General features: G+C 41.2%; 2 protein-coding genes across 5 annotated transcripts; one reads left to right on the forward strand and one right to left on the reverse strand.

Annotated features, from left to right (window-relative positions):
• The first annotated feature begins 231 nt into the window (after positions 1-231).
• Elmod1 (ELMO domain containing 1) lies at positions 232-35344 on the forward strand. 3 transcript variants are annotated; one of them, XM_042674909.1, is made up of 11 exons: positions 232-313; positions 4711-4846; positions 9056-9239; positions 9359-9387; positions 10713-10810; positions 14035-14164; positions 17928-18061; positions 21581-21649; positions 25867-25917; positions 28189-28322; positions 34235-35344. In XM_042674909.1, exons 3-11 carry the CDS (start codon positions 9095-9097, stop codon positions 34405-34407), a joined length of 963 nt encoding a protein of 320 aa, XP_042530843.1. In that variant the 5' UTR covers positions 232-313; positions 4711-4846; positions 9056-9094; the 3' UTR covers positions 34408-35344. The 3 variants fall into 3 exon arrangements, with proteins under 3 accessions (XP_042530843.1, XP_042530844.1, XP_042530842.1); XM_042674910.1 differs by having other exon boundaries at positions 9094-9239; XM_042674908.1 differs by lacking the exon at positions 4711-4846 and having other exon boundaries at positions 244-313; positions 9094-9239.
• A 17472-nt stretch (positions 35345-52816) lies between these two features.
• Sln (sarcolipin) lies at positions 52817-61716 on the reverse strand. Of its 2 annotated transcripts, none has more exons than XM_042674950.1 (3): positions 61631-61716; positions 58232-58414; positions 52817-53434 (listed from the first exon to the last, which is right to left on the reverse strand). In XM_042674950.1, exon 3 carries the CDS (start codon positions 53358-53360, stop codon positions 53265-53267), a length of 96 nt encoding a protein of 31 aa, XP_042530884.1. In that variant the 5' UTR covers positions 53361-53434; positions 58232-58414; positions 61631-61716; the 3' UTR covers positions 52817-53264. The 2 variants fall into 2 exon arrangements, with proteins under 2 accessions (XP_042530884.1, XP_042530885.1); XM_042674951.1 differs by having other exon boundaries at positions 58210-58414.
• Positions 61717-72089: the final 10373 nt, after the last annotated feature.

Consider the following 72089-nt stretch of genomic DNA (forward strand, 5'->3'; position numbering starts at 1 on the left):
AATAATACTCAAAATAGAGAAAACACTTGCTCTTGAAGCTCATGAAACTAGTCATTTCTCTCCGACAAGTGACTTACAAAGGAAGATTAGTTGTACAGTCTTAAGGTGAAAGGCTAGGGCTGTATCCACATCCTCTGAGTGGTGCTGCTGTGTGGACTTTTCAGTCAATGTTCTGAGGTTTCCATTTCCCTTATTAGTAAATAAATCTGATTTCTTCCCCCAGCCTCCACTGACTTTCTTGGAAGCAATTACTTGAGGGCAGTTCGTGCGGCACCTGCACAGTCCACAGAGGCACAATGAAGCACTTCCTGAGGTAAGGGATGGTGCTTCTCGAATGAGCTCTCCAAAGTGGAGAGACTTCCTTGCCAATTGGCAAGAAATGTTTGCCAGTGCTTTTGTTCATCACGGGTGATCCTGTGACCAGGTATGTTAGCATCACATTCTGACTAAGAATATTTTGGTCATGAGGTCCCTCTTTGATGCTGAAAGAGAGCACTTATGGGTAATGAGAGCATGGGTAGAAATGCAAGTCTTCTAGACCACTTTGATGTCAATGTGTCTCTAAAGAATGCTGTGCCAGTACCCCAAAGTTAAGGTTTAAGGAGTCAGCTGTCCATGAATTAATACAATTTGTCCGAAGGAAGGAAAGAAAGAAAATCTCCCTTTATTTAGGTTTTGGTTGGTTGATCAGCCAACACACGCATTTTTAAAATGTTCCTTTTTGGTCAGTCTTATATTCTGAGTTTCTGCTCTTACTCACTCTTCTCTCTGAAATCTGTGTTTATTGACAGTTCCTCAAAAACTTCACAAAAGGAAGTTGGGGTGTGTTGGGTGAACTTGTTTTGCCAATCCTGGGACTTGAACTCAGGGCCTGGGCACTGTCCCTGAGCTGCTTTTTGCTCAAGGCTAGTACTCTACTACTTGAGCCACAGCACCACTTCCAGCTTTTTCTGTGTATGTGGTCCTGAGGAATCGAACCTAGGGCTTCATGCATGCTAGGCATGCATTCTACCACTAAGCCACATTCCCAGCCCTGACACTCACTCTTTGGTTGGTGAAATTCCCAGGGAAAATTTGTATTATATTAAAATAGGACAAAATAAAATCAGTCAGAATGTTAAGAAACTCAACACACTTTCTGGAAGAGTAGGCTCCTTTTTCTCAGATAATGACTGGTGAACATTCTCGTGTGTGGAGAGAGACAATATGTCCTAGGGTTTAAACCATTCCCAGGCAGCAGAATTTGTCTTTGCTGTACAGAATCATCCCTAGCCTGTTTATTTCAGCCATGTAAAAAGATAATATTCAAAATATTACTAGGACATTTGCCAGCCAAGTATCTGACCTGATAAATTCTTGGTTGTCATGGTAATTAACCCATGAATACATTTATGACATATTGGTATTTATGAATGCCTCCTGGGTGCACACATGGGCCCTTTAGAACAGAATTGTGTTAATTCAAAGCTTAGGTGTGAGTAGAAGCTTAGAATCTGGAGCTCCTTTTATACAAAGGGGTTTTTATGGTGGTGATAAATACCTGTGCCAAGACTTGTACTACAGAATTTCTTCTGTAGTGCCTTATGTATTCTAGAAAAACTCAAGCCTCAAAACCAGTCATTTTGCTAGGCGCCAGTGGCTCACACCTGTATCCTAGCTACTCAGGAGGCTGAGATCTGAGGATCACAGTTCAAAGCCAGCTTGGGCAGGAAAGTCTCCCATAAATGCTCCCATAGAGCATTAGCCTTGACCTGAAGAGCCCAGGCCCAGAGTTTAAGACCTACAATGGCAAACAAACAAACAAACAAACACTAGTCATTTTAGGAAGACATTGTAGCTTCATCTTCTGTCAGTTTTCTTGGTTTAAATTGAATAACTGAAACATTGTGTTTAGTAGAGATAGTAATATTCCACGTGATAATCAATTTGCATGTGATTATTTAGAACTTAGATTTGAGAATTTACTGATATATTTTTGCACAGATCAAAACCAAGGATAATGGAGCAAGCCTATCTATCATTCACGCATGTTGACACAAATTTTCCTCTTCTTATTTGGCACATGTATTTTATAAATACCATTTGGCATGGGTTAAAGCTACTATGACAGATTACACATTAAGAAATTTGAGTGTTTTTAAAAAATAACTCCTGGCTTTTAAACTATGAACGGAGCTGGGAGCCCCAGTGTCTCACACCTGTAATCCTAACTACTCAGGAGGCTGAGATCTGAGGATCACAGTTCAAAGCCAGCCCAGACAGGAAAGTCCAGGAGACCCTTATCTCCAATAAACCACTCAGAAAACTGGAAGTGGTGCAGTGGCTCAAGTGGTAGAGCACTAGCCTTGATCTGAAGGGATGAGGGACAGTGCCCAGGCCCAGAGTTCAAGTCCCATAACAAAAAAAACAACTATGAAAGGAAATTTGATCATCATCCAGCCTTAGTTGTCTATTAAGTTATACTGTATAGTCATTATACAGTCAGGTATATGGAATGTGGAAGGAAAACCAGGAATAATAGGTTCTACAAACTCAGAGCTAGTATGTCATTTATACCCTGTGGTTCATCCCCACTCAGGTTGAATGCTTTTGGTTATTTGAACCAAAGAAGTTTATGTCAACATGGCCTGAATAAATCAGGTATTAATTCCCACTCTCAACAAATAGATTATGAGGCTGGGCACTGGTGGCTCATGCCTGTAATCCTAGCTACTGAAGAGGCTGATTGCTGAGGATCATGGTTCAAAGCCAGCCCGGGTACGAAGATCTAATACATCTCTAATAAACTACTCAGAAAAAGCCAAAAGTGGTGCTGTGGCTCAAGTGATAGAGTGCCAGCTTTGAGCACACAGAGGCTAAAGAGACAGAGCCTGGCCCTGAGTTCAAGCCCTAGGACTGGGAAAAAAAATCCCAAACTGAAATATATTATAGGAACCAGGAGTTGACTTTCACTGAGAAGAATTCAACATTACCTAGAAGCCAACAGAGTGTATCTGTACACTTCAGATTTTATTGTTTTCATATATGCAAATACACAACATTGACTGTGTTCATCTCCATCGGAGGCAGAGACAAAAGGACCAAGATTTGAAACCAATCAGGCCTCAAGCAGTGAGACCCTCTCTCAAAGTACAAACCGGGTGTGGTAGTATACACCTTGTCTTCCTAGCTACCGGGAGGCAGAGGCAGGAGGATCAAGTGGGAGATCCTATCCGAAAAATGCCTAAAGCCCAAAGGGATGCTGGGATGGTCCAAATAGTAGACTGCAAGTGAGAGGCCCTGAGTTCAAGCAGTTTCTTTGAGGTGACCACCCAGGCTCTGCTCATTGCCCTGGAGCTGTTCCTGGATTCCCTCCGCCATCCACGTCCCAGCTCTCCTGTCCTGTGCTTTCCCTTAGATGTTCAAGGCCAGTTCATTGGGCACATCCTAGCTTATTACACTGCTCCTCCAGAGAGTGAGCAAGATCGGCGAAAGCTGTGGCCACTCAAACTATGTCTTAGATTTAATGTAGGCATTCATTTGAGTCTTCACTTTTGTGCTGAAGTAAGACATGCTGATTTTCTAGGTGTTTCTTCCCCTCTCTGTAAGACCAGGATGGCTTTCCTGTCCAGTCTTACAGAAGGTATGCTTTTTCTTCCCCCTCTCTCTCTAACAATCTAGAATCATGGTGCTGGTTTGCAAATTTTCCCTGACATCTATCCTAGACTGTGTGTAGTTTGTCTCTTATACAGCGACATCACAGGCAGTAAAGAAATTAAGGTCTTTGCTCACATTGACCCACAATCCTTTTCCTTTTATGCAACATTGTGAGTTCGTGTGTGTGTGTGTGTGTGTGTGTGTGTGTGTGTGTGTGTGTGTGTTCCCATGGATAAACTTCATTTTCCCCTTTCTTTCCAATTCATCTAAAATCTTTTCCTTCAACTCCTCCAGGTCTTTAAATCAATAGAAATTAAGTTACTTAAAATACTGCTAAGATCCTCCAACTCAGTGATTTAAGATGGTCTTAAATATGCTATAGCAAATGTATAATAATAACAACAGGTCCATTCCTTATTCCTTATTTTAGGCTCAAAATATGGATACTAGAGGATTAGTGTTTCCCTCTGATAACTATCATTTATTTATACTCTATTTAATTTTAATTGTTTTAAAAATATGTAATTCACCAATAAGAGCTTACATTGGAGATTGCACTTGAATAATTTCAAAATGTCAATGCATAATGTGTTTGCTGCTTTCCATTACAAATATCCAAAGCAATATGATTCTGTGACTTAAAAATAAATCTTATAAAATTCATCATTTTGAATACTGGATTTAAAAAAACAAAACTTGATTAACAATGTTATTAAAATAAAGCTACATCTCCTTTTCCTTGAGTGGAAAATGGTAAACCAGTCATTTACTTATAGTTTAATTGTCCCATGATCAACGATTGTTCTCTAAGCTTGCAGATAAAACTTACCTGAAATATAAAAGCAGTGGCCTTTGCTCCAGCCATAGAAGTTGAATAGCTTTGTTTTATGATAGGTATCTCCCTCAATGATACTCTTTAAGTTTTACTTTTCAGAAGGCAGCTCTCTTTTCTTTATGGCCATTTAGTAGGAAAGTATTTCATTTGGGAAACTGTAGTTTGAGCCAACAACTGTGATTTTTTTTTTTAAATATACATCTCTTTCTCACCCATAGTGTGCTTCTTATTTATTACAGGATTCCTTCAAGCAAGAATTGACTCTCACTAGCACATTCATTGAAATTGTTCAAAATAAGCCACTTTTCTCTCCTTATTCCAAAAGAAGACGTCAGATTCACAAATTTAAGATGATGGAATAGGTTTGCACTTCAGGTACCCACACCCCCCATCCTCCAGCAGGGTGCTACACGGTTCTAGGGGAACCCCGTTTCTGAAGTTCCCCTCCTTGCTGAAAGCATTCATTTAACAAACCACCACAAGATAGGAGCTTGCTTTTATGTGTCAGCTGAGATAGGATCCATTTTTGAATAATTTATATTGGGTCGCTACTGCAATTCATGCTAAAGAATTAGTAGTGTTCAATAAGAAACGTGGTCATAATTGCTTTATGGAAGAATGCTGTTGTGAAGTCAGTCATAAACTTCACTCCACAGCATATTAAAAACAGCAGTAACAGAAAATATTGGAAATAGGACAAGAGTAGTAGGCTGTTATTATTCTCCACAGGCTTAAGCAAGACATTCATCTTAAGAAGCTACAGCAACTTTTTCTTTTTGAACACTATTTTTAAAAAAGCCATGATACCAAAAAGCAAACGAACAAATAGAAGTGGTCACCAGTATTTTCTCCATCTAGTATTTTAGATTACTTCGTTGTTTCCTAAGTCTAACAGATCTTATCCATAGTGAGATAAGAATCACTATTGGAAACTGCGCTTAAGGCCAGGGAGCCAGAGAGTGGAGAGAGGGGGCATCTCACAGCCCTTTTCAGAGGCATATTCCCAATGACCTAAAGACCTCCCATTAGGCCCTACCTCTTAAAGGCTCCCTCACTTCCCAGTAGCGCCACCTTGAGTACCAAGCCTTTAACACATGAGCCTTTGGGGAACATTCAAAATCCAAACTACAGCACTTGCTTGGTAAACAGTTAATCAGAACCTTTGTCTCTGGGAAGATTCAGTGCTAGGCACAGACTTGAGCAGTGGCCTTATTTGGCACCGGCCCCCATGGAAGGCCATTTACAAAAATTGTAAATGGCACAGACATCATGGAAAGCTTTTAGCCTTTACTTAATAACAGGAATAATGTCTTCCAGTAATTAATATCATTGCCATTTGGCAAGGGACCAGTGAGCAACGATACTGCTCAAGCTTTTTTTTTTTTTCCTGGCTTAGCTATCCAATAATTGGAAAAATGAAGAACATTTTCCAAAAGAACAAGTTGAGATTTTATAAAATCTTCTCACTTGTTTAATTAAAATGTTCCACTAAATTTATTTTTAGAGTTACTTTTTTTTTGGAAGCTGTTAACCTAAATCCTAACAGATCTTAAAACATATTTGACTTGAACGGTAGGCTTTTCAACATAGTAAATCCTTTTTTTTTTTTTTTTGTCTTTCAGCAGAATGTGGTTGATTTATAGTAACTGTTTACACAAAGAAAATTTTATAGGCACTTTTGTAATGGCTTTTGATTTTTTGCCACAATTTTCATTTTCTCTAAATAATACAGATATACACATATATGATAGAAAAAGGTAAACATATTTAGTTTTAAAAAATAGAAATTTCTGATATTGCTATTGGCTAATGATATCACAGGTGATATTTTAGTTGTGTAACCAGACAGACTTTTTTTTTCCATTTGTTTATACATCACTATTAAAAGCTTTCTTTTCTTTTCTTTTTTTTTGGGGGGGGGGGGTCCGGTCATGGGGCCTGAACTCTGGGCCTGGGCGCTGTCCCTCAGCTCTTCAGCTCAAGGCTAGTGCTCTACCACTTGAGCCACAGTGCCACTTCCGGCTTTTTGCTTTTTGCTTATGTGGCGCTGAGGAATCGAACCCAGGGCCTCGAGCATGCAAGGCAAGCGCTTTACCACTGAGCCACCTTCCCAGCCCTCTTTTCTTTTCTTTATTTCTTTAATTAATTTAGTGTGCCAGTCCTGGGGATTGAACTCAGGGCCTGGGTGCAGTTCTCAAGTATTTTGGCTTAAGGCTAGCAGCCACAGCTCCACCTCTGGTTTTCTGGTGATTAATTGGAGATAAGAGTCTCATAGACTTTCCTGACTTCAAACTGCAAATCCTCAGATGTCAGCTTCCAAAGTAGCTAGGAATACAGGCAGGACCTGGCTTTATTTTATTTTTTTAAAGGAAAAGTAGGTAAGTTCATATGTATTCCTTTGTGCCATCTTTCTACTTGAAACTACTTGTAACATTTTTCTACACTATCATCCATAAGCAATTGTCAGAGCCCTTTTCTCAGGGAAGATTTGGAGTTGGAGTCCTAATGAACAGGCTTGGAATGGGGGAGGGGAGAATGGCCTGTCCTGGAAGCCACCTTGCTACATCATGGACCTTTCCATGTTGTAAGATATTTTCGATTGTGATGTTATCATCTGCAAATATTTCATGGTGGTATCTTCACACCCTGGCTATTTACCCTGTTTCAATTCCCTTTGCATTTGTCAGACATAGACCCCCATACCCTTGTATAAATAAGACCATTAAAATGTTTAGTTCCAATTCAAAGCTGTTTAAAATACCGGAACCAAAGAAGTTTGAACACGTGTATACAGCCAAGGGGTTATTCATTTAGGGAATAAACCACATTATTGAAGCTATCAATTACCTACTCATTGATTTCAGTGACTCTGAGTCACCTTTTTTTTAGAGCTAGAAGGAATTACTGTGCATTTGAAGGAAAATACATCTTTTAGAAATGAAACGAATAGGAAGTAATGAAAATAATTCTGCCTCCTAGGATACAGAGAAGCTGAGTTGGATAAAAGCTCCTCAGTGATAGACCATCTTCGTTGCTAAAGCTTGCATTATTTTGAGACTCTAAGAAGTACCATAAACTAATAGGTACATTTTTTTCAAATTGAAGGTCAGGCTGGGTGCTGGTGGCTCAACCCGTAATCCTAACTACTCAGGAGACTGAGATCTGAGGATCACACTTTGAAGCTAGCCAGGGCAGGAAAGTCCAAGAGACTCTTACCCCTAACTAACTGCCAAAAGGCTGGAAGTGGAGCTGTAGCTCAAGAGGAGAGCCCTTGCCTTGAGCACAAAAGCTCAGGGACAGCTCCCAGGCCCTAAGTTCAAGCCCCAGTAGTGGCACACACACAAAAATATTAGAAATCAAAATGAAAGACAAATTCACAAGTGGGAGATACATGTGAATATCTGATCCTTGACAATGTAGCTCCAAGGTGCTGAGGCTTTATTGGAGTAAGGTAGAATGTACAACAAAGAAAATGCTCTTGAGCAAGAACTGAGAAAAGACTTCTCCAAGATAGAGTTTCTGAAAAGCTCAAATCAGAGAATGTTGTCTGTCTGACGTTTGATTCTCATCCAAGAGAATCAAAAGTCGAAGTGTTTATCCAGCATATTGATGAGGAAATTTTCCAGCAGATTCAAGGTGTACGGGGATTGGTCAGCAGGCAAGGTGAGCTAGCCACACAACCAAGTCCTTGAAGAAGGCAGCAATACCTGAGGGAAAGTGGAGATAAAGCATAGGGGCAAGGAAGAAAGAAATATAGGAAGTGGTTGAATGAGTTAATTGACATCAGGAAGGGCTTGACCATAAATATAAGACAATTGGAAATGTCCAAGAGATGAGACAATGCCTTCTTCCATGTCTAGAGGAGGGGCAATCTTTTTTTTTTTGGGGGGGGGGGGGTCTGGTCGTGGGGCCTGCGCGCTGTCCCTCAGCTCTTCAGCTCAAGGCTAGCGCTCTACCACTTGATCCACAGCACCACTTCTGGCTTTTTTCTTTTTGCTTATGTGGCGCTGAGGAGTCGAATCCAGGGCCTCAGGCATGCAAGGCAAGCGCTCAACCACTGAGCTACCTTCCCAGCCCGGAAGGGGCCATCTTGACATGAAGAATTGTATGTTCAAGGACCTGATTTATTTCTAAAACGGTTTAGGCAGAAGTGGGGTTATACAGGATTCTGATGTTTTAGCCTCTGTTTCATGCAAAAATCAAATTTCTAGACTTGGGGCATTCTGGAGTTGCATAGTTACCCTGAGTGTAGCTTCTACAAATAAAATGACACAGGTACCTAGTGCCAGTGGCTCGTGCCTATAACCTAACTACTCAGGAGACTGAGATCTGAGCATCATGGTTCAAAGCCAACCCAAGAAGAAGGAAAGTCCCTAGTTAACCACTAAAAAGCTAGAAGAGCTGTAGCTCAAATGGTAGAGTACCAGCCATGAGCAAAAACCAGCTAAGGGAGAGAGGCCAGGCCTGTTTGATTACTTAGAGACATGGAATTAGAAACAATGCTTGCATAACCCAGAAACCTATGGCTTTTTCTTTCTGGGCTTCTTTTCTTGGTGGTGGTGGCTGCTTTCTGTTCTCTTCCAGAGTTCTGTTGGAAGGGTGGTGTCTTTTGTTTTTCACAGAATGTTCATCCAGGTGTGCCTGTATTTTTACTGTAAATTTTTGTGGCGCTGCCTGAAATTTGTAATGAGAAAGCTAACTGGAAGATGTGAACTGCAACGCATCTGCTACAACACCAAGCCAGGAGCATCTAGAACCATGAAAATTGGTAAGCAGGGAACAGCACCAGGGTTGGGTTGAGGCTACAATATGATGTTCAAGTAAACAATTGAAAGCCACTCATAAAAGACCATTTTTCAATGACTTTCTTGGTTACTGTCTTAACAGAAACATCATTGAGGGATTCAAAGAGTAAGGTAAGCACAATTCTTTCCTTGTTTTCTTTCAGAGACTTTTTACTAATAGGATGTACAATATCCTAAAAAGTAAAAAATTCAAGAAACATAAAACAGATCATTGACTATGAAAACCAGTGCCGCCTTCCCAGCAGCATACCACATGTCAGAAGTGAAGTATTTGTGTGTGTGTGTGTGTGTGTGTGTGTGTGTGTGTGTGTGTGTGTGTGTGTACCAATACTAGGGCTTGAACTCAGTCTGAATGCTATCCCTTAGCTTTTTCTTTCTTTCTTTTTTTAAGCTCAAGGCTGGTGCTGTATTACTTGAGCCACAGCTCTACTTCTGGCTTTCTGGTAGTTAATTGGAGATAAGTGTCTCACATGCTTTCTCTGACTGGGCTGGTTTCAAATTATGATCCTCAGACCTCAGCTTCCTGAGTAGCTTGGATTATAGATGTGAGCCACCAGCTTCCAGCAGCATCTGTTATTTACTCTCAAATTAGCCCTATTTATACTACTTCCTAAAATAGAGCAACACTAGTATCTCTAATATTTCTTTATTATTCAAACCTTTCGACTTTATACTTGACCCTTTCCAGTCACATCAAAGAGCAGACATAAGTCTGTTCTCTTTAGTTTTATCTTATTATTTCATTTTTCACCCCTAAGATTGATATAATGTCCAGTAACACTGGGAAATATATTGTGTGTGGAAAAGGAAATGTAATATTGCAATATAAGTAGCTTAAAACTCAACTCATCAGTAAAAACAGAAGCTCTCTTTCTTTCTCTCTGTCTGTCTCTTTCTCTGTCTCTATCTCTCTGGTATGTGTGTATTACATGAAATACCTTTTAATGGGAAAATAGCAATACCTCCATTGTAAAGATATCAAGGCACAAAAATCAGTCAAAGTGAAAACTTCTTGCATGAGTTCACTGATGCTGTCTTAAAATGCAGGGGTGTAAGGAACACTAGTTGCTTTGAGCTCAAGCCTTCCTACAATAGATCAAACAAGCTGGGCTGTGGTGGCTCACACCTGTCATCCCAGCTACTCAGGAGGCTGTGATCTGAGGATTGTGGTTCAAAGCCAGCTTGGGTAGGAAAATCCGTGAGACTCTTATCTCCAACTAACCACCAGAAAACTGGAAGTGGCACTGTGGTTCAAAGTGGCAGAACCTTAACCTTAAGCAAAAGAGCTCAGGGACAGTGCCCAAGCCCCTTGTTCAAGCCCCATGATCACCAACACCAACAAATAGCCTAAACAAATACTGGAAGATTTGTCTCAGGAAACACTCTTTAAGCCAGTGGTGACACTGAAGAAAATTAACTGAAGCATTGTTTTCCAGCTGCTGCAGACTTCAGTGAGTGTTCACCCTGATGCAATTGAGAAAACTATAGAAGATATCATGGAACTGAAAAATATTAACCCCGACATAAATCCACAGTAAGAACGTTTTGGATGTGGGAAATATAGAACCCAAGTAACACCTAGCCATACATTTCCTGTCTTATCTCTCCCTGTCCCTCCCCTTCCCTATGTCCTAACTCCTTCACACTCTTCCTGAAATAACATCAGTGTTTTTTGACTTCCGGTTGATGGATAAAAACAAAAAGTGCCCTTTGTGTTTGTAAACTGCCATTGTGTTTGTTTTCCACTTCCAAGATGCGATGAGCATAATTATGGGAGAGATGCCCCTGAGAGAAGAACGTGGGATAAAGAAAGCCTATTTGTTACCAGGTGTTGGTGGCTCACACCTGTATTCCTAGCTACTCAGGAGGCTAAGATTTGAGAATCACAGTTCAAAGCCGGCCTGGGCGGGAAAGTCTGTGAAACTCTTATCTCCAATAAACCACCTGAAAACTGGAAGTGGCTCTGTGGCTCAAGTGGTAGAGCACTTGCCTTGAGCTGAGGAGCTCAGGGACTGGGCCCAGGCCCAGAGTTTAAGCCCCATGACCGACAAAAAACAACAACAACAACAAACAAACAACCTATTTGTCAACAACCGTTACGTGCAGTGGCTGTTTGGCATGCACTACAAATGTTCAAGTCATAAATGTACCTAAGCTGATTCTGCTGCATCTAGAATATTCCTTCAGCACCCTCATGAATATTCTTTCATAACAGGCTGAGCATCTTGGAGACAGTTTTCCTACCTGCTTATCAAGAAGACAGGCATGTGTGGGAGGAAGAGATGGTTTCTTATTTGAAGACTTTAGAACTTTATAATTTATTCCTCTCATCTTGGAAGTCTTCAAATGCATTTGGCAACATTCGTGACATTTAAAATTAGCTTTCTGCTTTTCCATTGGGTACAGCAACTATTTTTTTTTTATAAAATGTGGGGCTAAGGATAATGGATAGAATAAATTCCAAATGTAGTTATATTTGGAGACAGTTTTAGGTTTGTAACAATCAAGCTGTCCTTTCGATCTACTTACATGAGAACTTCAGATGTTACCTTGAAGGAAAGCTTTTAATTGCCAAAAGAGGAAGGCTTTTAATTGCCAAAGTCAGGAAGCTGGAGTTGAAAGGATTGCTGAGTGTAGTCCCTTGCACTTGAGACTTTAGACTTGACGCGCATCTGTCTCTTGGAGGGGTGGTAGGGATTAGCTCTGTGAGGGCTCAGCACAAAAACTGAATTTCCAGCCTTTGGAAGCCACTTCAGCTAATTAGCTGCCTTTTCCTTCCTTCAGATGTTAAGTTTGCTTTAATTATGTACTAAATATATATTTTTTAATCTGCTGACATATATTTTATTCCTTTGGGGAAGTGATAAGAAGGCAATTCATTCAAAATTAGTCTGATCCAACATATAAGTCTAGACTAGACAACAGTAGTTCATACCTAGAATCCTAGCTACTGAGATCTAAGAGTTAAGGTTCAAAATAATAGGGGCAAGAAAGTCTGCGAGACTCTTACCTACAATTAACTACTGAAAAGCCAGAAGTGGAGCTGTGTCACAAATGGTGGAATACCAGCTTTGAACAAATAAAGCTCAGGGACAGTGCCCAGGCCCTGAGTTCAAGCTCCTGGACCAACACACACACACACACACACACACACACGTATGTACGTATGTATAAAAACTGGGCAGAAAAGACATCATTGTCCTGTAATGATATTTAGAGATTAGATTGGACTAAATATAACAACAAATCATTCCTATAGCTGTTCTAGTATAAGGTATAGAAATTGCATTCTAAAGCATTTCTCATCTCTTCCTTTTCAAAATTTGTTAGAAAAAGGTATTGGTAGCATATGACTTTCATTGTTATTTGATTGGGTGTTTTTTTTTTTAACACATCTGTGTGGGTTTAAACACCTTTCCTCTCAAACTTTTATTGACAAAACTTGGTATGAACAAATCATATATTTTTCCAAGAAAAATAGGTGACCATCTCAGGCCCCGAGTTCAAGCCTCAGAACTGGCAAAAAAAAAAAAAAATAGGAGATTAAACATGGAGAAAACATTTCAAATAATAAAACTCTTACTAATATTGACCTTAATTTCTTTCATTTCCATTCCTTTCAAGACCAATATATTTATAGTGCTACAGTCCAACTATATATAAAATTTTCTATAGGCATATAGAAAATTGCTACAGACCAGATTTTAGTTGGCTCTTCTTGTTCCCGCCTCTTAGTTTTCCACTTTGTTTTTTTTCTCAAAATAAACCTTCTCCTTGGTCTTACACTGATTTTTCTGGTGGTGATCTGTGCCACTTACAAGCAATCACTTGATATACCTACTTGATAACAAGTAGTTATTAAATTATAAATTAAAGACCATTTAATTGAGCACATAATTTTATTTAGGTTTAGTGTCCCAGGCTGACACTTCCCTTTATGATTGAAGTACTATAATTCTCAGACCTGTTGCTCCCACTTTTAAACCTACTGTATCATATAATAACCACCACCACAACAAAAATGCTGACTGAGTACACTAGGAGAAAAAAATAGATTGGACAGTATTACATAAAATTACCACTATTCAATCATTTTGAGCCAGAAAAAATATAAATGATTGTGATTGTAGCTAGAACACATAAGCACAAAATAGTATGGGAAGATTTATTATTGAATGCCATCAGATGAATACAGGTAACTTTTTCCTCACACATCCTTCTGAAGGAAAATTCTGGTCTACCCAACTATCTCTGCCTGTTATTTTCTCTTCTCGTTGGTTGTAGGACTTGAACTCAGGGCCTGGGTATTGTTAGGTTGGTGCTCTACCACTTTAAGCCAAAAAGCCATTTCTGGTTTTCTGGTGGTTCACTGGACTTTTCAGCTCTAGCTAGCTTTGAACCATGATTCTCAGATCTCAGCATCCTGAGTAGCTAGGATTACTGGCTTGAGCCACAAGGGCTGGGCTTCTACCTGTTATTTTTTATTTCTCATTCTCAAGTCACCTTCATGAAGAACAAATTAGCTGAATAAATGATCCATTTAGCCTAAGAAAAAGCCAAACTGAGAAAAGAAATTGAGCTCATTTCTTCAGCTATCCATCTGGAGAATGTAATTCCACTAGTGAGATCATATTTGAATCATTTCCGCATATTATACATATATAAAAAGTTGCATCGTGAATATATGAGTAAAGTGAGGACATATCCCAAGTAGTTTTGTTATTCCTTGTGTGTGTCTTCTATTTTTGAACACTTTAGGTTGGGAATCTCTCTTCAGGCTTGCCTCCTGCAAATCGTGGGCTACAGAAACCTTATCGCAGATGTGGAAAAACTGCGCAGAGAGCCCTATGATTCTGAGAACCCTCAACATGAGGAAATGCTCTTGAAGGTTAGTCCTTAACACATTTCAGTCAGTTATTATTTTGCCAAGCCTGTGTTATGTCCAAGGCTTTTATTTGGATGCTGGGGATACAAAGATAGATAAGACACAGGCACTGAGACAGGTTAAGACTGGGTTATGGGGCTTGAACTTGATCAAGGCTACCATTTTGAGCCACAGCTCCACTTCCGGTTTTCTGGTGGCTATATTAGAGATAAGAATCACAGGACCTTTCCTGCCCTGACTGCCGTTGAACAGTGATCCTCAGAGCTCAGCCTCCTGAGTAGCTAGGATTGCAGGCATGAGCCACCAGCGCCCGGCGAGACTGGGTTTTGACAGTTCACAATTTGGAGGCGAATTTTTTTCATCAAACATCATATAAGAAATTAACTTCAGAGCTGGGAATGTGGTTTAGTGGTAGACTGCTTGCCTCACATGCATGAAGCCATGGGTTTGAGTCCTTAGTACCACATAAACAGAAAAAGCTGCAGGTGGCCCTGTGGCTCAAATGGTAGAGTGCTAGCCTTGAGCAAAAGAAGCTCAGGGACAGTGCCCAGGCCCTGAGTTCAAGCCTGAGGACTGGCAAAAAAAAAAATTGACTTCAAACTGGGTGCCAATGGCTCACTCATATAATCCTAGCTACCCAGGAGGCTAAGATCTGAGGATCACAGTTCAAAGCCAGCATGGACAGGAAAGTCCATGAGAGAGTCTCCTTTATTTCCAATTAACTACCACAAAACTAGAAGTGGAGCTATGGCTCAAGGTGATAGAATGTTAGCCTTGACTGGAAAAGTTCAGGAAAGCTCCCAAGCCCTGAGTTCTAGCCCCCATGACTGACCAAAAAAAACACAACACAACAAAACAAAACCCAACAACTCTATAGCTAGTTTACTTTTGCAATGTGAGAAAACCACAGAGGTGATTTCAGGTGACTCTCCTGTTTGGATCAAGTTTAGATGGTTTCACAGGTAATGAAAGCCAATAGGAGAAATAGCATTAATCAAAGAGACTCCTGGGATTTTCGCTTATGACTTTTTAACACACATCAGAGAAGATGAGCTTGGTTTCTACTTAAGCAATAGCTCTCTGGGGAAATTACTCAAGATTTTAATGCTGATTATTTATTCGTGGGACTTGGAGAGTATTCAAAGAAGAGGAAAAAGTTTGTATTCAGCATGTTAAAACTGTCAGAAAAAAAATAATAGAGTTATAAGTACTCCTGGCTGTCAAAGAAAAACTTTACAAATCACACAGGAGCTTATGGAATATATGAAATATCAATAACACTTTTCCTCAAAAAATTGAATTTTGAAATTAAGAAAAAAATCGAAGCCAATGTTTAGAGCTACTCATCCAAAAGGTTTTCTACATTCACTTCTGAAAATAGATATATTTTAGAATTAGAGCATTTCTTCACTTCTCCCCAGAATTCAATAAGGCAGCAACAGAACTAGAAGGAAATGTTTGTTTTGGTGCCTTAACTTTGTTTTATGGAGAAATGTCAAGAGAAGGTGTAATTTTTAAAAGTTTTGTCTCCAGTTACATGTCTGTGTGAAGGAGTGTATGTTTTTGTGTATGTAAGCACTTAGGCAGATGGTTCATTTGTCTCTGCTAATGAGTGCTGGCTCTGGTGTGAATCATTAAAAATTAAAGGAGTCTCCTTGGCAACAGTTTTCTTCTTAGGTTTCTTCCCTGCTTAATTTTAGCTAACTTACTGGCTGAATTCCATCTTTCATTGCTTTGTTCTGTCTGTTGCCCGTTTTCTGATGGTGATAGCACCCCAGATAAGGACTTCAAATGGAAATTGAGGTGGAGGAAAGTGGGGAAAGGTTGTCTACTGACCAAAGTGATCATAAGCAATGAGTAATTCACTCCCAGAATGACTGATTGGCATGGTGAGTGGCTGAGATGCAGCAGCTTTAGCTGGTCTGGTATGTGTGCTGGTGCATTGTAGGGCAAATGTATGAGTTGTTGTAGTTCATTTAACTACATATTGAGTCTTTAGAACATACTTTTGTCAATGGTTATGATTTAAGTATGCATGTTATCATTTTGAATGTCACCCTAAGTAGACAAAGTCTACTTAGTCTTATTTGTTTATTTATTTTTGCCAATGCTTGGGCTTGAACTCAGGGTTTGGGTACTGTCCCTGAGCTTCTTTGTGCTCAAGGCTAGCCCTCTACCACTTGAGCCAGACTGCCACTTCTGGCTTTTTCTGAGTAGTTTATTGGAGATGAGAGTCTCATGGACTTTCTTACCCAGGCTAGCTTCGAACCATGATCCTTAGCTTTCTGAGTAGCAGAGATTACAGGTGTGAGCCACTGGTGCCCAGCATAACTGTTTATTTTAGAGATAAGAAAACTATAACTTTAGTCCAAGGTCTGATTCACTCTTCTAGGGAACAACAAGCCCAAGACTCTCTGCCACTGAATTAGCTGGAGGGTAGGCAGCCTTTTTGCAATCCATTAGGGTCATATCATTTCCAACTTGGGCAATGGCAGTCTTTTATTTTTAATCAGTAGTGGGGTTTGAACTCTGGGCCTGGGCACTATCCCTGAACTCTAGCTCAAGGCTAGTGCTCTACCACTTTGAGCCACAGCGCCACTTCCAGTTTTCTGGTGGTTTATTGGAGATGATAAGAGTCACACGGACTTTCCTGCCCAGGCTGGCTTTGAACAGATATCCTCAGATCTCAGCCTCCTGAGTAGATGGGATCATAGGCATGAGCCACTGGCACCCAGCATTGGCAGTCTTTTTAAAAAATATAATTTTATTATTATTATTATTAAGGTGTTGTACAGAGGGGTTGCCATTTCATAAGTCAGATAATGATAGTCTTTTAATTCCTCCATAACTTTTTTTTTTTGTCCACCATGGGGCTTGAACTCTGGGTCTGGGCACTGTCCCTCAGCTCTTCAGCTCAAGGCTAGTGCTCTACCACTTGAGCCACAGTGCCACTTCCGGTTTTCTGGTGGTTTATTGGAGATAAGAGTTTCACGGACTTTCCTGCCCAGGCTGGGTTTGAACCTCGATCCTCAGATCTCAGCCTCCTGAGTAGCTACGATTACAGGTGTGAGCCACCGGTGCCCAGCTAAGATCCTTTCTTCAATCTTCTAAAATACCTCTGGAGGGAGATTTCTAAACAACACATCGAGTCATGCAGTTTTCTAGACTAAAAACTTCAAGCCAGAATGCTTAATGGTTTGACAGGATGTTAAGGAAAGTATTTTCTGTGGTGTGGGATAATCTACATCCTCAATTTTTCTCCTGTTCTTTCTCTTTATACCCTTAAATATTTTAGACAGTTCCAAAGGGCTTTTTTTATATAGAAGATGATCTGTCTCTTTGTCTACCTCATTTCTGATGAGAAAGTTTAAAACACTAAAATATCCAACTATATATCCTCTTGCCGTTGGAGCAATGATATCATGTGTATGACATGTCATACACTTTCTGGGAAAATCCCACAGTTCACTCCCGACATCAGAATGAAAAGCAAATAGCTTCTTGATTTTATTGTGAAGTAGTATTTTGTTTTTGTTTTCACCCAGGCCAAAACAGCCTCAGTGCCTCCAACGAGTCTTCAGCCCATACTTTGAGAATTGTTATTACAGAAATTGGAAGAGGATATATCTTTAATTGTGATCTAGTTGCATCTGTCTCACTTTGCAGCTCCTCTGCTAATAATGTAACTCCCATAATCTCTACCGACAGGAAAGGATATTTGTGTGTGTCTATAACCACCAGCATGATTCTTTTCTTTTGCTTCCAGTTATGGAAATTCTTAAAGCCCAATACTCCCCTGGAAGCTCGGATTTCTAAGCAATGGTGTGAAATTGGTTTCCAAGGTGATGATCCTAAAACAGATTTTCGAGGAATGGGACTTCTGGGGCTCTATAATTTGCAGTAAGTAAAATGAAGAGTAATTGAGTAGTTGAGTGATATTCTGGTGTTCATGTATTGAAATGGCCAAGTACAGTTACTAGGGCCAGAAGTCCCTGCCTAAAAGACTCCATAAAAACATCCTCTCAAAGGAAACTCAGGTTTACAACATTTTGTTTAAAAAATGCCTGCATTTTCTTCCTATGTCAACCGATGTCATGCATTTTAAAGCAAATCTCAAACATATTATTTTTTTCCATTTCCTGGAGTTCATCTTGATAAATACTATTTTATTATTTTTTTTTTTGAGGGTCCAGACGTGGGGCCTGAACTCTGGGCCTGGGCGCTGTCCCTCAGCTCTTCAGCTCAAGGCTAGCGCTCTACCACTTGAGCCACAGCGCCACTTCCGGCTTTTTTTTTTTTCTTTTTGCTTATGTGGTGCTGAGGAATCGAACCCAGGGCCTCAGGCATGCAAGGCAAGCACTCTACCACTGAGCCACCTTCCCAGCCCGATAAATACTATTTTATATGATCAGAGGCATGTGGGCATTGTGTCTTTGTGTTCCTCCCCTAAGAGTTTGCTCCTTCGGTTTCACTGTGTGAATGTCCTGTATAATTTATCGTGTCTCGGTATATTTTAGATCTAGCTTCCACATATGAGAGAAAACAGGCACTGTTTACCTCTCTGAGCTTGGATAACCTCACTTAACATGATTTGTTTTAGGTCCATCCATTTTGAAATATATTGTTAAAACTTCAGTATGATGAAAAACTTCAAACATGCGAAAAAAAATGTAAAGAAGATGGTTTGAAAAAAAATAGCGCCTTACACTGACCACCTCAAAGCAGGAATTGTCAAGGATGGAAATTCTTGCACCGTGATTTTTTGGACATAAACGTGTTAACGAAAACCCTATGCCATTTATTATTTCATCCCTTTCATTCCAATATGTCAATATTTCCTTGCAAGATTTATTGCATTCTATTAGCAGCAACTGTTAATATAATGCAGTGTTGATGTTTGGGGTTCTTCAAAAAATCTTCTAACACTCCACAATAATCCATATTCAGCTGGGCGCTAATGGCTCACGCCTGTAATCCCAGCTACTCAGGAAGCTGAGATCTGAGGACCACGGTTCAAAGCCAGCCCAAGTAGTAAAGTCTGTGAGACTCTTATCTCCCATAAACCACTAGAAAACTGGAAATGGTGCTGTGGCTCAAGTGGTAGAAAACCCTCATCTTGAGCTGAAGAGCTGAGGGACAGCTCCCAGGCCCAGAGTTCAGGCCCCACGACTGACAAAAAAAAGTCCATATTCAATTTGTCCAATTCTTCCAAGAGTGTCTTTTAAAACTTAGCTTTTTTTCAAATTCAATCCACATCAGACCACCCATTGCACTTGGATCAGTTGTACACTCTCCCCTGATTGTCCTTTCCCCCGCCCTCTTCTGTGTCATGAGTTGGATTCAAGATCATAGAAATGTCTTACAGAAATGTTCCATGGGGGGCTGGGAAGTGGTAGAGCGCTTGCCTTGCATGCCTGAGGCCCTGGGTTCGATTCCTCAGCGCCACATAAGCAAAAAAGAAAAAAAGCCAGAAGTGGCGCTGTGGCTCAAGTGGTAGAGCGCTAGCCTTGAGCTGAAGAGTTGAGGGACAGCGCCCAGGCCCAGAGTTCAGGCCCCATGACTGGACCCAAAAAAAAAAAGAAGTGTTCCATGATGAGGATTTGTCTGCTTGCACCATGTTCTGTATTTTCTGGAAATTGGAGGCATTCCGAAAGGCTTAAAGTAACTGGGTTGTCATCATGGGGGAGATATGTGGTACTCACAGCTTTGTGCTCAGATGGGTCAAACCATCCTAGCCTAGTGGGTCATTTGCCTTTCCTGCTTCCATAATCTCCTCTGAACCACCTGATCTGGCTTTTCTGATTCTGTTCTCCTTCCCACCGCTGTTGGCCAGAACTTTATAGACACCATCTCCTTTATCAACTATGTTTATTTGGTTTCTCTGAAACACAAATGGACAGTTGCTCTGTTTTTCTATTCGGTTGCTAGTTATCTAGTAAGGAGTTGATGCCCTAGTTTTCTGCTTAATGATCAAAACTTTTTTTTTTTACTTTTTTTCTGGGCTTTGAGCCTCATGCTGGTTCTGTACTACTTGAGCCACACTTCCAACCCTGCTTTTTGTTGGTTATTTTAGAGGTAGAATCTAGCTAGGGAACTTAGCCTAGGGTGGCCTTGAACCGTGATTCTCCATATCTCAGCTCCCTGATTAATTAGGATTACAGACTTGGCTTCTCTGTTTTTGAAATAGAATTTAACTCTTAGCGTTTGTATGTGTTTACTGTGATTCAGCTAATTGCACTTATTTTTTTTTTGTTTTTTTTTTTTTTTTGGGGTCCAGTTGTGGGGCCTGAACTCTGGGCCTGGGCGCTGTCCCTCAGCTCTTCAGCTCAAGGCTAGCACTCTACCACCTGAGCCACAGCGCCACTTCCGGCTTTTTTCTTTTTGCTTATGTGGTGCTGAGGAATCAAACCCAGGGCCTCATGAGTGCAAGGCAAGCGCTCTACCACTGAGCCACCTTCCCAGCCCCTGCACTTATTTTTTTTTTATTGATACTCATCAGTAGTCATCATTTTTCGAACCACAGAATTCTTTTCACTTTGGCTCTTGTCTGTTGTCATCACTCTGCGAGGGGAGAAATACATTTAGCTGGTTTGGATGGCATCTCGCTCTCTTTTTAACTCTTTCCCTTTAAGTTTAGTGAGTTGACTCACCATCTATTGTTTTATGAAATGTCTGAAATGCTACATCATCAGGTAATGTGAATGAGTGAATCGCAAATAGATCTTAACAATCAAGGACGTGGATTAGCCAGGCTCTGGTGGCTTATGCCGATAATCCTAGCTACTTAGGAGGCTGAGATCTGAAAATCAAGGCTCAAAGCACATAAGTCTGAGAGACTCTTATCTCCAATTAAACAACAAAATGCTGGAAGTGGAGGTGTTATTCAAGAGGTAGAGTGGCAGCCTTGAAGGAAAAAGCTAAGCAAGAATATGAGGCCCTGAGTTCAAGCCCCTGTACTAGCACAAAAAAATTTTTTAAAGAGAAAGAAAAAAAGCCCCAAAGGACAACCAAAAGATGAAATGAAACTCAATCTCATTAATAATCACAGACACATAATGAAATTGCTGATCTAAATTTTTCTGAAAGGAAATTCAAGAACCTGTGCTACTCTCTACGTGTATAGATAAACTTATATGAACATCCAATTAAATCATGTATGCTTTGCTTTTATATGCTCACTGCCTTTACAAGGTACTTTTATGAAGTCCTTTTGTGAAGTACTTGCTTTTCTGCTGATTCTTTTAGAGATGAAATGTTTCAGCTCTCTCTCTGAAACAAGTGATAATTTTATGCCTCTGATAACCTTATTAAGGGGTCATCTTATGTGGGTATCTCTGAATTTCACCTGGCCTGAAGCTGGAGCAAAGTAAATGTATTCAGCGGACTCAGAGTTACAGTTCATTTTCTCTCCCACTGCAGGTATTTTGCAGAAAGGGACACGACAGCGGCTCAGCAGGTCCTTTCTGACTCTCTTCATCCAAAATGCAGGTAACTGGTGAAGGATGGATTGGGCTTAATAGGTTAGGCAAAGGCCATCTTTAAGATAGCTCTACAAGTGAGATTATCAAGAGGCCTACAACTCTCCCAAACAAGCCCTTTTGTCGAATAGATGGTGAACTCTTTGAGCATTGATTCTTGGATTAAGATGTCAAGTGCCTCGTTCAAGAGGGATATGTATTTAAAGGGACTGATTATGTCACTCATGTCCTGAAAGACTCAGGAGGACTGGGTCTGAGAGAAACAGTGGATAGATACCTAAGAGGGTATACTGGAAATAGGAAGGAGCATGGAAGTCAAGAAATCAGGGACCAGGAAGTGGCACTGTGGCCCAAGTGGTAGAGTGCTCACTTGAGCTAAAGAGCTCAGGGATAGCACCCAGGCCCAGAGTTCAAGCCCCATGACTGACAAAAAAAAAGAAATCAGGGACCAGCTAGATGCCAGTAGCTCACGCCTGTAATCCTAGCTACTTAGGAAGATGAGATCTGAGGATCGTGGTTCAAAGCCAGCCTAGGCAGGAGAAGCCATGAGACTCTTATCTCCAGTTACCAAAAAGTTAGAAGTGGAACTGTGGCTCATGTGGTAGAGCACTAGCCTTGAGCAAAAAATCCTCCAGGACAGCACCCAGGCCTTGACCCCAAGAACTACCTGAGATAGTCTAGAATTATTGTGCCTTTTTTTCTACCACCATCATATCCAAATTCTATTTGCATTTTCATTTACCTTTCTTAACATTTTTTTTCTTTTACTGAATTCGTGAAGGGATATCACTAAAGAGGAAATAAGGTATTTTGTCTTTGCTTTTGTGTTTCATTTCCTTTATTTTATTTTAGAATGCATTGGGGTAAGAATTTGTAAAAAAAGATACAGATTTATTTTTTTAAAAAATACTGCATCTACCAAGTTTTCATGTAATTCATTCTTTGAGGACTGTTTTTCTTAGCTGCAAATCAGGTGAAACTAAGCAGATGGAAAAATGGCAAAGGGGCCTTTTGTTCAGCCACAGGTGAACGTGGCTGGAGGAAGAGTTCATCTAAAAGACCCATCACCTAAAGGCTGACCACCACTTCACACAGAATGGAATCCCCAAGAGGGATGTTTAATTGGGGATTTTGTTGCACAAAGAAAAGTTATTCTTTTATTAACCTATTTCTAATTTGATTATTATAGTTACTCTGTGCGTGTGTGTGTGTGTGTGTGTGTGTGTGTGTGTGTGTGTGTGCATTGTTAGTTGCTTTTCTTCTAAGGTGAGTTCCAGTATTTTGCCCTCATGGTTTTGTGTCATTTTCTCCTTGGCACCACTGCAGCTTATTTGTTAGTGTTTATTCATAAGGCTTATGCATTATGAATTCTATCCTAATATTCTCAGTATTCAGGAGGAGGTTGACTTTGGGGGAGTCCTCCACCCTAGCCCCATTTGGTCAGGGTTCATTAAATTATATTGCACTCTGCCCCTTTGTATTTGTAAGCTTCTCTAATATATAAAATTTTTCTTTTTCTTTAAGAAAAATATTAAAATCACTTTGTTTTTTGTGATACAGTGCATAGCTGACAGGATGCTATTTTGAGTTTTTAACTATATCCTGTCAATTGCATATTTCTGTAATATGGAGCCTGTGAACTAACTCCCTCCCAACTAAAATTGGCTGAGGGTCTCCATGTGTCCACGCTGGTTTTCCTAAAGGAATATCAGTCAGAAGATATGCGAAGCTTCAAGTCTTCATTTGAAGATTTGAAATCTTCATTGGAGGGAGATTAAGTTGGTCTGTGAACCATTCTCAAAAATAAATAAATAAAAATACATGATTTTAATTTGTAGCTCCTATGCCAGCCATCAGAGAGGAGTTATTTGAGAGTTTGCATGGCTACATTTATCTAAGAAGAGACTGATGTTTATGTCGGTGTGTGTCATACATGTGTATAGACATGTAAATAAAATTATCAGGGACTGGGAATATGGATTAGTGGTAGAGTGCTTGCCTAGCTTGCATAAAGCCCTGGGTTTGATTCTTCAGTACCATATAAACAGAAAAAGTTGGAAGTGACACTATGGCTCAGTGGTAGAGTGCTAGCCTTGAGCAAAAAGAAGCTCAGAGACAGTGCCCAGGACTGGCAAAAAAAAAAAAAAATAGATAGATAGATATCATACTTTATCCATCAAATCACTGTACTGTTGAACACATTGAAACTCATGTATTAATTGCTTCAAATTGACTCAAGTGTTTGTTTTTGCTTTGGTTTGGGCCCCCCCCCCCCACCCTCCAGCTGTGGGGCTTGAACACAGGGCCTGGGTGCTGTCTCTGAGCTCCTTTGTTCAAGGCCTGCACTCTACCACTTTGAACCACAGCTCTACTTTTGGTTTTCTGGTAGTTAATTGTAGATAAGGGTCTCATAGACTTTCATGCCTGGGTTGGCTTTGAATCACGATCCTCAGATCTCAGCCTCCTGAGTAGCTAGGGTTACAGGTGTGAGCCACCAGTGCCCAGCTTGGTTTTTGTTTTTTTTGTTTGTTTGTTTTAAGAAGGGGGAAAGGAGGGGCACAGAAAAGGAGGGAAGAAGAGTGAACAATTGCAGTCATGTTAACAGTGTACACTACATGAAAAATGAGCCACGAAACTTGTGGGCAGGGCTGGAAGTGAGAAACTAGGGGAAAATGAAGGAAGGGGTGACATTGTCCAAAATAAGAAATGTACTCATTCCTTGACTTATGAACTAGCAACCCCCTCGGTACAACACAATTATCAATAAGAACAATAAAATTATATTTAAAAAAAAAAACAGCTGCCACCTTAACATGACTTTAAAGCAGGTACTTTGAGTCATAGCCAGTCATTTGCAGGGTAGAAAGCATAGTTACTAAGGTAACTCCTTTGCATGATATTTTGTGCTTGTATGCTGTGTGTTTGATGTGGTATATATTGTGGTAGTGTGCTGTGTGTATCTTATAATACTTTCTAGTTGTGGTCTTGTGTGTATAGTGTACGCGCTTCGTAACATAGCATTTGTCACGCATTCCAGAGAACTCAGCTTTCTCCTACTTCAGATGAGAGCTAAGCTTTCAGGACTCTACTTTCAAAATGATTAGTTCCAACGCTAACTGGTATTTTGTGTTTTGTTGTGATTGTTGTTTCTAATGTGACCCTTCGAATAAAGGTTACATCGTTCAGGAGGAAGAGCAGAACAATCTTCTCCCCTACAAGACCTCAGCAGTGGAGGGAGATAGACAAATAAGCACAGTTTTATTCAGAAGTTCAAGTCAGGAAATGGATTAAATGGAGCTGTTATGGCTTAGCTGTCTTAGCTTAACCAGGGAAATGTCCTAGCACTTGTTGGAACAGAGGTTTTAAGCTTTGTATGCCGTTCCTTCCTCGTGTTTTCCCTCCTTCCCTTTGTCCCCCCTTTCCTCCTCCTTTCCTTCTTCCTTCCTTTTTCCTCTTCCTTTGTCCCATTCTTCCTTCCTTTTTCTCTTCCTTCTCCCCTACATTCCTTCCTTCTTCCTTTCTTCTTTTCTTTCCCTCTCTTACTCCATTTGCCCCTCCTTCCTTTCTTTTCTTCTTTCCTGTTTTCCTTCTTTTCTTTCCTTCCTCTCTTCCTCTTTCCTCTTCTTTGCCCTCCTTCTTTCTTTCCCCCTTCTCTTTATTCTATCATTTGTTTACCAATAAAACATTTATTTGGAAAATGTGATCCAGGGTCATAAATAGGCTGTAGTGGGATAAATACCTTGAGATAAAAACAAAGCAAAATCCAGTGGAGAATCCTTAGCGTGAAGCAACTTCTAGTCAGGGGAGAAGGAGATGAGGGCAGGCAAGCTTTCACTAAAAAGGTAGTCTGTGATGAGGCTAATGTTAAGGAATGTCTTGATGTTAAAAATATCTTAATACTAAAGCGAATTGCGGGTTAATTCACAATCTCAAATAAGTCTGCTTATGAACTTCATATGAAATTGCATTGTTGCTTTTTGTGTTGTTCTGTTTTACTAAGACAGGTTCTCACACTGTAGCGTAGGCTGGCCTCCAGCTCATGAGCCTCCTTTTCCAGTCCTCCAACTATTGCCATGTTCTGCTCATACTGTTGTTTTTAACGCTGATGATATTCATTAGATCAGCATTTGGGTAGCCAAGGTACAGACACATAGTTAATAGTTTTGCACAAGAAAGTGAATATCTATTAAGATTAAATGGTATTTGTTTATTTCTTTGTTCTTTTAGTAAGTTCAGCAAAGCAGAATGGGAGAAGAAAAGGATGGATAAAGCAATTGGGTGAGTGCAAATCTCACTTAAGTAAAGATTGTGAGTCTGAACGAGATACAGCACAAAATGTCCTCGGAGTGCTGTGAACGATGACAGGATGGAATTCCACTTGTCCTGATGGAATGTGAAACCCAGATATTTTTCAGAAGGACCCATTTATGTTTCTAGACTTAATTGTGTGATTATGTATGACTTTATCTCTAATCCACTGCCAAGATAAAGAAAGTTACAGCTGTAAGGACATCATTTTCAAAATATATCACTTAGAGATGGATTTGTCAGTTCTTAAGGTTTTCTACCAAGTATGGGGCTATTAGAGAAAAATGTACTTTAAACACTTTTTTTCCGATAATGCCTTTCATCCAGACATAGTTCTGTGCTAGATTGGTAGCAACAAAGAAGGTTTGAGAATTCATACCTACCCCTTCTTTTCATGCTAGTTCTGGGGCTTGAACTCAGGGCCTGGGCACTGTCTCAGCTTCTTTTGCTCAAGGCTAGTGCCCTACCACTTGAGCCACAGCTCTACTTCTGGCTTTTTGGTAGTTCATTGGAGATAAGAGCCCCACAGGTTTTCCTGCCCAGGCTGGCTTCAAACCACACTCCTCAGATTGAGTAGCTAGGATAACAGGGCACCTGGCTTCCTTTCCATTTTTAATATATACATCGAAAAGAGACTAGAAAATATACTTTATACTAATAGAGTTAAGTTTTTCCTCCGTTGAAAATCAATATCAGCAATACTCACAAGACAATATGTTGGAAATGATCTGTACAACTTGGGGAGTGGGAGTGGGGGGGGGTAAAGAGGGAGAAAAATGAGGGAGGGGTAACAAGTTAGACAAGAAATGTAATCACTACCTTACTTATGTAACTGTAACCACTCTGTATATCACCTTGACAATAATTTTTTTAAGAACACACAGGAAGTAGAAAAAATGTTAATTGACTTAAAAAATATGAATCAAGCTTCCATACCATAGAGGACAAATAGTTCTTGGCTGTGATGTTTATATTGAATTTATTGGCATTTAGTTGAGAGATTTTTTACATATGTTCTTAAAGGAAATTGGCCAGTAGATTTTTTGTTAATGTTTTTGTTGAATTCCTTACCTGGTTTTGAAAGTAGTATAAAATTGATAACAGGTAATAGGCTAATAGATGTCCCTATTTCCTAAAAAAAAAAAAAAAAAAAAAAAAAATCAGTATGATTTATTTTTTAAAATGTAGAAGACCTGGGAAAGAAAACCAAAAGAGTCATCCCAATCTTACTATTTTTGCATACCTAAATTAATGTTTTATAGAGCCTCATTCTAGCCTTTTTCCATGCATATATGTGTATGTATGAGAAAACTTGGTTCTTTTTACTCATGCTTAGTCTTTAAGAATATAGTTTTAGGGGCTGGGAAGGTGGCTCAGTGTTAGAGCGCTTCCCTTGCATGAATGAGCCCTGGGTTTGATTCCTCAACACCACATAAGCAGAAAAATCCAGAAGTGGCACTGTGGCTCAAGTTGTAGAGTGCTAGCCTTGAGCTGAAGAGCTGAGGGACAGCGCCCAGGCCCAGAGTTCAGGCCCCATGACCAACCCCCCCCCAAAAAAATTATATATATATATATATATATATATATATATATATGTATATATATAATTAGCTGACTGTAATACATTACATATTACCCTGGCTTATTTTTCTAGCCATCTTCCTTAAGATGTTTATTTACTTCTTTAGAAGTTTCCCTATCTTGACATTATGAATCATACTATAATAATATAGTGTAGAGTTTAATCTACTTCAGGTATATTTCTATCATATGAATTACCAAGTCAAAGTATATATGCACTCTGTTTTCTTGAGAAAGTGTATGATGATAAATTACAAAAGTCAAAACGTCAACATTGTAGAGAAGAAAACTTTCTTTTTTTTTTTTTTTTCTTTTGCCAGTCCTGAGGCTTGAACTCAGGGCCTGGGTGCTGTTCCTGAGCTTTTGCACTCAAGGCTAGTGCTCTACCATTTTGAGCCATAACACTACTTCTGGCTTTGTCTGTGATTAATTGCATAAGAATCTCAGACTTTACTGCCCACACTGGCTTCCAACCATGATCCTTAGATCTCAGCCTTCTGAGCAGCTAGGATTACGGGCGTGAGCCACCAGCGCCAGGCAGAAGAATAACTTTCTACTCACATAAGTTGAAAAGGAATTTCAGCTTCAGGTTAATCAGTTTGCAAAGTGTCTTGCTTCCTGTCTGTGTGACACTGTTGGTTTTCTGACTTTCACTTGCAGGTACTCCTTTGCAATTGTGGGCATCAATATCACCGACCTGGCCTATAATCTTCTGGTGAGCGGAGCTCTAAAAACCCACTTCTACAACATTGCCCCAGAAGCTCCAACCTTGTCTCACTTTCAGCAAACATTCTGTAAGTGTTCTGGTGTTTAACTATCCATAGAGATTTCTAAAGAACAAAGGTCAAAGGTGAGGGGCTGGGAAGGTGGCTCAGTGATAGAGTGCTTGCCTCACATACAGGAAGCCCTGGGTTTGATTCCTCAACACCACATAAACAGAAAAGACTGGAAGTGGTGCTGCTGCTCAAGTGGCAGAGTGCTAGCCTTGAGCTGAAGAGTTCAGGGACAGTGCCCAGGCCCTGAGTTCAGGCCCCACGACCGACAAAATAAAAAAGTCAAAGGCGAAACACTTGTGACTTGGTTGCTTTGTGTAGGCCCTTTGAAATTCATCCTTTGGTATGTGTTATTTTGTTTGTTTTTCATTCTAACATTTTCAGGCATCATGAATTTTCTTCTTTTCTAGAAAGCTCTTACATGAAATCCAGCCAGTCAACTTCTGGACTGACTGTAAGATGCCTTAAGTATCTTTCTCCTTATCTAGGATAGCATAGCTCTGCAGGCAGCCTGAGTAAACTGTTGGATCTCTATGTGTTGTAGCAGAAATGAAATCTCTTAAGACTAGAAGATAAAGTTGAAAAACTTGCTCATGGCTGGGAGAGAGCAAGGGGAGGGATGATATGGTCCAGAAAGAAATGTACTTGCTACCTGACTTATGTAACTATAGGCTCTCTCTACATCACCTTTATAGAATAAAAGAACATTAAAAATAAAAATAAATTTTAAAAAGTAATTAGAAGAGTCAAAAAATGATCAGAAAGTGGAACATAAAAGCACTGATGACAAAAAAAATAGAAAATTAGGACTGGGAATGTGGCTTAGTGGTAGAGTGCTTGCCTAGCATACATGAAGCCCTAGGTTTGATTCTTCAGTACCATATACACAGAAAAGGCTGGAAGTGGTGCTCAAGTGGCTCAAGTAGTAGAGCACTGGCCTTTAGCACAGAGAGACTCAGGGACAGAGCCCAGGTCCTGAGTTCAAAAGAAAAAAAAAGAAAAGTTGAAAAATGAAAAGACCTAGGTACTCTTATGCCTGAAGAATGAAAGTATCAGAAAAAGTGAAAACCAAGGGAAGGGAACCAAAGAAAGCAATTGTGAAAAGCTTTCAGAAATAGACTAAAATAGATCCCCAACAAGATCCATATGATTCTGAGACTGTTATGACACAGGAAAGAGACAATTCTGGAAATTTCCAAACCGTCCCATAAGAGTCTGGAATTAAGATGACATTTGACTTCTCCACATCAGTACTGTGTTCTACGGCACAATAGAATAACGCAAACAAGAATTTAATAAAGCCTCGTGCCTGTAATACTAGCTACTCATGAGGCTGAGATCTGAGGATGGTGGTTCAAAGCCAGTGGGGGCAGAAAAGACCCCTTCCCCGAGATTCTTATCTCCAATTAACCACTCAAAAACTGGAAGTGGACCTCTGGCTCAAAGTGGTAGAGCACTAGCCTCGAGCAAAAGAGCTCAGCGATAACACCAAGGCCCTGAGTTCAAGCCCCATAACCAACAACAAAAAAAATTAGTAAAGTGTAAAAGGAAAATTATTTCCAGTTTTGAATTCTAGTCCCACCTAACTTACCAATTAAGTATTGAAGTAAAATAAAGACCTTTTTTACATGCAAGTTATTAAACATTTTACACTGTACCTTCATCCGGAAGCTCCTAAAAGATATTGTTTTTACAAAATAAGAATAATCCTAAAGGGAATACACTTTCAATACACTTTAGGGAAATCAGGGGAGTAGTTTTGAAAGAAACTAGAATGAGTTTAATTTTAGGCAAAGTGAAAACAAACTCCTTTTGGGAAATCCGTATGGAGGACAGAATGGTCACTCTAAGGCTCGAAAACTGCAGAATAAGAAGGGCTCAAGCTACGGATTTGGAATTCATCAGAGCTGAGGTGGGATCAGAGCCACACAGTAAGAGATCTCTTCAGGGCAGTAGTTCAAGTTAACATCATAGGGAATTGGCATTTAAAGGTAGGAATGTTTGTTTTGCACAGAGGCTCATACATCGCAAGCACTCAGTAATGGATGTGTGAATGGATGATGGATGGATGGGTGGATGGATGGAATGTTGGATGTTTTTCTTTGTAGAGGAAAGGAAAGTCTGATTGATCTGGGAAATGTTAGCCCTGACCAAACTGATAAAAATCCTAGCCTGGTGAGTAAAGATGAAGTAGAGCACTCTTCATTGTTTGGAAACAGCAATCCCCCATAGATTAGATGAGAAGCGTAGGGGCTCAGGGAGACTTTAGCAGAAGTAAACGGGTGCCCTAGATTCATTTTCCTTCCGTGGAACATGATGAGTTCTGCACATCTCCTCTGTAATAGTCTTGCAATTATCTGTGTCCTTGCATGCAATTCTGCTCTCTCTTAACTGGATGCGGTGAAGCAAGGCCAAGACACATTCAAGTAGCAATAAATACATGGCAGGTTGGCAGTGGAAAGCCAAATTAGTATTCAAAGCAAGTATTTTAGCCAGGTGGGAGAATATCAGAATATAATGTCTCTATCATTCTGCCTTTATGGTCCTATTCAGTGAATACTGCCCTGCCAAGGCAATGTGCTACAAAAATTACCTAAAGCCCCACTGAACACAGCCCTATTGAAATGGAGTGACGTTAGGTGTGGTGAGGAGAGAAAACTACAATGGTCAGAGAGAAAAGGGCATTTTTTTTCCTTTGACCCTTAAAAGAGCTATCAAGAAGGACAAAGAACATACTAAGAAAAGCAGCCCAGTATAGTGGTAGAAAACTAGCTGCTTTCAGATGTTGGTTTCCAGCTGTAATTGTGTAATTGGGCACCATTCAAGAGCCCTGTCCTCTGTAAAGTGGAGATGTAGCATCTGCCTATGCCACACAGCTATGGCGTAAAGTAAGTGAGAGATGGTCCTCTTTTCTGCACTCCCTGCTTAGCTCCCTTGGCTAACAGATCATCAGCTGACATGGTACCCATCTCCTTTTCTTCAAGAGAACAAGAATGAAAGAATACAGGATTTCTATCTGATCTAATGTCGTGTCTCTTTTATTTGTATGTTCTTTGGCAGATGGACTAAGCAATTAGCCCAATGAATTTTTTTAACACTGTAGTATTGCATTATTATACTGTATACCTTGGAATCCAGTCTACCACGTCTGCATTTTTTTTTATTGAGATCACTATCTATGGACTCTACTTATTTTCCTGATGGGTGAGAGGGTTCCAAGGACTATGTCTACAAGCTTTACCGTTTAAGTTTGTACCCTTAGAAGGAAACATTGCAAGGGTAATGTTCAATAATGACCCACCTCGGTCCTGATCTCCTAGCCATTGTTTAAGCCTTTCAAGACAAAAAAGGAGATAGAAATGCTACCTGCCTTGTTTGATTATTCCACATTATATACATGTCTATAGTGCTCACATTGCCTCCTTCCTATCAGTTTTTACAATTAATTTTTTAAGGTGATTTTCAGCCAGGCATTGGTGGCTCACGCCTGTAATCCTAATTACTCAGGAGGCTGAGATCTGAAGATCTCAGGTCAAAGCCAGCCCAAGCAGGAAAGTCTGTGAGACTCTTATCTCCAATTAACTACCAGAAAACCAGAAGCAGCACTGTGGCTCAAAATGGTAGAACACTGACCCCTCTGTACAGTATGTTCACAAATAAAATAAAATTAAATTTAAAAAAAAAATGGTAGAACACTAGTATTGAGCACAAAAGCTCAGGGACAGTGGCCAAGCCTTGAGTTCAAGCCCTATGATTGACAAAAAAAAAAAAAGATGATTTTCCACAGAGCTTGTTCATCACTGTCAATAGAAGTAAAGATGCTGTTTATCCAGGAGACACTAATGAGATACATTACAGATAGTTTGAATTTATGGTGTTAGAAACCTGACTGGAGCTGGGCACAGGTAGCTCATGCCTGTTATCCTAGCTACTCAGGAGGCTGAGATCTGAAGATCACGGTTCAAAGCCAGCCTGGGCAGGAAAGTCCATGAGATTCTTATAACCATATCACCAGAAAACCAGAAGTGGTTCTGTGGCTCAAGTGGTAGAGCAAACTTATCTTGAGCTGAAGAGCTGAGGGACTGCCCAGGCCCAGAGTTCAAGCCCCAAGACCAACCAAAAAAAAAGAAAGAAAGAAAGAAGGAAGGAAGGAAGGAAGGAAAGAAAGAAAGCTAACTAGAGCAAAGGAAGGGGTAACATTGTCCAAAAAGAAATGTACTCATTACCTAACATGAAATAACCCCTCTGTACATCACCTTTACAACAATTAAAAAATAATAATAAAAAGAAATCTGATACCAAATAACTCAAGTGGGTTTGAATTCTAAGACAAGTCAAATTATGTAGAAGGAAGGAAAAAAAGGAACGGGGAGATGAAGGGTAAGGAGGGAGGGAAAAAGGGAGGGAAAGAGAAGGAAAAGAATTAGTCTCCTTTTCCATGGAGTTTTCAGAGCTAGAAAGTCTATTAACAATTTCACATTGTCTAATGACAAATTTGTGCTGTTCAGAGTTAATTTATAGTTCTTATTTTCTTATAATAGATTGTCAGCATGCATTTGTTTGATTTGTCACAGTAATTTAAAACGCAGTTGAACCAAAGATATTCTAGAGAAAAAAAAGGCAAAGTGAAATCATTGTGAAAGAGAAGACCAGCATGTTCATTTAATTAGGAGAAGAAGAATGAAGAAGTCTCTGTTGATCTTTTAGATATGTTCCCGATATGATTCATATTCAAGAGATGGCAGAATCAAGTTAGGTGCTTGCTTTTTGGAAGTGAGAATAATTCTAAGTGTCATTGTAAAAAAAAACTGTGCAGATGATTAGCTGCTGCTCTCCTAGTATTAAAGAATAAGCTTTTTCATGGTTTAGAGTTTTTTTTTATTGTGGTAAAAATCTAAGTAACACAAAATTTCCAATTACAGCAATTGGAAGTATTTAATTCCGTGGCATCAATTATGTTTACAATGTGCAGCCTCACCACTATTCATTTCCAAAATGTTTCCATCACTCCAATCAGAACTTTTGCATTCATTCAGCAGTAACTTTCCACATCCTCTCTCCCCGAGCCCTTATTTCCTTCCTGCCCCATCCATAGTCATGGTCTAAAAGTAGGATCACACTGGTTTTGTGTGTCTCATTTCACTCAGAATGATATTTTCAAGGATTATCGCTGTTGTAGCCTTTCTTGTTTCTATTTTTTTAAAAAAGAATCAGGTAAATTGTTTCTACTTGAGTAGTTCATTTGTTGATGGACACATGGGTTGGTTTTACTTTTTGGTAATGGTGAGAAATGCTGTTGGGAACTTATGCATACAAGTATCTAAGTCTCTGCTTTCTAATCCGGCTGGAGATCAGACCTAGGGCCTTGAGCATGAGAAGCAAACAATCTCCAATCTATCCCCAGCCCTTGGGTACTTAGCATAATTTAATTTTAGAAGGTTGCTTCATTGTAATAGTTGCATACCATATACTTAGGTGAAATCCACCCCCTCTGTATTACTCTTAACCACCCTCCTACCTCCCCCTCCTTTTAATATATATATATATTTCTATTATGACATTACGCTATTTCCATATTACTATTATACTTTTCCATACATATATACATATTTATATGTACATATATACACATATATATATATATACATGTTTCTTCTGTGACATTTACTCACCCATCATTCTCTCCTTTCCTCCTCTCCCCACCCTTTGGTACCTCTCCTCCTAACGCCCCCTTATACAATCATGCCAGATCATTATTTTTTTTTAAGCCTCAGATGCTCAAGAACAATCTTCAACAATCATATTTGCTCAACTTCGATGTCTTTGGGGCTGCATGGTTCCTGTTGTTTGGGTCTCATTCATTCAGCATGAATTTGGATGTGGTTCAAGAGCTCAGCCCTCTCCTGTGTTCTCCATTGTCTACTCTGTAACAGGCTACTTGATGCACGAATTTCACAAGTTTTGGATTGAAGAGGACCCCATGGACATAATGGAATTTAATCGTGTGCGGGAGAAGTTTCGTAAGAGGATCCTAAAACAGCTACAAAACCCAGACATGGCGCTGTGCCCACATTTCGCTGCCTCCGAAGGTTTAATCAACATGTAGTTCCCCCCCTTGCGCCCACCCCCTCTCCCTCCAGTGGAATCTGGCTCATTGTCATGTTAGTTCTTACTTAAGCCCCAGCTCACATTGAATGCACGCAGTGCTTATATGCATGCCTTTTGGTACAGTATTTTCACCCCTTGGTCATACTTCTGAGATTCCCCAGGTACGTTATTTCTGGAGTAGGCGTCTTCCAGTGACTGCTCACATTGTGGCGTTTGACAGTGTTACATCTCGCCTTGACACCCAGGAATGGAGTTTTCCATTTTTTTTTTAGATTGTTTTTCTTCCTCCCTCTTAATTCAACATTACAGACTTCCTTTTCCTAGCTGTATTTTGTATGTAAGAAGTATAGCCCGAAATTTGTTCTGTGAGAGCCTTTTAATTTAATGATGTGTCTCATGACTACTGCTGCTAGCTTTTCAAGCCTGGTTCATGCTTGGACCACATTCTGATAAAATAGAAGACTTTAAAATAATACAGACAGACACATGATAAGCCAAACTCTTCCTTCAAACATAGCTGCGCATCATGACCCTGTATCAAAATTTACAAGAAATCACTTTAGGTAGGAGCTGTTTCTATGTGATCATGACCATGTATCAAGACTTACAAGGAAGTCACTTTAGGTAGGAGCTGTTTTTGTGTGAAGTACCACAGAATTATAGCGTAACTTCATCCCAGTAGCAATTGTGTCTTCATCATCTGGATATCGAATTACTTTATTTCCATAATTCTACTGGCTTGGATGTCTTCATGTGTTTATGATGCCTAGAGCCCCACAAAATAAGTCAGCATATTTCAAAATCTGCAAATCATTTTTCACTGCCTGCCTCCTGCTGAACTCAGAGTCACCCCCAGCATGATTCTGATCCAAGCATCTTGGCTTGATGAACTTAAACGATGACTGGTTTGCGTTCTATGTCAAGGGGCAATATTTTAAAACAATTTGCAAGAAAATGCAATACGAGAGAGAACTGTGCAATCTTTCTCAAAAATAAGGATCATGACTTATCTCCGTGGAAGAAGTAGATTGCTTGGGAAAAGTAAAGTTATTCTCAAACAGCTTAAAAGAATCATTTCCAGAAAATGTGGTTTAGTTTGGAATTATGACTGTAGTCTGTTGAATAGTATTTACCATGGCATTTCATACCCGTGGTATTTTATACTTTTGGACTCTCAAATTTTAGTATTATTAGATGTTTGTGTAATCACTTGCTTAAATGAATTTTGAGTACTGCCTGTCAGTTATATGAATAAATTACACATCATTCTACTGTAACACGGTGTGGGTTTTGTTTTAATATTTCTGCCTTTATACAGCCTCGGAACATGCAAATGTGTGCGTGGGTAGAATGTCAAAGAGAGACAACCTGGAACTGATGATAAATTGTTCAGTCAGTCAGAATAGCCAGGTGTAAATTAAACATGTTATGTCTGACAGATTTTTTTTAAATCCTGAGCTCTGATGGTATTTTCATGAACAATCCAACTTTCTTACTTCCCATCACATCTAGCTTAGCTACTGCTAGACAGAAGAGAAAGAAGAAACATTAACTACCCCTTGTCTCCTTGTCCATTCTAGCTACTGGACTGTATTATAAGTTCCCATTGTTTCCTTGTCCCTCTGGAAATTTCTTTCCTTTTCAGCTGTGTCCTGGAGACAGCATCTTCCATTGCCCTTTCTTAGAAGATGGAAGTTATAGAAATGGGTACTACAGGATGAGTATTACACCATGAGTTAATACACCATGAGCAATGATAGAAGTATATATATATATATTTCTCTCCAGAGGAAACGAGACATTGTGAGCCCAGCAAATGGCTTTCCCTGGGAGCCTCCAGCTAGCTGCTGGAGATGAAGGCACTCTTCCGTGTGCGGCACATCGTTTGTCAGCCACATGTGGGCATTGTCTCCTCCTATCCACAGTTGTCCAACATCAGTGACATAACTTGATGGTCTGTGACACTTAACTCCAGCTCCTGTCTCAGCTGTTCAGCTGGAGGAAGCTGATGTTAAGCAAGTTAAGCCTTTCCCCTCCCAGCTCCGTGGATGCCATCTCTCAGTCGTATCCCAACATGGCCTCACAGCTTTAGGATGAACAAGCTCTGCTGGCTCCCTCTAGTTCAGAGTATTATTAGATTTCTCATTCACACCTCTTTGTGGAAGATGCACTCTACCCAATAACACAAAATGAAGTGAGAGAAGAGGAGAAGGTTTCGAATACATCAGCAATGTATGATGTGCTTGTGTGTGTGTGTGTGTGTGTGTGTGTGTGTGTGTGTGTGTGTGTCCCTAGAGTATTTTTAGTTTGCTTATATTTATTCCATTGAATAAGAATTGACCACATGAAATGCAAATTGGGTAGCAAGCTTCTTTCAAGTCTTCCAAAACACTACTCGATATGACTTAAAACACACACATACACACACACACATTTCAGTAACACTTCAGGAAAAGGAAAAAAGAAAAGGAAAAAATGCCCTTTGAAGTATCATTTCTGAAACTTGAGATTTCAATTTGCCTTTTCTTCCCACCATTCTTACTATTGTACTTGAGTTATTAAAAAAAAAAAAAAAAGCCTGATAACTCATCATCTTTTCTGTATTCTAAAAAAAGGCCTAAATATACTTTACAATGTATCTTCTAAAGCAGGACTGGAGAGAAAGATGGTGAGAAAGATGTTTTTGTTCCTTTCCTTAATACAGCAGAGTAAACCTAGGCAGTTTAAGGAAATTGAGATATAATGTGACCAAAGGTAGGCAGAGGCGATTCAAGTAGGAATTGTCCACCCGCTCTCTATTATGCAAATATAACCCAGTTTCTTCACTGGCAGAGATGTGTCATCAGCTCCTATCCCAAATATTAGAGACCCATGAAAGGTATGGTTTGGGTCTGAGCCAAAAATTTCAACTGCACATAGGTCTAAATTCACCATGGAAAAATGAAGCCCAGCAAACCTACCCCAGGGCTACAGATTGTGTTGATACATGAACATATGGAACCAGACCAACCGTAAAGGGGAGAAAGGATGAGACCAAAGTTGGTGACGTATGGGGATAGGTCCTGGGAGATGATGATGATAAGAGGAAGGGAATAGAGAAGACAGAAAGCTGAAATTCAGGCCGGGCCTTGGTGGTGGCTCATGCCTGTAATCCTAGCTACTGAGGAGGCTGAGATCTGAGGATTGTGATGCAAAGCCAGCCTGGGAAGGAAAATCCCAATGAGACACTTAGCTCCAATTAACTCCTCCAAAACTGGAAGTGGAGCCATGACTCAAAATGGTAGCGTACTAGCCTTGAGCAAAAGAGCTTAGGGACAGCGCCAGGCCTTGAGTCGAAGCCCCACAACCAAAAAAAGGGAAAAAAGAAAGCTGAAATCCACAGCTTCATGAGCCATAGACATGTGTAAGAGACAGAGCAACAGTGGCAGGTACTCCACAGAAGCATTACCTTGAACTCTACAGGGAACTCAGGGGTTAAACTCTAATCTAGGGTCAAATGATTGGCAAAACAGCATTGAATATAGCACCAAGTCCCGGGAGATGAAAGAGTCTGGCACAGATTGCATGGATTTCTAGAGCTAACCATGAGTTCTTATGCCATGAACCTGGACTGTCCTAGTCCCTAACTTCTACGTTGTCATAGAAGTCAGATTTGTTTACTTGTTTTTTGTTTTTATGCTCCCTTTTTCTGGACAAGCAGACTTAGAGAATTTAAATCCATCGCAAAGGTCTCAAGAGACAGAAGTAATTGGAAAAGACCTTGAGAAACCCCACAGTCTTAAACCCAGATTTCTAATCATTATACTGTGAACTTGAAATTCTCCTCTAGTGTCCCAGGGAGCAACTGGTGGACACACACACACACACACACACACACACACACACACACAGAGCGCTCAGGTGTCTGCAGAATGAGTTCAGAAGTACAAATGCTGTCCCCTTGTCTCCCAGGTCTCTTCACAATGAGGTACACAAAGACCAGCTCTTAGAGCATCTTAAGTTCTTGCCCGTGATTGTGCCTCCCTGGGAAAGGAAGCCTGCCCATCTCTTTCCTGTTTCCTGTTGGGAAAGCTGAGCACAGTGAGTTTGTAGGGTCTGCCTTAGACATTTCTGCAGAAAAAGAAATGAGGAGCTTTTGTGATAATGGATAAAGTCATGTGGACTCTCTATTAAAAAAAATTCCCGAGTGTTCCACTGAGCAGAGGCAACCCCAGAATGCTGCTACCCACAGAAACACCAACAAGAATCCTGTCCCCCATTAATAAATATCCCTGGGAGTTTTTACAGAAACTCACTAGAGCTGGTTACTAGAGGGAACTCACTATAGCTGGTTACTACAGGGGTTAAGAAAAGGTTATAAAGATCAAGATGGCTAGGCGCCAGTGCTTTACGCCTGTAATCCTAGCTACTAAGGAGGCTGAGATCTGAGGATCATGGTTCAAAGCCAGCCCAGGCAGGAAAGTCCGTGAGATTCTTATCTCCAATAAATCACCAGAAAACCAGAAATGTCATGGTGGCTTAAGCAGTAGAGCACTTGCCTTGAGCTGAAGAGCTCAAGGACAGTGCCCATGCCCAGAGTTCAAGCTCCATGACCGGCCAAAAGAAAAAAAAAACAATCATTTTTATTAAAAAATTTGTTATGGATCTAGCTATGTTTTGAAGATAACCATAGAAATTGTTTTTGGGGTCTGGGAAGGTGGCTCAGTGGTAGAGCGCTTGCCTTGCATGCATGAGGCCCTGAGTTCGATTCCTCAGCACCACATAAGCAAAAAGAAAAAAGACGGAAGTGGTGCTGTGGCTCAAGTGGTAGAGCGCTAGCCTTGAGCTGAAGAGCTGAGGGACAGCGCCCAGGCCCGAGTTCAGGCTCCACAACCAGACCCCCCCCCCCAAAAAAAAAGAAAAGAAATTGTTTTTGGCAAGTGGAAAGTGTTGTAAAGAGAAGAGAAAACAGATTAAATTTGAAAAGCACCAAGCTTTTGGCTCATGCCCATGATACCAGCTACTCAGAATGCTGAGATCTGAGCACTGTGGTTTAAAGCCAGTCCAGAGGGCTGGGAAGGTGGCTTAATGATAGAGTGCTTGCATGAAGCCCTGAGTTTGATTCCTCAGTACCACATACACAGAAAAAGCCAGAAGTGATGTTGTGGCTCAAGTGGTAGAACAAAAAGAAACTCAGGCACAGTGCCCAGGCCCATAGTTCAAGCCACAGGACTAGCACTAAATTAACTAATTAATTAAAGCCAAGGCAGGAAAGTCCATGAGACTTTTATCCCTAATTAATCATTAGAAAACCAGAAGTGGTCCTGTGATTCAAAGAGGTAGAGTGCTAGCTTTGAGCAAAAAGAGCCCCAAATTTAAGCCCTATGACCAAAAAAAATTATTTAAATAAATTTGAAAAGCCCTGTCTGCCATGGAAATTAAAGGGTCACCTTTGTGACCGTCATCCCCTCTACAAAGACTCCGATAAATACCTCAGAATTGGGAGCCATGGGTTTCTTTGGAGTAGGCTGCATTAGGAAAATATCTAAAGAAACTGAGAGAGGAGGCATGAACACTTTACATCGATGCAAGGCACACTGGGCCTAGCTCCTGTCCTAGACACACTGTGGGAATGACTTCAGACTTACAAAGGTACATCCCTGATTGTTTTTCTTTCTTTTAGGACCAGCATCAAAAGCAACAGTATCAAGCCAGGGGTTGGTGTTCACATCTGTAATTCTAGCTACTCAGGAAGCTGTGATGTGAGAACTAAAGTTCAAAGACATCTGGGATGGGAGCTTCCATGAGACTCTTATCTCCAATTAACTTGTGGCGCAGAGTGGTAGAACACTAACCTTGAACACAAAAGCTCTGGGACAATACCCAGGCCCTGAGTTCAAGCCCCAAGACTGGCACACACACACACACACACACACACACACACATACACACACACACACACACACCAGTGTCCAAGGAGAAGTAACCCAGGCAGGATAGATCTGGCTACCAGCAGATTGAAAGCCAAATGGAACACCAGCCTCCCTGCTCCTAGAAACCTCAGGTTCTGTGGGATGTTTTCCTGGGGAAGGAAATCTCTGACCACAGGGAAGGTGATCTTGGATAAATTCCTCTGATGGAAGAACAAGGAGCTTTGGTGACAGCTGATTGGTCTAAACAGCCCAGAGAGAGCTATTTTTTTTGACACATCTCTTCATATCACACCATATTTATGTTTGACATGTTAGCTCTTGTGTGCCAAGTATACAGCACTTACAGAAATAAAGACATCAACAATCTTAAGCTATCTGATACTATGAGTTAGGTAAGCACACTTTTAGGGAAGTATTTACCTTTTTGCTTTTTGTCAGTTAGGAGGCTTGAACTCAGGACCTGGGTGCTATCCCTGAGCTTTTATGCTCAATGTTAGCACTTTATCACTTTGAACCACAGCTGTACTTACAGTTTTCTGGTAATTAATTGGAGATAAGAGTCTCCCAGACTTTTCTGCCTGAGCTGGCTTCAAACTGCAATCTTCAGGTCTCAGCCTCCCGAGTAGCTAGAGTGACAGGTATGAGCCACCAGCACCCAGCCAAGTGTTTACTTTTGATGCAAGATATTACAGAAACTCTAGCTGTGAGAAGATCCTGTGTATTTCTGGTCTTCTTTAGATCACTGACTGACCTCTCTGACTTTGCTTATATCATCCATCATAAAATAATGGTGACTGCTCCTCTTCAAAAGAGTAATAATAAAAAACAGTGTTGGGAGTGTGGCTTAGTGGTAGAGTTCTTGCCTAGCACACATGAAGTCCTGGGTTCAATTCCTCATTACCACATAAACAGAAAAAGCCAGAAGTGGTGCTATGGCTCAAGTGGAAGAGCACTAGCCTTGAGCGAAAGAAGCTCAGATCCTGAGTTCGAGCCCCAGGACTGGCAAAAAAAAAAAGTAAGAATAAAACTAAAATATTATCAATTAAAGAACTTGAAGAAATGCTGGGTAATAAACACAGGTTTAATTAGGGTTTGGTTTTTATCCATTTTGGTTTTCGGCTAGGAGCTTGTTCTAACAGAAAATTAATCTATAAATTCTATCCTTATAGCCAGTGTCCTGATTAATTCACTTCAGCAAATATTTACTGCGAACTTATTTTAGTGCAGGGCATCATGCCAAGTCTGGGTATTAAATAGGAAGCAAGACAGTGACTTTGGTCCATTTTTTTTTCATGTGGAATATGGTGCCAAGCAAGAAATTCTGAGGGCCTGACCAAGACAGAGACTGAGGGGATAAAATAGAGTATCCTATCTCCTCAAAAAAAGGAGATATATCAAGCTGGGTGCTGTGCCTCACACCTGTAATCCTAGCTATTCAGGAGGCTGAGACAGTTCAGTTCAAAACCTGACTGGACAGGAACTTCCCATGGGACTCTTATATCCAATTAACCAGGAAAAAGCCAGAAATTATGCTGTGGCTCAAGTGCTAGAGCTCTAGCTTTGAATGAAAATACTAAGGGACAAAGCCCAGGTCCTGATTTCAAGCCCCAGTACTAGGACAAACAATGAAGAGCCAGCCAGGCGCCCATAGCTCATGCCTGTAATCCTAGCTATTTAGGAGGCTGAGATCTGAGAATCATGGTTCAAAGCCAGCCCGGGCAGGAATGTCCATGAGACTCTTTTCTCTGATTAACCACTAGAAAACCGGTAGTGGCACTGTGGCTCAATTGGTAGAGTGCTTGTCTTGAACTGAAGAGCTGAGGGACAGCGCCAGGCCCCGAGTTCAAGCCCATGACCGACAAAAAAAAAAAAAGGAAGAGGGAGAATATTTGAGTAGTATGAAGTATTCTAGGATTTGGTCATCTGTAGTGGTCAGGTACAGAGAGAAGAGTAGAGTGATTTCTAGGACCAGATAAATTATGTTATTAATTACTGGCTATCCACCCCCATGCTGTTTCTTGAGTCAAATGCTTTAAATTCATGGCTTTCTTGAAAATGAAAGCAAACTTTGGGACACATTGATTTTATCCATATTTTTTTTTTTGGGGTCCGGTCATGGGGCCTGAACTCTGGGCCTGGGCGCTGTCCCTCAGCTCTTCAGCTCAAGGCTAGCACTCTACCACTTGAGCCACAGTGCCACTTCCGGCTTTTTTCTTTTTGCTTATGTGGTGCTGAGGAATCGAACCCAGGGCCTCATGCATGCAAGGCAAGCGCTCTACCACTGAGCCACCTTCCCAGTCCCCATTATCCATACTTTATAAAGGGGGAAACTGAGGCCAAAGCTGAGTGCTTTGCTCAAAGTTTTCCAGCTAGAAACTGGCAATGATATGCCACAAACTCAATTTTTCTGGCTTCCTCCACATCTTCATTACACAACCATATGCTAGACCCCTCCAGTTAAACACTTAAATTCTGTATTTTTTAGGGGGAAAAAAAATCTGAAAGAAAATATGCCAGAATGATTCTCTTTGGGTTAGTGAATTAGAAATCACTATATATTTTTTCCCACATTTCCTTCCGGAAGTACAGATGGTATCTATAATTTTTTTTTAAAAAAGGAAAAAAATGTTTTCATTTCAATAATAAATTAATATTCGATGAGAAAGAAAGAATAGCCGCAAGTGTAAATTCACGTACGTGTTTTGGCAGATGTCTTAAACATTGGCGTCCAAGTTGTCACTAGAAATGGGGGTCATCTTGACTACATTCCTAGGAAAAAAACTGGGTGCTGGTGGCTCACGCTTGTAATCCTAGCTACTCAAGATCTGAGCAGAGCAGTTCAAAACTAGCCCAGACAAGAATATCTATGAGACTCTTAACTCCACTAAACTACCAAAAACTCAGAAGTGGAGCTGTGATTCAAGTGGTAGAGCACTAGCCTTGAGCACAAAAGCTCAGGGATAAGCCGGGCACTGGTGGTTCACGCTTGTAATCCTAGCTATTCAAGAGGCTGAGATCTGAGGATAGCAGTTCAAAGCCAGCCTGGGCAGGAAAGTCTGTGAGACTCTTACCTCCAATTAACCACCAGAAAACCAGAGATGGTGCTGTGGCTCAAGTGGTAGAATACTAGCCTTGAGCTGAAGAGCTCAGGGACAGCGCCCAGGCCAAGTTCAAACTCCACAACTGCCACAGTGCCATTTCTGACCTTTTCTGTGTATGTGGTACTGAGGAATGGAACCCAAGGCATCATGCATGCTAGGCAAGCACTCTACTAAGCCACATTCTCAGGATGGCCCTCCTCCAAAAAAGAAAAAAAAACTTGACAGACAGGAAACCTTGGGTTGTTCACTAGGAACAACTGTTACCCAACTATTTAAGAATTCATATTCACAAAAAAATTCATATTCATCTCACTGGTCCTCATAAACCACTCGATTTGAGGTTGGGCTTTTTTTTTTTTTTACATTTTTTTACCATCTTTTAATCAGTAATAATTTCAGGCATTGAAGCAACACTTCCAGAAAGGACATCCTCTGTGAACATCTCACAACTCTCTGAATAATGACACCATGAATATTTATGTCTTGTTATTACCAACTGCTGCAAGGAAGGGCAGTTTCCGTGCAAGTGACCATACTCATTTTCCTCCATGTCACTGCTCACCCTGAGTATTCTTCTTGCCTGTTTTCTCCCACTCATGAGCTCTCCACACCCTGGAGCAGACTTGCTTAGGATGCTGGTGTGTGGGTGGAGTGTCTAGCCCTCAAAGAAATATTCCTTTTCCTCCTTCAGAAGCCATCAGATGGCTGGGAGCAGCAGGCTCTATCCACTCACCAGGAAAGCTTCATGCTACACACCATGCTAGGGGTGAGGGTAGAAAAGCCGAACTCAATCATAAATATGTCATCTAGGGTCAAGCAAACAGCTCCTCACCAGAGAACTCCAAGAAAGAGAGAGGAAGCCAGCAACCTGTCATTCCACAGATGATGAAAAGAATCATCTTCTGGCTCTTCTCATTTTTCCAGAAGCATTTTAGATATTCCATGAGTAATGAGGCCCGTGTCGACTGTTCTTTGTGACAGTGAGGAAAGTGATCAAATGTCTTTTCCTCCTTGGAACACAGAGCCTTAAAGTTCAAATAGTTTGCTGGCATAGGGGATGTCAGCTCAGCATTAATTGTCGGTTTTTTGTTTTTTTTTTTTAACTCTGGGCCTGAGCTCTGTCCCTCAGCTCTTCAGCTTAAGGTGAACGCTCTACCACTTGAGCCACAGTGCCACTTCTGGTTTTCTGGTAGTTAATTGGAGATAAGAGTCTCATGGACTTTCCTGACCAGGTTCAGCTTCCTGAGTAGCTAGGATTACAGGCATGAGCCTCTCCATGCCTGATTTCAGTTATCTTTTAATATATGTCGCCAACTAGGTAATTACTGAGCTTCCAATATCCACCCCCATGAAAATAGTATCCCAATTTTCTAGTGGAAGAATAACCTTCCACCGTGGCAGGGTGGGGGTGGGGACGGGACTGGGATTGTGGCTTAGTGGTAGAGTGGTAGAGTACTAGCCTAGGGTGCATGAAACCTTGGGTTTGATTCCTCAGTACCAAAGCAGGCTTTTCCCCAATAGAGATGATGGACTTATCCTCCTTTCCCTGTCTTTAGTGTCTTTAGGGTTATTCTGAGGATTCAGTGAAGTATATGGCCTGAGAATTCAATACTATACTGAATGAACAACAGATGAGATTACAAAAATCAAGCCCCAAGCGTGGGGCCTGAGATACCCTAAGTGGAAAATCAATGCTAACTGTTGCTCTTTTCATTAGTGAACACACTGATTCATTCCCTGAGCTTGACTACATTATGGGTTTCTTGAGAACAGGAACTGAGCCAAATTCAGCTCTGTATCTGAAGAGTTGGAGAATCTGTGGGCTTGGCACATGATAGACACTTGCCAGATGTGGATTGATTGAGCAACCCACCAGCAGTGCAGAAATTGAGCAAATGCCCAGTAATCTCAGTTGTGTGTCCTTAGTGGCCCTGCAGCTTTTGTGTTGTGCTGGGGCGCCCTCTGCTGTGTATGTGTGTGTATATATTATGTGTGTGTGTGTGTGTGTGTGTGTTCACACTTTTCTTCTAGCCAAAGAGCAGGTAAGGAGGCTGCAGGATACAAAATGTGGAGAGATCGGTATCACTGTTAATCATGTGATTGGCAAACCTAGTCAATGCAATATGAATTTTTAAAAGGCATGAGGTATACCCACTTGAATGGAAGAAAGAGGAAATGTCAGTGCAGCAACTGCTGGAAAGTTACAGAGAATTTGCAATGTGGCTAAATATACAATAAAGATATTGTAAGTATAAGATTAATATCAAACTATTTTAAACCAAGCACTGGTGGCAATCCTTGTTACTCAGGAGGCTGAGATCTGAGGATCGCAGTTCAAAGCCAGCTCAGGCAGGAAATGTCTCTTCAACTAGTCTTGAGTAAAAGAGCTCAGGAGAGGTTGACAAAGGATCATATATGCATAGGATCATTTAAAATAATATTTTATGAAATAAACTCAAAGAAAAGGAAACAAGAAAAAAATTTTAGGTGCCATTGTTGCTGTTTTTCCGCTTCTTGTCCTTTTGTCCATTTGTTTGCATTTGGGAGGTAAGCAAGGGCACAGAAAAGGTGGAACAATGGTGTACAAATACAACTGGGAGCCGGGCTCTGGTGGCTCACGCCTGTAATCCTAGCTACTCAGGAGGCTGAGATCTGAGGATCGAGGTTCAAAGCCACCCCAGGCAGGAGAGACCGTGAGACTCCTATCTCCAATAAACCACCAGAAAACCGGAAGTGGCGCTGTAGCTCAAGTGGTAGAGGGCTAGCCTTGAGCTGAAGAGCTGAGGGACAGCGCCCAGGCCCAGAGTTCAAGCCCCACGACCGACAAAAAAAAAAAAAAATACAACTGGGATACTCGCTAGACACTATATGGAAATGAACTGTATGTCTTGTGGGTGGGGACTGGAGGGGGAAACTGGGAGAGAGCCAGGGAAAGGGGAGACATGGTTCAAAAAGAATTGTACTCATTACCTGATTCGTGTAACTGTAATTCTTCTGTATGCCCACTCTATAAATACAATAAATAAATTAAATCAAATTTAAAAAGAGCTCAGGGACAGTGCCCAAGTTCAAGCTCCAGTTCTGGCACACACACACACCAAAAAAACCACCTATTTTTAAATATTTTGATTATCTCCAATAGAAAAATAGTCCACTTGTAATAGCAAAAACTCTGAAGTATGCAGGGATGAATCTAAAAGAAATATATGAGGCCTTTTAAATAAGATCAAAAATTTTATCAAAAATCCTCTTTCATTTTGTTTTCTCTCATTCAACCCAATCCAACACACACACACACACACACACACATACACACTATACAAGACTAGACTTGGCAGAACAATAAACTCTCCAAAGCTTATTTCTTCTCTTTTTCATTAGCGTATATTGATTTACAAAGAGGTTTCATGGTGATATTTCCATATAAAATTATAATCGAATTTATCTTCTTCTGCTACTCTTTCCTATCTCCCTCTCCACCTTCTTAAACAATTCTTAATGCATTTCATTATTCTCCTTCCATGAATGTGCATGAGATGTAATTCAATCATATTGACCTCTTAACATTTTCTTCTTTCATCCTCTACCTCTCCTGCTGGCTTCTACCCCCAAACACTGTCCTCAGCCCCTAGTTTACATTCATGTCATTCTTTCTTTTATTTGGGGTGGTAACTAGGATTTGAACTCAGAGCCTTGCACCTGCTCACTAGGCAGGTTCCAAAACTCATTTTACAAGGAATCAGTGCTCCATCCTTAACCTAAAAATCATAGTTACATATAATTGGTGGCAAATCTACCATGTTTGGACATTTCATATGTATTTTGTGCCCACAATTACTTTTACCACTATCTTCTGAGGATCTCCATGTTTAGAGGAGAAAACTTGAAGAGTTTAATTTGCCTTTGGGTCAATTGCCAAAGTGACAGAGTCAGGATTAAAACTCAACTATCTAATTGTTGCCAAAGGTTATTTTGCTGTTTCCACTACACCCGAATGCCTTTCTCCTGAGGAGGAAGTATGGAAAGAATGTCTTTGGCTCCTCAGGGGACTGGGATATTGTGTCACTAGAAAGGTTTTCTAGCCAAAGTCTCGGTGCCTGTGATGATTCCTATTTAGATCATGTTCCTTGAGAGTAAGGAAAGATCTGAAAGGTATCTGCAAGCAGCTGGTTTAACATCTGAGAGTTGTAAATAAAGTTCTCAAGGAAACCATCCAATAACATTGCAATGAATCTCAGGGGTCATGGTAGCTGGGTTTGCCTCCTAACAGATGAAAGGTTGATCCTTGCTAAAGTTACCTTTCCACCTTCAACCTTAATGCTGGGGGGGGGGGGGGGGAGGGGGGGAGAGGGAGGGGTATGGCATGGCTCACACCTGTAATCCTAGCTAGTCAGGCTGAGATCTGAGGATCATGTTTGAAAGCCAGCCCAGGCAGGAAAGTCTATGAGACTCTTATCTCCAGTTAACCACCAGAAAACTGGAAATGTAACCCTTCTGTATACACCTTTACAATAACAACAACAAAAAGTTTAATATATTAAAAACTAAAAGTTATCAAACACGAACAGAAGTTTTTGTTTATGAGAAGACTAAGAATGATTTCATAAAATAACTCAGAATTTTCACTTAGCCAACAAAGCCTTAAAAGGTTCAAAGAAATACCAGCCAAATAAAATTTTAATAAGTTTATTTCTTCCCAGAAAAATATATGACATTATGATGATTAACATAGTAATTAAAACAGTATAATAATTTGGAACAAGTTGTATTCAGGGCCAAATTCTTTTTTGATTGGCACCCAGATGGAGAAAAAAAAGTCTTCTAGTATCTCTTTTTTCAAATCATCAGAGTTAATATTAAAAAAGAAAACCATTTACCAGTTTTGAGTTACAAATTTTTAAAAAGTGAGACTTTTCAAAATATATGTCCTGCAGCCAGATTCTAATGCATTATTCTTTCTAGCAAGATTGACTTGCTTTACCTTTTTATGGTCAGTAGAAATTATGTCTTTTCATTCAAAAGAATTAGTTTGCCGATTAAATAGTCTCTGCTGATCATATCTATATCCACCATCATCATATCAGAACTAGCATATCTGAGGTACTGAAAATATCAGGAAAAGATTTTAATTAATGTGGCTATAATTCTACTCTTCACAGCAAAGGAAATTACAATTCACCTCTTTCTCCCACTTTAAAAAAAATCCTCAGAGTTCACATTTTTATCATCATCCTTCTTGATTTTTTTTTTTTTTTCTGGTCGGTCGTGGGGCTTGAACTCTAGGCCTGGGCACTGTCCCTATACTCTGCAGCTCAAGGCGAGCACTCTACCATTTGAGCCACTGCACCACTTCTTGTTTTCTAGTGGTTAATTGGAGAGAAGAGTCTCAGGGGCTTTCCTGCCTGGGTTGGCTTTGAACCTCCATCCTCAGATCTCAGCCTCCTGAGTAGCTAGGATTACAGGCATGAGCCACCAGCACCTGGCTCATCCTTCTTGAACTAGCACTGAAATATCAAAACAGCTTCCCACCATCCACCACTGGAACCACAGCGTCACTTCAGCTTTCTCTGAATGGTTTATGGGAGATGAGTCTCCTGGACTTTACTGCCCAGGCTGGCTTCAAAGTGCAATCTTCAGATCTCAGCCTCCTGAGTAGCTAGGATTACAGGCGTGAGCCACAGGCACCCTGCCTTTACCACCACTTTAACAAGTTTTAGGACCTAGTGTGTACCAAGTATTATACTTACCTTATAGTAATATTAACCACCACTTATTCAGTATTCTTTCATTGTCAAGCATTGTGCTAAGTACTTTGAAAATATTATGTAATGTAAGGCAACAATCACACTTTAAAAAAAAAAAAAAAAGGTACTCTTCTTTAGTTGGACTGGGTTGCAGTGAAGGTTTTAGGATTTAACTCAATATCTCTACCTGCTAAACACATGCACTATTGCTTAGCTATACTCTTGGAGTATACTTTGTTTTTAACTTTCTTACAAGTATTTACGTTTCTTTTATTTATTTTCAGTTTTTCTATTTGACAATTTTAAAAGAAGGCTTATTATCCAAAGGAAACTGTGTGTTCCACCAAAGTTCAGAAATTGTCCTAAGGTCATAATAACAAAATTCTTACTGTGAATCCAAAGCCCTGGCTTTTTTTTGTTTCCAGAGCCTTGTTTTTAAATGACCTAATGTGTGGGAAATGAAAATTACCATGTGACAAATTCCTACAAGTGTGCATACCCAGCTAATGCACTAGATGGAAGTGTCATTTCCACTCAAGGCCAACAGATAATACTGACACATTGACAATAGCTAACCAGCCATCAGGACTCTTATTATTATCTCCTGCTCAGTTGAGTGACAGAACAGATGGTCTGGGGCTTGTTTCAGACACTTGGAATACAGAACAATGAAGAGGTTGCACATCCTGTATGACTGAACCATAAAACAAGTAATGTACTTATCTAGAGGTATTTATTTCGAGATTTGATATAATACCATGCTTTTGGCATTTTCAAGGCCAGGGTAGAAGAAACCTGTCTTGCATCTTTGGGTCAGCTGACAGAACAGAGGGCTAGAAGAGGAATGTCTGCCTGGTCTCAGAGTTAAAAAGAACTAGATTATCCTCTCTCCTCTGTGTTTTAGAGCTGATCACTCATCTTTCCAAGCCTCTGTTTCCTCATCTTTATGGCCTGAATAAAGATTAGTGTTTCAACTCTGTCAGATCTAGTACCACATACCTGAACTCTCAGATACTCAGAAGTCTAGGGCAAGAGAATCACTTGCGTCTGGGAGTTCAAGACCCACTTAGGCAACATAATGGAACTCATCGCAAAAGAATAATAAATTAGTTAATACATGCTTCACGAGATTTGTTTTTAGAAGTTGAATCAAACAGAAATACTCCTAAGACACAATAAGTATGCAATCATGTTACACATTGAGTTTGACCCTCACTTTGTCAATTTCTCCAGTATCACCCTGTTGGTAGATGAACTTGAAAATAGGCTCAACACACTGAGCATATTTAGGCTTTGATGAGTAATTCATAAGCATTGTCAAATTGTTCAGGGTGGTGGTATAGATCAAAAGCAGCTGGCACCATGAATATTTCATAAAGAAGCTAACTTGCCTTTGAACAAGTTGTTTGCAACTGTCTAAAGTTTTCTTTTTCAAAGTTTGGATGGCTCATTAATGTCATAGACATTTTGGAAGTAGAACTTTTTTCACGCCTCTGTTTAAAGCACATGTCGGCAAACACAGATCATGCATCTAGTCACAGGAATGGTACCTGTCTACTAAAGACTTTTATGTCCAGCCAGGCAGCCAGTGATGCATTCAACAGATACCCAGTGAGGAGGATTGGCCTAAAAAGGAGCTAAAATTAAGCATGGAAGCAAGTCCCCAAGACAAACACACATGCGAGAGACACAAACAAACCAACACGATGTGATAAGTGACATGAGAAGTTAGGCCTGAAGCCCAGAGAGCAGGAATGATTTGGGGAGAACTTCCAAGAAGTAACCACACTTGATGGCAATCTTAGCAAATGACCAGGCATTAGCCAGGAAAAGAAAGACAGGGAAGTTCAGGCGAAGGGGACATCTATGCAAGGTCACCACTATGAAAGAAAGCAACAAATAATTGAAAAAATGAGAGTGAGGCAGGGGCGATATTGTCCAACAAGAAATTACTCTTCACCTGATTAAGCAACTATAACCCTCTTTGTATAGCACCTTTAAAATAACAATTTCAGAAGTGGTGCTGTGGCTCAAGTGGTAGAATGCTAGCCTTGAGTACTAAGAGGTTCAGGGACAGTACCCAGACCTTGAGTTCAAGCCCCAGGACCTACAAAATAAATTAAATTGCAAGTGGCACTGTGGCTCAAAGTGGCAGAGCTGTAACCTTGAGCAAAAGAGCTCAGGGACAGCACCCAGGCTCTGAGCTCAAGCCCACAACCAAAAACAACAACAGAAATTAAATTAAAAAATTTTTTGCTGGGCACTGGTGGCTCAAGTCTGTAATCCTAGCTATTCAGGAAGCTATTCAAAGCCAGCCCAGGCAGGAAAGTCTCCTGCTCGGGCTGGCTTTGAACTGCGATCCTCAGATCTCAGCCTACTGAGTAGCTAGGATTACAGGTATGAGCCACCGGCGCCCAGCTTCCCTGAGCTTCTTTTGCTCAAGGCTAGCAGTCTACCACTTGAGCTACAGAACCACTTCCAGGTTTTTCTGTGTATATGGTACTGTGGAATCGAACCCAGGGATTCATGCATGCTAACCAAGCATTCTACCACTAAGCCACATTCCCAGCCCTCGTGTATTTTCTTTGTCCCTGTAAGGCTGTATTTGTATCAAGACAATAACTAAATAAGAATGTTCTACATTTAGGAACATGATTCATATTAGTGATCAATAATGCTAAATACTTATATTAAAAATAAACATGGAAGCCAGTTGCTGGTGGCTTCTGCCTGTGTAATCCTAGCTACTCAAGAGACTGAGATCTGAGGATTGGATTTCAAAGCCAGCCAGCGCAGAAAATTCTGAGACACTCTTTTTTTTGTTTTGTTTTGTTATGTTTTTTTGTTTTGGGTCCGGTCGTTGGGACTGAACTCTGGACCTGGGCACTGAACTCTGGGCCTGGGCACTGTTCCGACTGAACTCTGGGCCTGTGCGCTGAACTCTGGACCTGGGCACTGTTCCTCAGCTCTTCAGCTCAAGGCTAGCACTTGAGCCACAGACAGCACCACTTCCGGCTTTCTTCTTTTTGCTTATGTGGTACTGAGGAATCGAACCCAGGGCCTCAGGCATGCAAGGCAAGCACTCTACCACTAAGCCACCTTCCCAGCCCCATTCTGAGACACTCTTATCTCGAACTAACAACCAAAAAAACAGAAGTGGAGCTGTGGCTCAAGTGGTAGATTGCTAGCCTTGAGGGAAAGAGCTCAGGGATATTGGCCCAGCTCTGAGTTCAAGCCCCACAGCTGGTATGGATAGACAGACGAGAGACAGATGAGTTAAATAAACATGGAGATGCTATGTAGTAGAATATATCATTTTTGTGAATTCTGAGGATAAGCTGTAAGACTTCTAAGGGGGTTTGTCTTTTAGTGGCCTCTCCAGGTGCTGGCTCAGATCTTCTAGCGGAGTGAGGTTATCCGCCCTCTGCCCTTGGAACTGGTTAAAGGGAAAGGCTTGAGGAACACTGACCCAAAGGAATGATTGAAATGTGATCCCCTTACTTGACTTGGTTTCAAATCCTTAGCAGTTGGTGAGCCTTAGCTTAACTCAAATGCTAGAAATACCAGAGCGTTTGTCACTTCTGTCATAGTCAAGGGGTGAATGCTGCACCATTCACAGAAGCTAAAATAAATTCTAAAAAGCCACTATCTTCAGGGTTGAGTTGACTTTATTGACATGAGAGTTAGAGAAGTTAACAGAGACTTCCTCTAGCATTGCTTCTGGCGGGTTGAATGAGAGTTTGGTTACAGGCAGTGCGGATTGTGGGGGAGAGAGTGTGTTGAGACACATCAGGGACTGTTCTGGTGTGGCAGCATCATGAATCCAGTTTGCCTTTGACCTTGTAGCCTGTCTAACCCATGGGCAGTAGGAGTTGGGGCTAGCTCTAGTGTTCACTGGTCACCAGGCAGGCCATGCAAGCAGCATCTTTACAGAACACATGATCACTCCTAGTGCTGGGATAGGTCAGGCATTGTGAGTGTGGGTCAGAGGAGCTTGGGGGTGCCAAGAGTGACACCCCATGCCAGCTGTGGGCTCTCAGGGCAGGCAGGAGGCACCCCCAGGGCATCTAGGCAGGCCTGGGAACAACTCCTGGCCTCTCAGTACTGATAGGACCTCACAAGGAGCCACATGAGGAGGACAGTGATGAGGACCACGGTGAAGTTGAGGAACAGCTCCTGGGTGGACCGCTCCATCCTCACACTGGCTGGGGAGGACTTCCGGCAGCCTCAACTTCCGGCAGACTCGCCTTCCGGCTTGTCTTCACCTCCTAAGAGGAAGCAACCAAATCAAGACATGGGGAGGTAAACGAGGGTTAATATAAGATGATATTTGTTGACAGTGTCCCCCTCGAGATTTTTATGTTTACAGCCCTAGTTCCCTAAGGATGTGGCTGCATTGGGAGAGAGCATCTTGAGGTCACTAAGGCTTAGAGTACTGATTTATGTTTGTAATCCCAGCTACTCAGGAGGCCCTAGGTAATAGGATTGCAGGCCAAGGCACACTTTAGGCAAAAAGCATGAGACATTACTTAGGAAAAAAGAAAAAGAAGCCTACAGCAAATAGAGCTGGAGGCATGACTCAAGTACCAACACAAGCAAGCAAACAAACAAAAATGAGGTCACTCAGGTAGACCCTGATGCAAGGTGACTGGTGTCCTGTTAAAAACAGGGGATTATGTTGGGGACTCGTGCCTGTAATCCTAGCTACTCAGGAGTCTGAGATCTGAGGATTGGGGTTCAAAGCCAGTTCTTGAAGGAAAGTCCATGAGACTGTTATCTCCAGTTAACCACCAGAAAACTGGAAGTGGAGCTATGGCTCAAAGTGTTAGTGTGCTAACCTTGAGAGATCTTTCTCTCAAGAGAGATCTCTCAAGAGATCTCTCTCTTGGGCTCAGGGACAGAGCCTAATCCCTGAGTTCAAGCTCTACAACCAACAACAACAAAAAAAAAAGGAAGAAAAAGAGGGGATTAAAAGACCAGACACAGTGACTAGGACGGTAATCCCAGCTATTTGACAGACAGAGATTGGAGGATCACAGTTGGAGTGAGCCTAGGCATAAAAAGTTAAGAGACTTTTCTCACTCAATGGCTGGACACGGTGGTGGTGAGCACCTGTTATCCCAGCTACAGGAGAAGCACAATGGTTAAGTGCAGTGGTTTGTACCTACCATCTGCAGTAAAAACACAGGGAAGCCCGAGGTAGATAGAAGCCTACGTCAGCCTGGGCAGGGAGCATGACTCTACCTTGGAAAGGTAAAAAAAGGGCAAAAAGGGACTGCAGGCTTGGTTCAGGAGATAGAACATCTGCCTAGGAATTATGAGGCCCTGTGCCTTGTGGGGGGGGGGAGGGGAGTGGGGGAGAAAAATAACTAAAGAAAGGACACAAAGAAGGTATTGAGGAACCCACAGGAAAAAGATAAGATTGCCATTCCAGGATCAAGAAGTCGTAACTCAACCTTGCCCATCCCAGATGTCCAACATCTGTCCTTGGGCTATCTCTGAACAAGGGCTTCCACTCTTCACTCCAGCTTACCATGGAAATTTCAGACTTGTCAGCATCCACAGTGACATGAGTCAATACCTTAAACCACACACACACACACACACACACACACACACACACACACAACTTGTATTAATATTAAGAGTCTGGCTTCCCTTCCTGGTGTCACCAAAACCAATATTTTTGTTCTGATTCTTCTCTTCCTTTGTACTTTCTTTGTACTTTGTACTTTCTCTGTACTGGCACTTTTAACCAAATTTAAAGCATTTCATTTCTTTCTGACTTCTGTGTGTATGAACGCATGTGTTTACTTCACTAACTTAAAGGCATCAGCAAGTACAGACACCAAAAGAAAAGAATGTTACAGTTCAGTGTTGCCCATGAGACACTGAATTATCTATCCTTGGGCGGAGGATCACATAATCCTCTGGATTTCAGGCTGCTCTAAGTCTTCATCCAGCCCCAGCTGAAGGTGTAAAATAGTGCCAACAGCTGCATGGCTTTGCATTGGGCACAGAGCCTACTGGGGGGTCAACCAAAAGTCCCTTGCTAGTCAGTCCAGAGAGCAAGTGTTAACCTCATGAGCATTTCAGCTTCAGGGCTTGTGCCAGCTATTTTTAGTCCAGCCCAGGATGTGCCTAGATTGTAAACATTTCAAAGAGCAGGATTGGAATCTTCAGAGTGCGTGCACATTGTACTTGCAAGAAACCACACCTCGGGAACATAGATGATGCCAGCCATCAAATTATTACCTTTGGTGATGTAGAGCGACAATGTAGATAACATACCAGTGTTCTGTATTTTAGATAATTTTAGGTAGACACCTACATTTTAGACATTCAGGGTGAAGTTTTACTATTAAATGTAAAACCTTATGTGAATGTAAAACCTTAACAAAATAGTATTTTGTTTGCTAAGGGTAAGAGTTTGAGGGGTGGAAAGCTCTCGTAGTCAAGTTTTTGTCTGAATATTTTGAGCCATCTAACCAAATAGAACTATTAGCTTTAATTACTGTATCTGGTATAGCATCAATGGACCAAATTATTCGTTCTAGCCGAATAGTTCATTTAATTGTGTAATTGTTGGTGCCAACCAAGTGGTACTAACCAGTTAGTTGCTGAATCTTGGTTTAGCACACAGCCAATAATGATTGGTTTACATTGCCTTTCTCTTTTAATTCTTCATCATCTTTGGTCCACAGCAGGAAGTAGTCATTTGCCAATGGGAATCTTTCCAAAGATTTGCTTGAAGGGAGAATTAAACAACCGAAAAGTGATAGGTGAAGGAGGAAGTGAGAATATGACCAAATGCCCACAAGCTCAAAAAACAGGAGGAGAATCAGTCTAGACATGGGGCCTGGAGACAAAGGAATCAAAGACCAGCTCGTACTATAAACTTATTAATGAGATCAAACCATAACCTAAATGCCATTTGTTTATTTGAGTAAGTTACCAAGAAATGTGGAGATAGGTAAGAAAAAAAAGCAAAAACCAGTTTATAGTGATCAAAGTAACCCAGTTCAGGAAGAGCAAATTAACTGACCCACCAGATCTGCTGATTAGATTAAGCTCTTATATTAGAAAGAATCATGGGCTGGGAATGTGACTTAATGGTAGAGTGCTTGCCTAGTATGCATGCGTGGAGCCTGGGTTCCATTCCTCAGTACCACATAAACAGAAAAAGGTGGACGTGGAGCTGTGGCTCAAATGGTAGAGTGCTAGCTTTGAGCAAAAGAAGCTCAGGGACAATTTCCAGGCCCTGAGTTCAAGCCCCAGGACTGACAAACTAAAGAAAATGAATCATGATTTGGGATCCAATAGGAAAACACTTGGGGGGAATAAAAAAGAGGAAAATGCTATTGGAAGTTTTTCCAATTACCTTCATAACTTAGGCAAGTATTACTGTGGGTTTTGTCTGTCCCAAAAACTTAGCTGAGAAATTGACTTTTAAAAGAGAGGCTGTTTTTGTAGCAAAGAAAGTTAGAGGGCTGGGAAGGTGGCTCAGTGATAGAGCTCTTACCTTGCATGCATGAGGCCCTGGGTTCAATTCCTCAGCACCACATAAACAGAAAAAAAGCCGGAAGTGGTGCTGTGGCTCAAGTGGTAGAGCGCTAGCCTTGAGCTGAAGAGCTGAGGGACAGCGCCCAGGCCCAGAGTTCAGGCCCCACGACCGGACTGCCCCTCCCCCCCAAAAAAAAAGAAAATTAGAGGCAGACCTACAAGTGACAGACAAGAGCTAGTTCCCAGAATTGCGGTCACCTCTTAAGAATATTACAGCAGGTTATTACTGCAACTAAATTAAGTGTGAATTTTCAGTCACTTTGACAATGTGGTACTTTTTTAATTAAGGTAGAAAATGTTCTTCCTTAATGCTTACAGTTTAACTTCTACCTTAGATTCTCAAGTACACGGGCGCCAGGATTCATGTACAAGGATGTTCAAGGTAGCATAGGAACTTCAAAGTGTAAAAAAACAAAATTAAAAAATTAAAAAACCACAAATGTTCGTCAACACTTGAATAGCTGAATAGTATATGGAGACATTTGAAAGCTATTGAACAGAGAAAATGTAAGCACTACTGTAGCTGCACACAGGATGGACAGAGCTCACAAATACAACTGATGAGCAAAAGAAGAATATACAAAAGAAACAGATGGTTCCTTTTATAGAATCAAAGACAAAGAACTTGTTTAGGAATGTACAAATATATGGGAAAGCACTAAGAAAAGGAAGGTCAAAACTACTTCAATCTTTGGGACAGACAGCAGAAAGGGAGGTGATCAGGAATAGATTTCTGGGTGCTAGTAAATGATCAAGTTTTTGGTAAATGATCATTATGTGTGTGGCTTATCATTGTTGCTAGACTGCTCACGTTTTATGCATTCTGAATTGACAGCTACTGAGCACACTTCTTTCCCATGGCTTACCTCGTAACTATTTTTTGAACTTTGACAGTGACTGCAAGTATTTGTTTGGTCATGTATTTTAACTGAATAAAATGGGGAAAATAAGGTGAGAATTTCCAATTGGCCCAATTCAATCAACACATACAACTGTAGGGTAAAGATGAATTTTCACATATATTTACATATTTAGGAAGGATGACTCAAAGTTAGGCAGGAATCAGAACAGACATCCTTTCCACTGTTAGTCCATAAAACATTCCGTCTCTTATTTTAATTCTTCCCTGGGGTATATGACCCAAAGTGATTGCCACATGGATCTACTAAAACCCAAAAGGCTATGAGCAAAATTGCACCCTAAGTTCAATGGTGGTTTTCAGTGATTAGAAACTTTGGGGAGATGGAAAATAGACTCTCTTCTAAGATAGGAAGAAAAACATTTTAAAAAGTAAGAAGGGAGAAAATACATACCAATGAAAAACAGGAATCAATAATAATAATAATACTTTACGTCTTAAGAAATGTCATTGCGACCTACACACACACACACACACACACACACACACACACACACACACACACACACACACACACACACACACACATTCTATAGGCCAGGCAGATAACTCTGCTGTTACCTGATGGGGGTCAAGGACACACCTGGGCTATGGCACGCTTCTTCCTTACTCTCTCCAATTCAGCCTCCAACTCCTGCTGTCTCCCTGGCTGCCTGGACTCTTGGACTCTCAGCAGAGCCTAAAGTAGACTGAGGGCGGTGACAATCTGTGTGACGTCACCGATGAAGCACCTCAGAAGAGCCACTCGGAAGATTCGAGCCTATTTCTGTTCAGAAGGACATGGAAGTGTGGTGACTAAGACTTTGTTCCTTTGGCTGCCAATTTGGACTAATACCACCCAGGAATTTAAAAGCCTTGGGTTTCTAGCTGACTTTCAGAGCAACTGGTGTGACTTTTACATCTATCTTTTATATCTTTATGTCTAACGTGCCTTTAAAGCATCATAAATCAAGAGTGACAGACTTGATTTAGCACATTGGCGCTCAGTTAACTGCTCTCCCTGCTTAGCGTGCGAGGGTGTAAAACTGTGACTTCACTTTACCACCCATATGTTTAGGCATTTGAAATGTGAAGAATCCTCTGCCTTGAACCCAGACATGTGTGCGCGTGCACGCACACACAGACACACAGACACACACACATACACTGAAGAATTTCACAGGCTTTCTCCAAAACTGGCATTAGTCTAAGCCATGAAAGTTATTCTCTTCGTCCCTTGCTCCATGTAACTTTCCAGCTAACCCATGAGGTACAAGTTTACACATTCATCTAGTTCCTTCTGCAACCGCCAAGCAAACCATAGGCTGTATGGACCTGTTGGTGAATTACCATCACAGTCAACTCAAAGCTAGACTTTCAATCATTTGGGTCAGAGTTTGGAGAACTGCTCCAATTTAATGAAAACACAACTTCTACACTAAAGATATATGTAGACTACATCTGAAAGAAAGGAATTATGTGACTTCTCTAACACCACCACTGACTAAAATCAGACTGTGATGAGTTTATTATCCACAAGTCACATGTTTGAAGGTCAATGAAGCCTCTGAAGTATTTAATTAGACTTGAAAGCACATCAGATAAATACTCTAAACATGCCGGGCGCTGGTGGCTCACGCCTGTAATCCTAGCTACTTAGGAGGCTGAGATCTGAGGATCGCGGTTCAAAGCCAGCCTGGGCAAGAGAGACTGTGAGACTCCTATCTCCAATAAACCACCAGAAAAACCGGAAGTGGCGCTGTAGCTCAAGTGGTAGAGCGCTCGCCTTGAGCTGAAGAGCTGAGGGACAGTGCCCAGGCCCAGAGTTCAAGCCCCACGACCGACAAAAAAAAAAAAAAATACTCTAAACATGACAGGGGCAATTGTGTTGCTTGGCAGATCCTTCCTTTACACATAATAGAATAAATTTTCCCTTATAAATTCCCAACTAGGGTCATTTGAAGTAATATACTCCCAGGAAACATCAACAAATGAAATTCTCTGTAATTGTCCATAGTCCACCCTTTCTCACTGTTCTTCATACACTAAAGGCTCCATTAAAGGACTTTCCATCCATTTCTCCATTTCAACACAAGCTCACAGAGGGAAATCTCAATACGGCATTCTATCGCCACCTGTCTTGTAAGAAGATAGCTTGCTGAAATGACAGCTAGTCTCGATTAATTATAGCACCATCGAACTTTGGCAGTTATTTGCTACCATCTGGCAAGCTTTGACTGTAGTCAGATTTCTGTCTTTTGCCTCCCAACCCTTGCCAGATTGTTTCAAATGCTGGAAATGTTTTCCTCGTCACCAAACCACACCTGCCCCTTTTTTTTAACCACTCAAAATTAGTGTTTGTCCAATTAAAATGTAACATTTACTGTCATATATTTGAAAGCACACCAAGTTATAACAATTGGAATTATCATGAATCCCACCATCCCAAGAGGAAACAAAAAAGAACATTATGTTATAGACAAAAACCTCAAAGTCCCAAAGTATTTTTGGTAAAGGATTCTGATACTGAAAAAAATTTTTTCTTTTTTTTTTTTAAATTCTGTTAGAATTAATTATACCATGTGTTAGTATTGGGTTTCTAGGAAAGGTATCTAGTTTTAAAATGTTTGAATTACAGGCTGATGCCTGTAATCCTAACTACTCAGGAGGCTGAGATTTAAGGATCATGATTTGAAGCCAGCCTGAGCCCGAAAATCTGTGACTCTTATCTTCAATTAAGCAGAAAAAGACAGAAATAGAGCTATGACTCAAGTGGTAGAGCCTTGAGTCACAAAAGCTCAGGGACAGTGCCTAGGCTCTGAGTGCAGGCCCCCAAACCAGCACTCACCAAAAACACTGGAATATGAATTTGCTCTACCATATTTAAAAATGTTTAAGATAGTACCACATGTTGACATATTACTGAAATAGCTATCCAATGCTATTAACTTAGTTGAATTGGTCAATTTCAATGTAATGTCAGCTATTTATTTATTTAGAAATTGGGCCAATTCTTGCTACATCATCTCCTACCTCAGACCCACCTTTTACTCTTTGTTATGACACTGGAACTCTATTCTGCACTCTCCATTTCCTCAATTTCAATGTAATTTGAGGGGGAAAAAAAATCTCACCTTGTTTTGAGTGATTTGTTGAGTTAGTTCCACTTGTCTCTCTGCTCATCTTATTTAAGTATTTCTAACATTGTTACCAAGTAATATTGGGCCCAATATGTTGACAGAATCTTCAACATCAGAAGTTTCTGACTATCAATGTTTCCTTCCATGATGTCAGAACTGGGTAACAGAAGTTAGCTTGTCTTTAGTTTGACCTAATCTTGTCTAGAAAAATATACAAGCTATGCAAAACCATCTGACATACATTCAAAAGCTTTAGAGAGAGTTTACCTCTTAAGATTTGCACATGTATTTTATTTTTCTTCTAGTGCCTATACTGGGGTTTGAACTCAGAGCTTTGGGTGCTATCCCTTAGCTTTTTATACTCAAGGCTGGCTCCCTACTGCTGAGTTACAGCTCTACTGCTAGTTTTTTTGTTGTTTTTTTTTTGCTGGCTAATTGGAGATAAGTCCTACAGTTTTGCCTGCCCACGCTGCCTTCAAACACTGATAATTCAGACCTCCTAAGTAGTTAGGATTACATGCATGAGCCATAGGAGCATGGCACTGAAAATCCATTTTTTATTTATTTTTAATTTTTGCCAGCCCTGGGCCTTGAACTCAGGGCCTCAGCACTGTCCCTGAGCTTCTTTTGTTCAAGGCTAGCTCTCTACCACGTGAGCCACAGCTCCATTTCCGGCTTTTTCTTTTTGTATGGTACTAAGGAATCAAACCCAGGACTTCATGAATGCTAAGCAAGCACTCTACCTCTAAGCCACATTCCCAGCCCCATTTTTTTTAAAAAGATCAACATTTTCACCTCTCATTTGAAAAGCTGAGAATGACAAGATTTCAAAACCTCAGCACCAAAGCAAATTCATTCCTTACCATTCACCCTAATTCATTCTGCAGAAACTGCCTTCCATGAGCAGTTCCCATGACTTAGCAGCATTCCTTCCAGAACAACTTTCCTTGAGGGTCCAATTTGACAGTAGGTCTGGTAAAAACCATCTTCAGCAATAATTCCATGTCTCTATAATCTACAACTTAGCCAAAGTCCAGAAAGTCAAGAGCACAGAACTCCGATTGGCAGGAGCACAGAAACTATCAGTGGCTTTTGCTACCTCCCTGCCATCACCAAATGCATTATGGATGTATTAAACCCACTGAGATGCAGGACAGGTCTCTTGTGCCTGATTATTTGCTAAACTAGCTTCTTTACTTATTTCTCCACTTGCATCCACCTTTATGACCTGAAAAATGGAGACCCATGTCAGTCTCTAAATTCCACAAGATTAAGACACCACGGCAGCAGAGTTCACCAAGGCTGGGATGGAAGAAGATGAACTCTCTGCCAATGCAACACTGAAGTGCAGAATCATGCATTTCTAATCCTCACATTTCAGTGGGAAGTTGGGGTCCTGGAGCTGCTGAAAAAAGAAGCCACTGTTTGCCATTGTCAATCTCTGGCCAAAATGCATTAGGATAAGCCCAAAGAGAATTAGCTGGTACTTCCTGACATTCTTCTCCATGTCTCTCTTGCTACAATCTCCCTTTTTGTCTTTGATTAACACTTGACTTCTGGGCACAGGAAGGCCAAGAAAAGCTCAGGAAGAGGCTAACGTGACATTGGCAGGATCTACACAGAAATGACCATTCAAATGCTCAGTCTAAACTGAGCGCCAGCTGCTCATGTCTGTACCTAGCTATTCAGGAAGCTGAGATCTGAGGCTCAAAGCCAGCCTAGACAGGAAAGTCTATGAGACTCTTGTCTCTAAAAAACTACTAAAAAAAAAAAAAAAAAAGCTAGAAGTGGTGCTGTGACTCAAGTGGTAGAGAGCAAAAGAAGCTCAGAGACAGTGCTCAGGCCCAGAATTCAAGCCCCAGGACTGGAAAAAAAGAAAAAAAAAAACCCTCAGTCTAAGTAGCTTGAAGAAACTGCATTTACAGTGAAGTGAAAAGTATGGGGACCTTGGAGTAAAAAATCCTTATTATATTCTGAAATTTCTACTTCCAAGTAACATTAAGAAAATAGCCCTTTCTGGCTCTCCATTTCCCCATCTCAATATGGAAATCCTAATGCCATAAGATTGATTTTTTTTTTTTTTGTCAGTCAGTAGTGGGGCTTGAACTCTGGACTGAGCACTATCCCTCAGCTCTTCAGCTCAAGGCCAGCGCTCTACCACTTGAGCCACAGCACCGCTTCTGGTTTTTCTGATGTTTTCTTAGAGATTAAGAGTCTGGGGGGCGGGGGATAGGGTGTGGGGGGAGGATGGGAAGGGATGGGAAGGGGAAACAAAGGAGGAGGCTACAATGCTTGATAAGAAATATACTCATTATCTTGCCTGTGTAATTGTAACCCCTCTCTACAGTATTTTCACAATTAAAAAAAAAAAAGAGTCTCACAGACTTTCCTGCCCGGCTGGCTTTGAACCATGATCCTCAGATCTCAGCTTCCTGAGTAGCTAGTATTACAGGGGTGAACCAGCAGCGCCTAGCCCTAATGCCAATGCCAGTACTAGGGCTTGAACTAAGGGCCACAGAATTCTTCCTTAGCTTTTTAACTCAAAGCTGGCACTCTACCACTTAAGCCACAGCTCTATTTCTGGCTTTGTGGTGGTTAATTAGAGATGAGTCTCGTGCTTTTTCTAACCTGGGTTAGCTTCAAACCGTGATCCTCAAATCTCAGCATCCTGAGTTTCTAAAATAATAGACATCTATGTAATCCCATAAAAGATGTGTGTGCCATTAGAGTCTAACTGGTAATGTATGCAAAATCGCTTGCTCCCTTTCACTGCTGAGATATGCTGCTATACCAATGTGCATTAAGCCAATTACAGAGCTTGCTTGGCCTTTAAATTAAGCCATGCCGAGATTTTTCATCCATAATAATTAAAATTGTCAAATGAGAAAGAGCTCCTTTCTCTAGCATCAGTGCAAAACTTTTCACCAACCGATAATGTGTCTTTTAATATCTATGGATAGGTATTACCATACTAATTCATTGGGTATACTTTCCAGTCCACCAAAATAAAGTCTTAAATTTGAGGAAAGGGAAAGAGAAATAAAAAAATGTTGTTGTTTCTTTTTACATACTAAGAGATTATCTTTTTCCCCGATTTTTCTATATAGCTTATAGCCTTCCAAAATAAATTGGTTTAATTTGATAAACTCGTCTGCGGTAATCTTTTATTTGCTTGATTATTTATCAGCCTGCCTCCTGGCATGAGCTGGGCAGATGGCGCTTATTTATTTGTACAAACAAGATGTAGAGACCTTCTGCCTCAGCATTTGCACTCAAAATGGAGCAAACTGTTATTTTATTTTATTTTTAAATGAGGGGGAGAATCTCAAGGAGCCAGGTGCCAGTGGCTCACATCTGTAATCCTTCTTACTCAAAAGGCTGAGGTCTGAGGGTCGTGGTTCAAAGCCACCCCAAAACAGGGAGTTCAATGAGACTTCTATCTCCAATTAATCACCCCCAAAAAGCCAGAAGTATAACTGCAGCTCAAGTGATACAATGCTAGTCTTGAATTAAAAAAAAAAAAAAAAAAGATAAAGCTCAGGGATAATGCCCAAGTCCTGAGTTCAAGTCCTAGGACCAACACACACACACACACACACACACACACACACACACACACTGGAGTCTCACAGGACAAAGCACAGCTTGAAAGTACTGCTCTGCATGAGTAATTTACAACAGAATATGGTGTGAGCAGGCAGCAGGCAGGCACACAGTCATCAAATAGAAATGAGGATTTGGGCCGGGCGCTGGTGGCTCAAGCTGCCATCCTAGCTACTTAGGAGGCTGAGATCTAAGGATCCCAATGCAAAGCCAGCCGGGGCAGGAAAGTCCATGAAACTTAGCTCCAATTGAGACCCAGACATGGTGCTGTGGCTCAAGTGGTAGAGCACTCAACTTGAGCTCAGGAATAGCACCTAGGCCCAGAGTTCAAACCCCATGACCGACCAAAAAAAAAAAAAAAAGAGGATTTGACCCACAAGGACAGAAAGCTTGGCTGGATGCATGTGGGCGGCATTGCCCTTCTAAGGAAAGCTGGACACGGCTGACAGAAAACCTCAGGTCAAAGTCATGTCTCCCAGAGGTGAGTCAGCTTTCATATTCCTCCAGTGCTGGTTCATCAGCTGAGAACAGCCCGTCGGAAGCATGACCCCTGAGCAAACATAGTTATGATCTCAGAGCCATGCAGCTGGGCCTGCCCCCCGTCACAATGCAGCCGTATCTGAGAGCAGCGATCTTAGAGCCTCCATGTTGCCGTGCTGTGCATTCTACTTCCTGCCTGCTTGGTCCTGGGTCCTGGGGAGAGAGAGGACCATGGGGGGGAAAAAAACTCCTAGCTTCTTTACTCATCAACAATTAATCTCAACAGTGTGCATCACTAAATTGGAGGTAGACATTCCCTCTGCATGTGTCATTTTGCACACGTCACCAGCCAGCAGTGTCATAATGCCCTTTATTTGAAATGCCCAGAAGCAGGTAGAAACAGCTTTCCCAACGCTGACCTGCGGTTCATGTCAAACGCTACAAGCTTCGCCACAGACAGTGACTGAGAAAAGCCAGAGGTGAAGAGCAACAAAATGGCTGGGTTCGGTGCCTAGCAACCCTAGAGACTGAGATCTGAGGATCAGGGTTCAAAGCTTAGCCCAGGCAGGAAAGTCCATCTGACTCTTACCTCCAATTAACCACCAAAAAGTCAGAAGTGGAGCTGTAGATCAAGTAATAGAATACCAGCATTGAGCAAAAACACTAAGGGATAGTGCCCAGGCCCTGAGTTCAAGGCCTAATGTAGCAAGAAAATGTGCAAGGCCTAGTAGGGGCACCAAAATAAAATAAAACAAAGCAAAAGCAAGAAAGTGGCCGGCTTTCCATAGTAACTGACAGTTCTTGTTCAAGAATACATGGGAACCACGCTGTAGTAACTAGAAATCATAAGAAGGAATACTGTAAGGTGTACAGTCTTATAGAATAAGTAACAGCATAAGTCTTATTTATAATAACCCATTGTAAGCCCTGGATGATTTTGTTTTTGTTGGTCATGGGATTTGAACTCAGGGCCTCAATGCTGTCCCTGAGCTTTTTGCTCAAGGATAGCATTCTGCCACTTTAAGCCCCAACTCCATTTCTGGTTTTCAGGTGGTTTATTGGAGATAAGCGTCTCATGGACTTTCCTGCCTAGATTGGCTTTGAACCATGATCCTCAGATCTCAGCCTCATGAGTAGCTAGGATTACAGGCTTGAGCCACCAGCACCCTGCTAATCTTGGGTTATTGAGGTAACATCTGTTAACATCATTTTGACTTAAAAGCAATTCAATTTGATTTCTCCAGAACCAGTATATTTCAACTCTATAATAAGATTATGTAAAACAAATAGCTTTTGCTCAGCATATTAAATGCAGCTACTGAGGAGACACACACACACACACACACACACACACACACACACACACAGAGCCAGCGATGCATTTACTACTAGGCAAACGCCATCTGCCACACTCTTAGACTTAGCATTTTCCTGAGGGGAAATAAGATTCCAGCAGTCTTTTGGTGTGCTATTACTGAACTGCTCAGAGAGATTCTAAGCCAGACCCACCCACAGGTGCAAACAGTCTGTCTCTTTGTGAATTCAATCAGTTGTATTTGCACTGAATTTCCTCTGAGCATCTGTCAGTCAGAATAATGCAACTGCTGTGTCAGCAAGAATAACACAGACCCGATGAAACTGCTTTCTGTGCGCAGGGAAAAGCGTCCATTTGACCTTAGCCTTTGCCTATGAAAACGGAGGGAACAACAGTCAAGAGGAATCCTGGAAATCTGTCCCTTGTCTCTGCAAAGGTAATGAGGAAATCCAAGCACCTGGTCGCAGCACTGTGGGCAAAAAGAAGCAGATGCAAGCGACAGGCCATGTTTCCTTTTGGACTAGAGATGTGCCGTCTCTGAGGGCAACTGGGCACTTACTTCATCATGGGCATTGGAGCAACCTAACCTTTTATACGATGACAGTAAGAGTGATGGGGGGTTGCTGGGGGTGAGTATTCTGGGAACTTGGACACTTAAAATCTGGGTGGTTGGAGAGACATAGGGTTCAGAACTACTCTAGCTTGAATTTTACTAGTTCTTGCCATTTGTTGGTGCTAAGTAAACACACCACACACACACACACAAACACACACACACACACATATCTGAGGCCACCTTGAGGTTCAAGTGCTGAACACCTGGTACCTTGATAGTGGCACTCTTTTGCCAAGTTCTAGAACTATGGGAGGTGGGACTTAGTTGCAGGAAGGGGGTCACTGGGGTCTTGCATCATATCCGGTCTCTGGCCCCCTCTCTTTTTCCTGTCCACCAGGGAGTTAAGAACAACTCCACCACACACCACCAGGGTGTTCAAGTCAAACACATGTGGGCAACAAACCATGGAAGTGAAGCCCTGTGCCCAAATCAATCTCTTCTCCTTCCGGGTGTTCTCGCGGGTGTTTTGTCCTAGCAACTAGTAAAATAACTAATACAGCACCAATTATAAAGGTGCCTTCATAGGAAAACACTGCTGCATTAGAAAATATATTCCAGTTAACTAGCATCTTCCTCTCCTCCTCCTTTGCTAGAGGCTGCCTCTCCTTCTACACACGGAGCGTCAACTTCCTGGCACTCCATGGATGCTGAAGATCAACACTTGTACCAGACCTCCTAGCACAGACACAGACCTCCTAGCACAGACACATCTGCCAAGTACCACCACTGCTTGCCTTGGGCATCGTCCGTGCCTACGGTGAGCCTTCCTCTGGCACAACTTGCAGGGGGTCACCATGGCTTTTCAGCACCAGGTTACTCTTACTTCTGGAGCAAACTACAAGTGAGAGAGGGGAAATTAAGAGATCTTTCTTTCTTCTTTATTTCTTCTTTCCTTCCTTCTTTCCTTCCTTCTTTTCTTTCTTCCTTCTTTCCTTCCTTTCTTCCTTTCTCTCTCTCTCTTTCTTTCTATCTTTCTTTCCTTCTTTCTTCTTCCTTCCTTCCTTTTTTTCTTCCTTTCTGCCAGTCTCAGTGTTTGAACTAAGGCCCTGGGCACTGGCCCTGAGCTTTTTAGCTCAAGGATAGCACTCTACCACTTTGAGGCACAGTTCCACTTCCAGTTTTCTGGTGGTTAGTTGGAAATAAGTCTCATTGACTTTCCTTCCCTGGCTAGCTTTGAACAGTGATTCTCAGATCTCAGCCTGCTGAGTAGCTAGGATTACAGAGATGAGCCACCAACACCTGGTCAATCAAAGACGCTGAGAGACCTCTTAGATCTGTGTAGCCCTTCTCCATAGACTGGTTTCACCATGTGGTCAGCATGGTCCTTCTTGCTATCTCCTTCCTTACACATAGATATCCATCCAGTCATGTAATACATAGGCTGTAGTAAGCACTCTGTAAAAGTTAGTTGTGTAGGCCGGGCGCCGGTGGCTCACGCCTGTAATCCTAGCTACTCAGGAGGCTGAGATCTGAGGATTGCGGTTCAAAGCCAGCCCGGGCAGGAGAGACCGTGAGACTCCTATCTCTAATAAACCACCAGAAAACTGGAAGTGGCGCTGTAGCTCAAGTGGTAGAGCGCTCGCCTTGAGCTGAAGAGCTGAGGGACAGCGCCCAGGCCCAGAGTTCAAGCCCCACAACTGACAAAAAAAAAAAAAGTTAGTTGTGTAACTATACACATGAATGTAAAGTGATTTATTCACTAACTGTTCAACTCTGGGGAGCCATGGGAAATGGTTTTTAAATATAGTATTCCAGGGCTGAGAATGTGACTTAGTGGTAGAGTGCTCAACTAGCAGACATGAAGCCCTGAGTTCGATTCCACAGAAAAAGCTGGAAGTGACACTGTGGTTCAAGTAGTAGAGTGCTAGATCAGGGGCTAGGCGCTGGTGGCTCATGCCTGTAATCTTAGCTACTCAGGAGGCTGAGATCTGAGGATCACAGTTCAAAGCCAGTCTGGGCACGAACGTCTGTGAGACTCTTATCTCCAATTAACCACCAGAAAACTGGACATTGCACTGTGGCTCAGGTGGTAGAATGCTAGCCTTGAGCTGAAGAGCCGAGGGACAGCACCCAGGCCCAGAGATCAAGCCCCATAACCAAAAAAAAAAAAGCTCAGAGACAGTGCCAGGCCCTGAGTTCAAGCCTCAAGGCTAGCAAAATAAAAAATAAATATGATATTCTAATATCTCATCACTTTAAGTTCAGCAAATACAGTGATGTTTACAAGAGCCCAGGGTAATTTGAACCACTCAGGATTTCTTGTTCTAAGAATAGTATATTCCAGGCTTCCTACCACTGAGCCTGCCTGACAGCTGTTGGGTAGGTTGGTACATGCTACATACCAAAGGATGGTACTGCTGCTGAAGTTGAATAGCAAATAATCTAATTTGTTGTGGATTCTTTGGAAAAAATGAAGAAGAGTTAGCAGAGAAAAATGAAGAAAAGTTAAAAAAATAATTGCAATGCTTTGTCACACAAAATTCACAATTCTTAATGTTTTGCCAAATTGTTCATGTCTTTTTGTTTGTTTGTTTGTTTTTTGGGGTTTTGTTTTGTTTTGTTTTGTCAGTTGTGGGGCTTAAACTTAGGGCCTGGGCGCTGTCCCTGACTTCAGGCTAGCGGTCTCCCACTTTGAGCCACAGCTCCACATCCAGTTTTTGAGTGATTAATTGGAGATAAAAGTCAGGGACTAAAAAAAAAAAAAAAAAGAGGGACTTTTCTGCCTTGGCTGGCTTCGAACCACAACTCTTTCTATTTGTTTTTTTTTGTTTGTTTCTGGGGTTTCGTTTTGTTTTGTGTCAGTCATGGGGCTTGAACCCTGGGCCTGGGCACTGTCCCTGAGCAATTCAGCTGAAGGCAAGCACTCTACCACTTGAGCCACTGTGCCACTTCTGGTTTTCTGGTGGTTAATTGGAGATAAGAGTCTCATGGGCTTTCCTGGCTGGGCTGGCTTTGAACCTTGATCCTCAGATCTCAACCTCCTGAATAGCTAGGATTACAGGCATGAGCCACAAGCGCTCACCTAGAAGAAAGTTTTACCTACGTGCTTCATGATTTTTCCCATAGTTGTAAATTTTACTTAATAGTAAAATTGTTGAGTTAATTCTGCAGATTTTTTTCCAGCCCTGGGCTAGAACTCAGGGCCTGGTCACTGTCTCTGAGCTTCTTTTGCTTAAGGCTAGCACTCTACCACTTGAGTCACAACACCACTTATGACTTTTTCTGTGCATGTGGCACTGAGAAATTGAACCCAGGGCTTCATGCATGCTAGGCAAGCAATATACCACTAAGCCACATTCCCAGCCCGTAATTCTTATTTTATTTTATATTTTTGCCAGTCCTGGGACTTGAACACTGAGCCTGAGAGCACTGTCCCTGGACCCCTTTTGCTCAAGGCCACAGAGCTATTACAGATTTTTCTGTGATTAATTGGAGATAAGAATCTCGGGAATGTTCCTGTGGTGCTGGTTTTGAACCATGATCCTCAGATCTCAAACCCTTGACTAACTAGGATTACAGGCATGAGACACTGTCCTCTGGCTTTGCAGACTTATTTTAAAGCCATAAAATGATGTATCTAATCCTTAGGAAATGTTATAATAGAATATCACTTTCTCTCTCTCTCTCTCTCTCTCTCTCTCTCTTTCTTTCTTTCTGTAATGGGGCTTGAACTCTGAGCCTGGGTGCTGCCCCAGAACTCTTCAGCTCGAGGCAAGCACTCTACCACTTGAGCCACAGTGCCACTTCCAGTTTTCTAGTGGTTAATTGGAGATAAGAGTCTCATGGACTTTCCTGTGCAGGCTGGCTTTGAACTGTGCCCCTAAGGTCTCAGCCTCCTGAGTAGCTAGGATTATAGGTATTAACCACCAGTGCCTAGCTATCAATAGATATTTTTAAACATAAAAATATAAGAAATAGGGCTGGGAAGGTGGCTCAGTGGTAGCGCGCTTGCCTTGCATGCCTGAGGCCCTGGGTCCAATTCCTCAGCACCACATAAGCAAAAAGAAAAAAGCCAGGAGTGGTGCTGTGGCTCAAGTGGTAGAGCGCTAGTCTTGAGCTGAAGAGCTGAAGGACAGAGCCCAGGCCCAGAGTTCAGGCCCCACGACCGGACCCAAAAAAAAAAAAAAAAAAAAAAAAATATATATATATATATATATATATATATATATGAAATATAATGAATTTTTTAAGTCCCAACAATTATGAAAATTCTTTCTACCTTGTTACTTTCCTCTCAACTCATTCTCTTTCCTTCCTTCTTCCTTTCTTTCTTCCTTCCCTCTAAACCATGCACCGGTGGCTCATGCCCATAATCCTAGTTACTCAGGAGGGAGAGATCTGAGGATCACAGTTTAAAGGCAGCTGGAGCAAAAAAAGTCTTTGAGAATCTTATCTCCAATTAATCACCAAAAAGCCAGATGTGGAGCTGTGGGTCAAGCAGTTAAGAGTGCTAGCCGTGAACAAAATAAATAAATAAATAAATAATCTCATGGATTGCACACAGGCCCTGAGTTTAAGCCCCAGGACTGGTACCAAAGGGGGGCGGGGGGGAAGCCGTTTCCTTTCTAGCATCCTCTGTGAATCAGTCAAAAATTTTGCTGCAGGTAGAAATTCTATTTTTGTCCTAAAAGGATCCTTTTATTGATTTATCCTTCACCTTCATGTAACCCTGCCTTTCTTCCTACTGATCTTCTCCATAAAAGCATTCAGTATTGGTGTGTGTTGATTTATAAGACTTCCCTCTAGCTTTCATTCCATTTTTATTATTGCTTTCCTTGTTATTTCCCTTGGCAGGTACCAGTGTACATATGTGACCCATACAAGAGGCGTTCAGACAGTACTCATTCAAATTGTGGCCTAGATGGTCGGGCACAGGCTTTGTGCTGGGGCGTTGGATTTCATTTCCAAAGTGTTCTCCTGTAACAGTTGTGTTCCTTTGATCAAAACACTGAGACACACGTCGTCCTGAGCACAAAAACAGAAAGCGCCCCTGGATAGAGTAGAGGCTTGCAGCACCCTCTCTGGACGTCCCGTGCAATCAACACTCACATTCTCAGAAGAGCTGTAGAGGCACCAAGGGGCTTGGAGCAATCTAGGAGGAAGCCCTCTCTGGGGGAGGCTGTTGCCACGTGTGCATGCGATGCTCAGTTCCTACCACAATACTGAGCACAGAGTAAGGCTCAGTAAGTATCTGCCAGATCAATGACTGAAGAGTTACGCTGCTTCTCTGTCATGCCCTTTATTTTCCTTAGCTTGACACATCACTGTTCATCCTTCAAGATCGCGTTCAGTCCATCTCCTGTAGAGC

This window comes from Dipodomys spectabilis, unplaced genomic scaffold (assembly GCF_019054845.1).
Source record: "Dipodomys spectabilis isolate Male_0828 unplaced genomic scaffold, ASM1905484v1 ptg000023l, whole genome shotgun sequence".
Lineage (NCBI taxonomy): Eukaryota > Metazoa > Chordata > Mammalia > Rodentia > Heteromyidae > Dipodomys > Dipodomys spectabilis.

Bases quoted from the DNA above. Each gene is read 5' to 3' on its own strand.
- Sln (XM_042674950.1), bottom strand. From the start codon at position 53,360: ATGGAGCGGTCCACCCAGGAGCTGTTCCTCAACTTCACCGTGGTCCTC.
- Elmod1 (XM_042674908.1), top strand. The intron at 9,240-9,358 runs GTAAGCAGGGAA...CTGTCTTAACAG, and splicing joins ATCTAGAACCATGAAAATTG to AAACATCATTGAGGGATTCA. The intron at 10,811-14,034 runs GTAAGAACGTTT...TGAACACTTTAG, and splicing joins AACCCCGACATAAATCCACA to GTTGGGAATCTCTCTTCAGG.